Source organism: Mya arenaria, chromosome 4 (assembly GCF_026914265.1).
Source record: "Mya arenaria isolate MELC-2E11 chromosome 4, ASM2691426v1".
Taxonomy (NCBI): Eukaryota; Metazoa; Mollusca; class Bivalvia; order Myida; family Myidae; genus Mya; species Mya arenaria.
This window is the reverse complement of record NC_069125.1, coordinates 81681119-81753207: the sequence shown is the minus strand read 5'-3', so window position 1 is coordinate 81753207 and position 72089 is coordinate 81681119. Positions and strand designations below refer to the sequence as shown.

The 72089-nt window shown below is 34.1% G+C and overlaps 3 protein-coding genes across 4 annotated transcripts; 1 reads left to right on the top strand and 2 right to left on the bottom strand.

Moving 5' to 3' along the window:
- Positions 1–35409: 35409 nt before the first annotated feature.
- On the bottom strand, positions 35410–37312 carry LOC128232844 (beta-1,3-galactosyltransferase 1-like). The gene has a single exon (XM_052946610.1). It carries the CDS (start codon positions 37249–37251, stop codon positions 36262–36264), a length of 990 nt encoding a protein of 329 aa, XP_052802570.1. The 5' UTR covers positions 37252–37312; the 3' UTR covers positions 35410–36261.
- An 11318-nt stretch (positions 37313–48630) lies between these two features.
- Positions 48631–49352, bottom strand: LOC128231121 (putative nuclease HARBI1). Its single transcript, XM_052943541.1, has 2 exons — positions 49000–49352; positions 48631–48742 (listed from the first exon to the last, which is right to left on the bottom strand). The coding sequence occupies exons 1-2, from the start codon at positions 49350–49352 to the stop codon at positions 48631–48633; spliced, it is 465 nt and encodes a 154-aa protein (XP_052799501.1).
- A 6148-nt stretch (positions 49353–55500) lies between these two features.
- LOC128232968 (uncharacterized) lies at positions 55501–60796 on the top strand. Of its 2 annotated transcripts, none has more exons than XM_052946788.1 (2): positions 55501–56537; positions 60556–60796. In XM_052946788.1, exons 1-2 carry the CDS (start codon positions 55883–55885, stop codon positions 60606–60608), a joined length of 708 nt encoding a protein of 235 aa, XP_052802748.1. In that variant the 5' UTR covers positions 55501–55882; the 3' UTR covers positions 60609–60796. The 2 variants fall into 2 exon arrangements, with proteins under 2 accessions (XP_052802748.1, XP_052802747.1); XM_052946787.1 differs by lacking the exon at positions 60556–60796 and adding an exon at positions 57742–58769.
- Positions 60797–72089: the final 11293 nt, after the last annotated feature.

Genomic DNA, 72089 nt, shown 5'->3' with positions numbered 1-72089 from the left:
TAAATCTTGCACTGATTGTATTTGAAAACAAACAATAAGCCTCAGAAAAAACAATTCCAATACACTCAGATTACATTTGGACTTCAAAAAAAATAAAATAGTACTTTTTTTAGCTAAAACAACAACAACAACACTATTAATTAGATTAACAAATTATTAAATAACTATTTGAATGAAAGTGCATTGAAACTTACAAACACTATCTGCCTCCAATCAAGGAAAATATTCGGATAGGCCGTGAACGTCCGAAAAACTGCTCAACTGAGCATCAAATTAAGCTTCCTCATGTACCTAAAAGAAATTAATTCCGGATTAACTGTTAGCATCACTTTATTTCAGAATCATGTTTCTAGACAGAAAAAGTCAGAAATTTACAAAATCGAGTGAACAAACAAGAAAAACAATACATATACCTGTCAAAACAACAGCTGTTTTCTTGTTTTTACGAGAGCGCACTCATGCGTGAAAATTCTATTTTCGTTCATACACCATTTTCTAGGGCAGGATTTGTACTTTCGTTTCATTACTTTCGTTTTCACTAACAATCAATAAGCGCCTCCGGATGGAACAGGTACCCTACTTGGAACAAGAACACAGTTGTCTGCCCCCCGTTGACCAAGATCCGGATGTGAATACAGAAAAAAGAGTGCTTGTATTCAAGTATCAATATTTTTATATAATATTAAGTTGAATGAAAAAGAAGAAACAGGTGGACTTTTTGCATAAAGCTTAACATAATTTGACACTGTATTGCAAAAACTGTTAGTTTTCAGTGAAAAATTTTGAAAAATCATTGCCTGTGGAACTATGTAAATTGGTTGTTTGTAGCCTTATGCCGTCTTGACCTCTGGGTCATGTATTACTACTCAATTTTGTGAGACAACGCAATGGTCAACCCTATGTTTTCTTGAGATTAAATTTTGTGTCTTGGATTGTTATACAGCACCTAGTTACTTGTTTTTCAATTGGGACTGTTTTAAAGTGCAAAGCCAGGTTAGTGTCTACATGAAACATATAGTTAAAATAACTGTGGTCTCATGCCACCTATTGCCAAGCGCGTGAATTTCGTGACCGTTTAAATCGGCCTTCGGGAAAACGGCGAATAGTAACATTGCTTTACCGGGCGGTATTTGTAAAATCTTAGTTAGTTTATTTTAAAATTTATATAGAAAAAAAGAAGAAGTCTTAATCTGTATGGAAATGTAAAATATGTCATGAAAATGTCAGGCAATCGTTTGCAGTTAACAAAAATTTTGTAAAATTTAACGTCAATTACATATTTGACGTCGCAAACTGAACCCCCAGCTTATTTATATTTGAAAAAACAAGATGTTAAGTCTTAATAATTATTAATATTGATATCACTTAATATAAGTCCAAATCTTCAAACTTCACTTGATAATAGTCCTAATCTTCACAAATGTTCCTCCAGTCCTAAAATGACGTCCGTGGCATTCCACTGGTAACATCAATGATCTGTACACGCCTCTGCTAGGTCCAGGTTTCAATGTTAATGGCAGGCAACGAAAATTAAACCCTAAAATGTTCTGTTATAAGAAATCCAAAATGCCTTTATTTCTGTACGACTGTTCATTATTGGAATGTCCACTAAATTCCAAAATAATCCACACACTTGTTGGGCGCCATTTGTAACAGGCCGACGTTTTCGTAAAGAAAGTTCTGATCGACTTGTTGGGGGAAGGTTAAGATATATTAAATATTCATTTATTCACAATGGTGGTGATAACAAGTCACAAGTCAACATACTGAAAATAAACAATGGAATAGTAGTGAGTACATACTTTATAAAATACATCGCATAGTTTAATATATATTACTATTTATCATTAATTCTTCCTCTACACATTGATTACTGAAGTCATAATGTGTCTAGTACTAAAATGATAAAAGAGTATAACATGACCTAACGGTACACAATGAACACTTCCAGGCGTGTGGAGCCAAATGTCAAAAATATATGTCTCTCAGTCTTCTCTGCCCTCAACCTCTAGATCATGGTGTCAACCAACAGCAAACCAACAGATTATGAACGTGTGCAAAATGTGCAACAAATAGAAGAAAGAGAAGTCACTGCTGTTTTGAACAAGTAGTTTACTAGATCCACGAAAATATGTGATTTATTTCAAAAATACAAACAAATCATCCCATACACTCATTTCACCAAATCAGATTTAAATAATTAATAATTAATACATAACAGATCACATTACGCTTACAATCCAATCTTAATAATGTAAGAAGACAAAATTTCTGTCCAAATGATATTTTGAACTCCGAAATCTTAGTGCGTGAAAAAATGCTGATTTCACAACATCTTCTTATTTTAAGGGAATCGTCAAAACGGCAAATTATCAATGGGTTACATATCTAATAACAGATAGATGCTTTATTATATCTTTTGACCATAAGTGAAGCGCCACCACCATATTAGAGGATATTCAGTAATGCATGCATGTTATCACTCTCTTTCGATTTAACACTATCACAAATGCTTTCACTTCTGCAGCAATGAAAAATGAACAATACCAGCTGAACAAAAACACAAATTATTTTTTACACAAAGTTATGGTACTCACAGTGTGGCCACTAGAATATATTAATAAATGTCCTATATCCCAAAATAACAACTTCCATAATGTCCACGCACATATAGCAAGTGTTACAGTCAAGAACACCTGGGTTGTCGATGGATGGATGAACATGATGATACCCTGATGACGTCGCGTCCTGTCCTGAGTTCGAACTGTTTCCGGCCCTAAACGAAACTTTCTCGCAAATTGACGCCTGCCCTGGGTCGCAACGATTCTAACCCCTAATGAAAATATCTCTCACAATATGTCCTTTGTGGGGTCAAACAGTTTCACAACGAAATGGTAGTTTCCGGGCGATGAACCACTTCCGGCTTCCAACGATGGTCTGTTCTTATTCCCCTCTGTTTTCCGACAATTAAGAAATGCCTCTTTGGGCGCCACGTTGTAATAGGGTGGTGTCTTATAACTCAGCAGTTAGGGTTCTGTGTAGTTTGATAACACGTCGGAGATATTCAGTCTTTTATTATATATATATATATCAATAATCCACAGCTCTGAAAGAACATAAACATCAACTTAAGCATATTGCACACGGGTTAAGAATTAAGTCAGTCTATTTTCTATACAACTTTGAGACTCAATATTCCTCATAATTGATACTATTTTCTAGCGGCCATACTATTACATAATATAATCATATTAAAACAATACAAACATCATATACAAAACAGGTGCAAACACATTTCACATCGCATAACTTATAAACAAACTCACCAGCTATAGGCCAAACTGCCTTTGTATCCTACCTGACAGATACATACAACCGGTGCCGCAGACCTAAAATAAGTGGATTTATTAATATTACTTATAATATTGACATGCAGGGTTGATTCATTATCTTGAACTTTTAGAAATATTTTAAATATCGATTTCAAACTTACTAAATACTTAGATACAACTGCTCAAATGTAGTTACATTTATATTATAATATTAATTATAGTATAAAAAATACTAGATTCTAGAAGATAACTAATTGACTAACCTTCAAAAACTTTTCCCGCCATTTCCAACAATTACAGATAAAGTAAAATTCGATGTGTACACCTTGAAAACAAAGAACGGAATGATCCAGTGTTCCCAACAAAAGTGTCAATAAGGGATCATAGTCACAGATGACTACACAGCATTACATTTTAAAAATACTAAGAAAGACAGCTCCGCTATTAAAGTATTGTTTTCTCCCTTACGATAAATAGAAATCACTTAAAAAAATGTAATAATTATGAAATTTGGACCTTGTAACATATAAAGTATCATCACCAACCCGGTTGGCTAGTTATTGTCTAGTACCCCTGTCATTGTCTAACTCAGTCAATGTTTACATGTTTTCTTAAATTTTAAATTCTGAAATTGCCTTATGAACCAAGGGTTTTGATCATTTTAGTTTCAAGAATGAAGGCATTCAGCGCTCTCAGTGCTTTGATGCTGTTCATCATTGAGATAGTTCTGCTTAACTCATATTTTGGTTTAATACCATTCACAATAATAGAATACTTGTACAGTGATAATCATTAATCCCTCTTTTTGGATCATTCAGATGATTTTTGCGAATATGTTAGGTACTTTGATAATGTTTTTTTTTACACTTATAGTAGAACTACCGAGAGGTTAAAGATAAAATATAAACAAAAGTAACATCAAAGTACACTGTTATGTGCGTAATATTGAAAATTATAGCATTTTAGGGGTAAAGGTAGTCCAAGTAGTTCATTAGTTTGAGGTTACTCAACTGGATCAAAATAAATTAAAGAACTTATACAGCACCAAGGTGTTCCATTTAATGTATTGTCATCAAGATTTAAGATAAGAAAGTCACTTCTAGTAATCGAGTACTCACTCGAGTATCAATTTCACTACTCGTTGCCATCCCTAATAATTACATGTTCAATATATTGTGTCAAATCTAACATCAGTTCAATCTAGTTTAGTTCCTAAGGACTCCACTTTAAGCCAGTTCGTATCGATCTATCATTCGTTTTGCCTCGCTCTAGATAAAGGCAAAGAAGTTAGAGTAGTATTTTTGAAAGCCTTTGATCGAGCATGGCATGAATGTCTAATCCATAAACTTCGTGAAAGTGGCATTACTGGTTCTTTTTTGACAATGTCTAATACAGTGACAATATCAGATTGAGTCCCACAAAGCTCAATAATTGGGCCTCTGCTCTTTCTTATTTACAGCAATGACATATTTTATTATATACAATCACATATACGACTCTTCGCAGATGATACAACTTTGTATTTAATTGTCGAAGTCCTCGTGATTGCTGCACAGCAACTTACTAATGAAATAGACAAAATTCATATGTTGGCAGACAGATGGTTTGTTACATTCAGTCGTGCGAAAACCAAATCGCTACTATTCACTAGAAAGTCTAATATGCATTTGAACCCCTCAATATTCATGAATAATGCCCAATTATCTGAAGTTACAACTTAAAAACACTTGAGCGTCACTTCCTCTAGCACAAGCTTTTGGCAAAATCATATTTAATCCGTCAAACAGAAGCCTTGTCAGCGGTTTCAGTTCATGCGATCATTCAAAAACGTTCATGCTCGTATATCGCTTGAATTTTTGTCTTTTTACAATTATTCAGCCTTTGTTCGAATATTCCGATGTTATCTCTGGGATACATCGGGCGCATGCTGACGAGGGTTGACGATGAGTTGGCGATTCTGCTTCGTATAATCTTAGAAATGTAGCTCACCTTCGGAACATTTTATGCAAATCACAGTTGTACATAATTCTGTCAACATTTTATTCTGCATGATAGGCACTCCCGGAAAATAGTCGTTTATCGTAATCGTAAATACATACTTAATAATAACCTAAACATGTTTTCGATTTCTACCACGAAGATGACCATAAATCTTTTGTTAATCACGCGTGGTTGGGTATGCACTGTAGTAATCCCAATAAGCATCTAATCTTAAAATGTATTGTCAATAGCTCTAATTGCCAATGCGGTGAAATTGAAGATACCTCTCACTATTTATTCTCCATTTCGTTATATAAGGTCCAAAGAAATCATCTCATTGGTCAGTTATCCACCGTTGGTCATTTGTCTCTTCAGCTATTACTCTTTGGTTCGAAAGAAGCTCCAAATTAAACGAACAAATCTTCGACCACTTCCTGAACTACAGACGTCAATCGAACCAGTCCCACACCCCTAATAACACCATCTGTTTCTTTGACCTTTTTTCCTTTCTATCTTCTTATTAATTGATTACAGACTAAAACAACCTGTTTTACATACGTTAGTGTACACAACACGACTATAAGATTGTATATATTCGAATCACTGCTACTTCCGTACCAGCCTAAGTAGCTTAAATGAAATACAGAAGCGAGACATAGCTAAAGCCTCAACGCTTTCTTCTCAATTTTGTCTATACTATTGTTTTGTGCATAATTTACATATTGTTTGTTTTAATGCATTACGAATTTGGTAATTGTTAATCTTGATTATGCTCAAATGTGTTGAACTAAACAATTTGTAAATGTTGTATCGAAATAAATAAAAAAAATTAACAATCTATTTTGAACATTTTGAACTACTGATGCACCAATTCTAGTCTTTTGAAAAACGAAAACAATATATAAATAATATAATTACATACATTAAAATAGAAAATGTAGAACAACTTCTAAATCATTTATAAACCAAATTATAGAACTATTTATAAACTATAAAGCACAACTTTAAAAGTAGTTATATGACTTATTGGATGCACAGCTGTTTTAGCATTAGTACCAGCCATACCAGTTGCTGAATCTGTTGCTGGTGCAATTCCTTCAGGAATTACTGTTTTGCTTAATAAAACCATTATTGATGAGCAACATGTTAATGGAAGCTCAACACAGAACTTTGAAACAACTTACTTCTTACACATATAATATGTAAATGCAGAAGGATAGTGATAAAAATTAAATCAGTTATTTATTATTAGAACTTTAAAAAGAAGCGAATAATGTTGCGCCACTGCTAAATATATAATTTCTTTAAACTTTATTGATATGGAAATCATAAATATTGTATAAACCTTAATATAGATTGAAAATGTCGCAAAACATATTATTTTGATTGTGATCGTAGCTTCTACTAAAGAAAATTTTAAAACAAATATTGCAATTGGAATGACAATGAAAAAAGACAAATGACAAAGATAAAAGAAAACACCAATATTATCGAAAGGAATGAAAGAGGTAGGAAGTGTTGTTTGAAGTGTTTATTCGAGTACCAACGTCCTCATGGGTCAATTTCCAGAATGTGCTGGCTTCTTTGGTATGTTACATCTCCACGAATGTCCAATAGATCCGTTAACATGTAAATCCAAATTCAATGGCATGTTTGGCATAATCCTGATATCCCAGATTTTTAAAACTATAGTAGTGTTTACAAACGTGGCAGTTGATCTGTAGTCCACACAAATATCAATCTATCTAATGCATATTTTATGAAAAACACACTATTCACGCAAATCACGTTGGGCGCCATTATAATGGTCTGGCCTTTACCCAGACCGTTATCAAGGTCATATAAAAGTCAATATATGTACAACGAGTTTAAGACCAAGCCGGTCGAGGCTCGTATTATGTCCTAGTGTGCATAACTAACAAAAGCTGTTTTCAATAGTTTACTCTTCGTTTCTTTACAGAGGAATCAACACACTGAAATATAATATAAACGATATTAAATAATACATCATCACATTTAGTTGTTACAATAGGTTGAAGACAAGGTGTATCGCATACAATATAATAATGAGCTTAGTGGCCCGAACTAACAAACGACTATATAGATAAATAACATTTCATACAACTATAATACAGCATTAGCAACAACAACGAAACATACATGACAACAACTAAATATACACTTACAAGTTTATGGAACAGTCATTGTTATTCTTAGGCATTATTAATTTTCTTTATTTACAATAAGTATTTTTGCCTGTTTACGCTCTCTTTATATTTTGTCAAAAGTCCTCTTATAGATCTATGAACATAGACAACTTTCTTCATAACTGGTACAAATTCAGATATACAATGTCCTCCATACACACTATCATATGAATACTCATATATATGCTTATTGCTTTCTTTGCACTCTCTCTTTCAGTGTAGTGGTGGTGTGGTTCTGGATACTTCACGGTCGTACCTTGTTTGTAACACTGTGTTGCCAAAAACACTCTTTAAGGTTAAATCTCACAGCTACATCTAACTTAGGTATTCTTGCACGTCAAAGATTCCAAGTTAAATTTGATCAACGTATGCGATCGAAGAGCAATTTCACATTAAGTCACACGGCAAGTGAAGCGTTTAGTACAAATGCAAGCTTCACAAAACATTGCTTGTGCTTTATGTTTTCATGGTAGTTTTAACTTGGTTAAATATTGGTCTTTCACTATCAGGCGATATTCACCCTAATCCAGGTCCCGGTTCAAGACTCGACTCTTCCCCTGGTTCATATAGCGATCTGTCCACTAATCTTTCAACTTTTCTGTGTTGTCCCAACTACCTTTTTATTATGCACTACAATGTTCAATGTTTTCTACCGAAACTAGATTTATTGTCAACTGAACTAAGTTCTTTCGATATCCTTACCTTTTATGAAACTTGGTTAGCTGATACAATCACAGACGACCAAATTCTAATCCCTGGCTTCTCAAGACCAGTTAGGCGTGATCGGCAAGGTGATTCATATGGTGGCGTTGCCGCTTATATCAAAGACGGTATCAATTTTACAAGAAGGGATGATTTTGAGTTAATGGCACTAGAGTGACTCTGGTTAGAAATAAAGATACGCATATGTAAACGTGTACTAATCGGTGTGTTCTATCGTCCTCCTAACTCTGATAATAACTATTATAGCCTTATTGAAGATTCTATAGGTTTGGCAAGAGAAAGTGGTATTGAGGATATTATCATTACAGGTGATTTCAATCTAAACACTCTTGTCGATAGTTCGGGGCGCAAAACCAACTCTTTATCACAACAGGTTGCCATTGAACAATGCATTTCAGATCCAACGCACTTCACAGAAAATTCTTCCTCAATTATCGATCTCTTATTTATTTACAACTCAAACTCCTTAGTCCATAGCGGAGTTAGAGAGCCATTTCTAGATCAAAACATTCGTTTTCATTGCCCTATTTTTGGAATTTTTAGATACAATAAACCGGTTAAGAAGGTTACTCGGCGTAGAATATGGAAATACGACAATGGGAACTACACGCAACTTTGCCAGAAGCTTTTTGATACTGATTGGTCACTAGTTAGAAATACAAATATTGATTTGTTCACCTCCTATTTTACAAAATCAATTGTTGATATTTTCAATAGCTGTATTCCCAACAAGGTTATAACCATCAATCCTCTTGAACCTCCTTGGATGAGCAACGGCATTAAAATAAAAATTCGACAGCGTAAAAGAGCTTATAGAAAGGTCAAACGCACTAACAATCCAATACGTTGGACTAAGTTTCGAAAATTGCGTAACGAAGTTGTCGCTCTAATTCGGAGTTCAAAATTGAAATACGTTGACTCCCTTACTTTGAAACTTAAATCCAGTGAACTCAGTTCTAAGGACTGATGGAAAACACTTAAGTCATTTATCACTCCGGTTAAATCACGGGCATTCCTCTACTACTCAACCCATTAGATGGTCAGTGCGTTGCAGACGACCAAATTCATTAATGCTTTTTTGTTCTTCAGACCTACGTTAATGATTCAATTCAAGTTTTACCTTAACTTGATTTAACTAATGATGAAGCTAAACTTGATTCGATTGTAATCGAACCTTCCGAAGTCAAAGATGCTATAAGTAGTCTCTCGGTTGGTAAAGCATCTGGACCTGACGGCATTGATAATCGAATTTTACGTGAAGCTTCTTCAGAACTTAGCCAGCCTTTGTGTGAATTGTTCAATGCTTCTTTAACTTCTTGTGTTGTTCCGTCTAATTGGAAATATTCAAATGTTTGTGCTGTCTTTAAAAAGGGGGATCCTTCCAACTCATCAAATTATCGCCCAATCTCTCCTTTGAACACTATGGAGAAAGTCGTTGAAAGAATTATATTTAAACAGGTATTCAACTTTCTTCGTGATACTAGTTGTGTTACTCGACCCTAATCCGGCTTTCTACCAGGTGATTCTACTGTCAATCAGCTTACCTACCTATATAATAGTTTTTGTCAAGCTCTCGACAATGGTCTTTAAATACGATTTGTCTTTTTTTTATATAAGTAAAGCATTTGACAAAGTTTGGCATCGTGGTCTACTATATAAACTCGAGAAGGCAGGCATTTGTGGTCACTTACTGTCTTGGTTTTCCAACTACTTAGAGAATAGGCGCCAGTGTGTGGTTATTCTGGGAGCCACTTCGGCATTAAAATCAATTAAAGCTGGAGTTCCACAGGGCTCAATTTTGGGTCCTCTTTTATTTCTTATATACATAAATGACATAGTAAACGAGATAGATTCAAATGTCAACCTATTTGCTGATGATACAAGTCTATTTGTTATAGGGGACACCCCCCCCCCCCGACTGCAGCTTTTAAACTACATACAAATATAAACAAAATATATATTTGGGCAAATAAGTGGCTTGTAAAGTTCAATCCCAACAAATCTGAATCAATGGTCATGTCTCGAAAACGTAACCAACCCATTCATCCGTCTGTGTACATGTTCGACACTGAAATCACGTTTGTTGAATCTCACAAACACCTGGGTATTTTTCTTTCAAATGAGGGGAAATTGGCATACTCACATTAACTATACTAAAGAAAAAGCTTGGCCTAGAGTAAACATCATGAAACGTTCACGCTATCAACTGGATAGGAGGTCTCTGGGGGTTATTTATTTTTCTTTCATAAGGCCAATCTTGGAGTATGCGGATGTCATCTGGAATAATTGTACACAGTATGAAAAAAACGATCTTGACAAAATTCAAAACGAATGCGAACGCATTGTTAATGGTTGCACTCGCATTATTTCTCTGCGTCTGCTTCACATTAAATCTGGCTTTGAGAGCTTGGAAACAAGACGTGAAAAACAAGCTTTTACTTTTTTACAAAATGGAAAATGGTCTCTCTACTGATTATCTGTCAAGTTTGGTTCCTCAGACAGTCGGTCAAGCATCAACTAGATCACTTCGAAACGCATCCAATATCTCTAGCATTCGTACACATACGTCACACTATATGAACTCATTCCTTCCTTCATCAATCTCAGCATGGAATAGTCTCCCAGCTGAAGCACAAAACATTGACACTCTCTCTCTGGTTTTAAAGCGTACCTTAAGTCGGATAATTCCAAACCAAATTCTCTGTTTTATTATGGGAAACGTCGAATACAGGTCATTCACACTCGCTTACGGAACGAATGCAGTTCACTGAACCATCACCTTTTTGTTAAAAATATTGTGCCCTCATCCCTTTGTGCATGTGGAGTTCAGGAAACAACATATCATTATCTTTCTATCTGTCTCCTTTATACTGAACAAAGGAGACTTCTTCTCAACTCTGTGAAGGCTTTGACTAACGCAACGCTTCGCAATTCACTATCCGGTGACACTGCCCTCACAGAAGAACAAAATAAGACACAGTTTATTCAAATGACAAAACGTTTTGATAGCCAGTGACAGTCACATACTACCTTATATCAATCCCTTCCAGGATGATCTCCTTTTTTATACATGTTTTTTAATACTACCAATCAGGGCTCAGTAAAGAAAAGGCACTGGAAGTTGTTCATCTAAACCAACCACCCTACCCTCTTTCTTCATTCGTATCCTCTTTACTATCTTATCCTGCTCTCAAACAAAATTAACGACTTTTGTATATGAAAACTGAAAATAAACTAAGCTTATTATAGCTTTGTTAATCAAACAAAATGTTAACCTTTTAACTACTATCTTGTCTGTGTACATCGTATGTTAAAAATCTTTAAATATTTAATAAAATTAAATGAATCCAAAACACATTAAACACTACCATCTGATCTAATCCAACAATATCAATATCATTGTGTCACCTATATTGTAAGCTGTACAAATGTCCGTCAACTACTACTACTACTACTACTACTACTACTACTACTACTACTACTACTACTACTACTACTACTACTACTACTACTACTACTACTACTACTACTACTACTACTACTACTACACCACTACCACTACCACTACCACTACCACTACCACCACTACTACTACTACTACTACCTCATTATACAACTGTGTTCAGACAAATAATCTTACACGGATTTGTTATCGTTCATCGAATTGTGTCCCTGTCTGCTGTAAAATTCAGCGTTTATCTGAAAGGCCTATGAGATGCATCATTGTATGTACTTAGATATGAATTATTATCATATATTATTAATTATGCACCATTTAAAAACTGGAAAAGGCCAAAGGTAATTTAAATTGTAATATTGTTTAAGATACAGAATATTGAAAAATTAATCCGCGAAATAATAAGGCTTATTAAGAAAGCCAATCCAAATACACTTTGGGAATAATACATGGTTCAATCAGATATTGAACAATACTATAGGAATCACATAAGAAATCAATATTCAAACTTAAGTTGAACAAAACTTCTAAGCAATATCGCATATGTTGAATAACAACTAAACAAGCGTACACCTGACAGTATTAATACTATTGCGCAAACAATGATGAAAAAAGCAAGAACTGGGTAAAATTCGCAGCAATTATATAAATCAAGGGCGAATACGATACCCTTAATAATAATGAAACAAATATACCAATACTTCTCAAACTTAGAAAAAGAACATGCATAAAACACAAAATAAGTTCAATATATATTATTATTATGACAGGCATATAAAAATCTAAAATGAAGAACTTATTCCGAAACTAATAGCAACTCTTGCGAAGGATTTCTTACAATGTATGCGGACATGAAACATAATGAACGCCCTGGTTCGGATTGTCTAACTGCAAAATTCTATAAGATACTTTGAATGATAATCAGCTGATTTTAATTTACGTTTTTTATGTTTCCTTTATAAATGGTCATTTAACATCACTTCAAAAGCAATGTATACTCCCTCCAATAACAAAATTGATAAAAAGTTAGAAAAAACCTTTCTAATTGGAGACCGATAAGGTTATTTAATATTGACTATAAAATAGCCACGAAGGCACTAATTATAAAAAGAGGTTTACCTAAAGTGATTGATTCCGAACAAACAGTGTTTTATTTAAGGCAGATACATACTTAAATAAACAACTTAGGTTGAAAGACTGAAATATATACATTCATGTTATCTCTTTGTTAAAGAAGTGGTGAAGTGTGCTATATCTGACTACCAGAATAAGTCAAAAATAAGATAAAACGAGGAAGAAGCAAATTCATACGTATAACTATTAAATAGTCGATCCCGACTAGCTAGTTAAAAATTGATACAGTTTGGAAAAGGTGTAAAGTTCAGGCTGAAAACAATCTTTTGAAAATACTCTTAGAATGAGCTTATAATATGTCTGTTTTATGCCTCAATATTGTCATTTCTGATGTATTGATACGGCATATATGTTAGGAAAATTACAATGTTTATACGTTTAATTTAATTAGCAGATACAGACTGTGTTGTGTACAAAAACTTACGATTAAAGTCATACAAATTCTGATATTAAACATCGAGTTAAGTAAACGAGTAAAGTAAACGAGTGAAGTAATGGAATGCACTTTTATAGATTTAATATACACATATCATATAACATACGAAATACGAAAGACGAAAATACTATTTTTTTAAAAGTGCAGACTTTGAAAGTTTTCTCGACAAGATGTCGGTAAACACCCTGGCTTAGTAGTAAGGCTAGTTGGTTTTCAATCTGCTTTAATTGTAACTCCTTTATCGTTCATCTTTTCGACAACCTTTTCTGAGCATTATTTTTGAAAAGAAAAATGAATTGTTGAACTGATGAAGGTAAACAATGGAAGGAAATTGGTCATATTCAAAATGCTTGTGCATACGTGTACGCGGTTAGAATTTGTAGGAAGAAATAATCTATCAACTCTATCACTAGCACATGTGGCCAGGTAAATATTCAACCGATACCTACCAAGCGGGTTAGTTGTAATAGTATGTTCCATGAAATAGTTCATACATAAATTGGTAAGTTTGTTCTTTTTTAATAGTTATAATCAATCGCAAAAATGTTTGTTTAATTAAAACTATTGCATAATTTGATTTTGACAATTCTATACGACTCAATGTGTATATTACTGCACTACAGACGACAACAAACATGTACTTGTTACATACATGTTCTTTCCAAGTCAAGGGAAGCAAATCTTATAAAAGCTGGAAAAAAATAGTCCCGAGTTTTCTGTACAGAGAAGAATGATCAAATGTTATCATTTCACTCAAGCCAGAGTGAAATGATCAAGTTATCATTCACCAATATTTTTCATTCTTTTACCGATATGCATGAAATAAAATGTTTTTTTCATCAATTTTAGTTGTAAATCATTTAAAACAATATTTTTCTCATGTGTTTTTCTTTTTTAATTGATCTTAAAAATCTTAAATTAAAATATGGTAGTTATTAATTTTAATAGTAAAACTGTTTCATATCAATCTTTTATAATAATAACTTGCATATGACATATATTTGGCACGATTTAAATGAATGTTACAATTGTATACAACATTTAATATATGCTAAAAACAGTAGTTATATGGCCAATGCAAGAGGACTTAAGGTTATTTTAATATTTGGATAGTCGTCTGCAAGAATAGCTTATCATGTATTTATTATATTGACCCATTTGTTGAGAAAATAAAAAAATAATTTAGTTTTGAGCTCCAATATCTAACAATGATGATTCATATATCTGGGGCAACATGAAAAGCTGTAATGAGGAGTTGAGCGATGTTTACTCAAGAATATTTTATTAAGTTTTTCTATCAGAAAACATTTACTTTTTCCCGGAAAAACCTTAATACAAATAGAAAATGTTTATGAATCAAATTTATTGGAACAGCTTATCAACAACTTCTTGGGGCTTTGGATTGGTTGCAGATATTTTAAAAATATATATGCATTTTTGTTACCCTGAAATAAATTTCATCCACTATTTTTCACCATTTTTCTTATTTGACATGATGTCATCAAGAACTTTTTAAATGTTGTAGTTTTTGACCTTCCTCACCTCACCTTCTTTTGCATTGTTGCCGGCCCTTAAAGTGAGAAATTGACGCTATTGTTATTATAAACAGTTTCAGTTTTAGTGCTAAATTGTCGCAACGCTGAGCGGCGTTGTTTGATAATTTCGAGCGTAAATACACTAAATGAATCCTGCTTGTAAATATGTTTACTGTAAGCGGACAAACTTTTAAATGACCCAACAGACAACAGTTACTTAAAATATTAGCGAAAGATACGTACATGTATATATTGAATAAAGGGTTTTAGCTAGAGTATCGCGAGAAAATGTCCAAAATGCCAATTCTATAGCAAATACATTTTAATATAACTATACCTTACTTTGCTATGTTAAAGATCGTAATATTGAAAAACAGACACAAACTATAGAGATTTCAGATTAAAAAAGAAAGAAAATGTTAGTAGCTAGATAATGGGGGCCCTGAACCAGGGGCCGTAAACCAGGGGCCGTAAACCAGGGGCCATAAACCAGGGGCCGTAAACCAGGGGCCATAAACTAGTGGGCCGAAAACCAGGATTTTTTTAAAGCAAATTTCCATCATGAAACAAGTATGAGCTAACCATTACTCGAGTCCTTAACCTCGACCTTAACCCTCGAGGTGGGGTGTATATTGTCATACATGACGGGCGCTATACCAGGAGAGGCAACTGTCTACTCCGTTTTGGCCTTACGCGCGATAAAGTCGCTTATCTTAGATCATTTAGCTTATGAGCTCTGCTGGTCATTTACTCGGTATATAACTTGGATATAAGTCAGCAATATCATTTTTACGACGGTATTATTTTAACAGTAGAAACCCTGCCGCATTTGCTGGACCTCAGAAGCTGTTTGACGCGATTGAGCAAAAGCATCCTGGAATTTCTACGAAGAAGTACGTTAAACAATGGTTAAATGATCAGGATGCATATTCTCTCCAGAGGCCGAGACGTCATTAATTTAAGACAGCAAATGTACGTGTGTCAGCCATCGGTGAGCAGTTAGATATAGATCTTTTGTCGGTGTTTAACCAAGCCGAGCAGAATGATGACGTTCGATATCTGCTTTATGCAATTGACATACTATCGAGAAGGCTTTGGGTGCAACCGCTAAAAAGGAAGACTGCAAAAGAGGTTTTAAGCGCAATGAAGAAACTATTTTAAGGGGCAACGAGGGCGATGATGCGATAATTTTTTCGTACGAAGTCATACAATAGCAAAGGTTTTAAGAATATGAGATAGTATTTTGAGTATTAGTCGTACTTTGTAAAATGTGTATTGGCCCAGTTGTCATGTTATCTATTCATACTACTTTCTACGGTTACGTTTACCTTGGTTTTAAACACTAAACAGTGTTAAGTTTCTTTACTCATTGATAAAACAGATTCGGTTGAAAGGTATTGAACGAGTTATTATAAATTAATGTTTATGTTAAAATATAAGCGAATGTTTCCCGTTTAACGAAGGGAAAATACAATGTATAATAGTGGAATCTAAACAGCCGTTTAAACTAACCTAATGGTATTATTTCCGGGTTTATGTATAATAAAGGAACATAATTATACGGCTGTTTAAAACGTAAGGCTAAAGTTAATACTTATAATACATTAACCAAATCAGACGTCTAATTTCGAATCGAGTATTTGGTATTTCAGAATGATATTCGCGTGATAAGCTTTCATGACTCAACGATACTTATGTTTTCGTTTTCGCGCGTATACTATATAGCGTATAATTTCGTAATGATATTCTCGGTTTCCTTTTTTTAATGTTATAACACGATGGAATAACGCAATTTACGTGGATTTCGCGATATTAATCGTGTCACAAAAGGCATACAAAGATGAATTAGTTTTAAAACAGTAACGATATCTGATGTTATGTTTATATGTCATTGCCTCCTCATCCCTCCTCATTGCATTCTCATCCCTCCATATTGCCTCCTCATGCCTCCTCATTGCCTCCTCATTGCCTCGTCATCCCTCCTCATTGCCTCCTCATACCTCCTCATTGCCTCCTCATTGCTTCCTAATACCTCCTCATTGCCTCCTCATACCTTCTCATTGCCTCCTCATCCATCCTCATTCCCTCCTCATCTCTCCTCTTTGCCTCCTCATCCCTCCTCATTGCCTCCTCATCCCTCCTCATTACCTCCTCATTGTTTCATCATAACAATGAGATGGATTTTTGAGGGATGGAAAACGTCCGCAAAAATGGAACGAAATGCGCAAGAAAATAGCATATTTCAATGTCCCAAATGCGCCTACGTGTTCTTTTTTTTGGAGAAATCTTTTGCATCATTTAAGGATATGGCATACTAGCGCGTATTATTCTAATAAATGCGTATGCTGCGATAAAACGTTTCAAGATAGGAGAACATTTTTTGATCATTTGAAACTTGAGACTGGAAACAATCTCGTGACACAATACTGGCGGATGCCGAGAGGTAAAGACGTGTATTTAAAAATGGATTTGTTCGATAAAAATAACAAGACGGCGAACAGGAAGTTTAAAAAGGGTGTTCGTAAAACAAATCAGGTGCCTTATTCTAAAATGGTAATAAGAATGGTTTTACCAGCTGAGCAGACGACGGCTATCTCCAAGAGTATGCTAGAACGTCAGTCAAAGCCTACCCGGACATTGATAGATCTGGAGTTACAGCGAATGGCGGAAGCCAGTAAAAGACGAAATCGCAAATATCCCGGGGCCAAGTCGGAAAGCCTTCGTAAGAAGAACAACAATCTAGAAAAGAGGCGTCCTCTAAGGAAGGAAAGCCCAGGCAGAACTCCAACAAGCTCGAGTCCATCACGACCATTGGAGAAATATTAAGCTGAATGCTGTCCCGACTCCTCCTCAGTATCGTTCGAGACGTTGAGGACAATGCACCAGTGCCATATTTGTTTAAAGTATTTTGGAAGGCAAGATAATATGTTACGACACAAAAAGTCTGCTCATTCCGACGTGGACTCTGAAGAAGACGCGATGTCGGATACTAGTGTTCCCGAGGATATTTTTGGACCTGTCCCCGAAACCGTTTCCGATAGCAGCGACGACGAAGACAATGACGTATCTGTTGCCTCTGAGGACTCTGTCGATATTGATTCCTGGCAAGACATTGTTGAGGAAGCGTTTGATAAGTGTCCGTCACAATACGAGGCTGATATAAATGGACTTATGGAGGAGGATGCAAGTATGAGTGAGCGTGAAGCTAAGGAACATGTCTTTGTAGACATGAAAAACACTTTTCGAAAAGCTATGATGAACGTTTTTGGTAGCAAACTAGGCTGGTTCACTGTTATGAAAAAAAGATCCGGTGTATAAAGCTGTGAAAAATACAGCGAATAAGCTCGTAGCGGAAGAAAACTATGAACCGGAGGAAGCTTTAAAGTACGCCATTCTGATGCGGAGATTCCTCTTTGATAAAGTCTTGGATACTTACGACATTCCTCAGTTAGAGTACGACGAAGACATGGAACAAGAATAAAAGTCCAGAGTGACTTTGATACGACTCATGTCATGCTGCCCGTTGGACATTTGCGAGTACTTTCTCTCGCAAAAGCGCCAAGAGGACTATAATTATATATTTATACTCGATTAAAATTGTAAGGGTAGACGTATTTGTTGCGAGTTTATGTATAATTATGGAATATATACCACTGTTTAAAACGTATCTAAGGTTAAAGCTAATACTAATAACGTATTTACCAAATCAGATATCTCATTTCGAATCGAGTGTCGTATTTCAGAATGTCATTCATGTGAAAAGAATTCCTGACTCGACGATAATTATGTTTTCATTTTCGCGCGCATATTCATTAGTATTCTATTACATTTCTTGAACAGTTTCGTTTTGGTATTCTTTGTTTGCTTTTCTGAGAGTATTAACATGATGGAATGGCACAACTTGCCGGCGTCATTAAAGTGAATTAAAAATCGTACCAGAAGTGGTTGTCTATTTTATAGCAAAATAAATTTGTTTAAATGCGATAACGCGCTTTATTTAGATAAACACCCGATATCATACGGTTTTCATAAAGCGCGGTCATTTTTAAAAATCAATCATGTTTTATACGTGAGATACTTTAGGGTCGCTCTTTCAGGTATATACTTTATTTGATAAGGGATTCATTCAACTCGTTAGTACTCGGTTTGAATCCATAATATTTTACGAATTTTTAAACAATTCCTTAGTTGACTTTTTAAAATTATTTCGTTTCAATTCGATTCATACTTTGTTCAGTTATGCGTTTGCTAGCGTTGTTTTTTTGGCAATCCATCCTAATTGTATATGCATATAAAAAAACAACAAAAAAACAAAGGCAAACACCGTATTTTGTCACTATTTATTCTTTTCTTTTAACCGTTTATAACAAATGCATTTGTCTATAAACGTCAGTTTGTTAGCATGAAAACAATTCTGCACAGGTGAGACTTAGAAAATATAGCTTTATTCTCAATATTATAAATCGAATAATACTGCGCAAGCAAGTATTATTATAGTAGCTGCTAACATAACATGTTATATCATTGGCAGCAAAATCTACATGCTATTTGTTATAATGGGATATATGCAACATAAACCAATTATATGCAACATGATCAAAACGTTTACGCAGCATCCACATTTTGTAATAGAGCTCACAGTCGTCTCAGATTTAAGTCACAACTTTAATCGAGTATAAATATATAATTATAGTCCTCTTGACGCTTTTGCGAGAGAAAGTACTCGTAAATGTCCAACGGGCAGCATAACATGAGTCGTATCAAAGTCACTCTGGACTTTTATTCTTGTTCCATGTCTTCGTCGTTCTCTAACTGAGGAATATCGTAAGTATCCAAGACTTTATCAAAGAGGAATCTCCGCTTCAGAATGGCGTACTTTAAAGCTTCCTCCGGTTCATAGTTTTCTTCCGCTACGAGCTTATTCGCTGTATTTTTCACAGCTTTATACACCGGATCTTTTTTCTTAACGGTGAACCAGCCTAGTTTGCTACCAAAAACGTTCATCATAGCTTTTCGAAAAGTGTTTCTCATGTCTACAAAGACATGTTCCTTAGCTTCACGCTCACTCATACTTGCATCCTCCTCCATAAGTCAATTTATATCAGCCTCGTATTGTGACTGAAACTTATCAAACGCTTCCTCAACAATGTCTTGCCAGGAATCAATATCGTCAGAGTCCTCAGAGACAACAGATACGTCATCGTCTTCATCGTCGCTGCTATCGGAAACGGTTTCGGGGACATGTCTAAAAATATCCTCTTGAACACTAGTATCCGACATCGCATCTTCTTCAGAGTCCACGTCGGAATGAGCAGACTTTTTGTGTCGTAACATATTATCTTGCCTTCCAAACTTCTTTAAACAAATATCGCACTGGTGCATTGTCCTCAACGTCTCGAACGATACTGAGGAGGAGTCGGGACAGCATTCAGCTTAATATTTCTCCAATGGTCGTGATGGACTCGAGCTTATTGGAGTTCTGCCTGGGCTTTCCTTCCTTAGAGGACGCCTCTTTTCTAGATCGCTTGTTGTTCTTCTTACGAAGGCTTTCCGACATGGCCCCGTGACTTTTGCGATTTCGTCTTTTACTGGCTTCCGCCGTTCGCTGTAACTCCAGATCTATCAATGTCCGGGTAGGCTTTGACTGACGTTCTAGCATACTCTTGGCGATAGCCGTCGTCTGCTCAGCTGGTAAAACCATTCTTATTACCATTTTAGAATAAGGCACCTGATTTGTTTTGCGAACACCTTTTTTAAACTTCCTGTTCGCTGTGTTGTTATTTTTATCGAATAAATCCATTTTTAAATACACGTCTTTACCTCTCGACATCCGCCAGTATTGTGTCACGAGATTTTAGTTTCCAATCTCAAGTTTCAAATTATCAAAAAATGTTCTCCTACCTTGAAACGTTTTATCACAGCATACGCATTTATTAGAATAATACGCGCTAGTATGCCATATTCTTAAATGATGCAAAAGATTTCTACAAAAGAAGATCACGTAGGCGCATTTGGGACATTGAAATATGCTATTTTCTTGCGCATTTCGTTCCATTTTTGCTCAAAAGTCCATCTCATTGTTATGATGAAACAATAAGGAGGCAATTAGGAGGGATGAGGAGGCAATGAGGAGGCAATGAAGAGGCAATGAGGAGAGATGAGGAGGCAATGAGGAGGCAATGAGGAAGCAATGAGGAGGCAATGAGGAGGTATGAGGAGGCAATGAGGAGGGCTGAGGAGGCAATGATGAGGCAATGAGGAGGCATGAGGAGGCATGAGGAGGCAATATTGAGGGATGAGAATGCAATGAGGACGGATGAGGAGGCAATGATGAGGTAGTGATATAATAATGTGGAGGCAATGAGGAGGCAATGAGGAGACAGGCAATAGAGAGCCATGCCTCGCTTCCTGACCTCTCACTCCTTAACTAACCTTATGCTTCCTCATAAAGACTACAACTTTTAATATAACATAACTAAGAAACGTCTTCGTTAACGGGACTGAAAATGCACCCTCCTCATACATACACCCAATTGCTAAAACTGTCGATGTAAACGTAACATCAGATATCGTTACTGTTTTAAAACTAATTCATCTTTGTATGCCCTTTGTGACACGATTAATATCGCGAAATCAACGTAAGTATGACTAATACTCAAAATACTATCTCATATTCTTAAACCCGAACAAAAATTATCGCATCATCGCCCTCGTTGCCCCTTAAAATAGTTTCTTCATAGCGCTTAAAACCTCTTTTGCAGTCTTCCTTTTCAGCGGTTGCACCCAAAGCCTTCTCGATAATATGTCAATTGCACAAAGCAGATATCGAACGTCATCATTCTGCTCGGCTAGGTTAAACACCGACAAAAAGATCTATATCTAACTGCTCACCGATGGCTGACACACGTACATTTGCTGTCTTAAATCTATGACGTCTCGGCCTCTGGAGAGAATATGCATCCTGATCATTTAACCATTGTTTAACGTACTTCTTCGTAGAAATTCCAGGATGCTTTTGCTCAATCGCGTCAAACAGCTTCTGAGGTCCAGCAAATGCGGCAGGGTTTCTACTGTTAAAATAATACCGTCGTAAAAATGATATTGCTGACTTATATCCAAGTTATATACCGAGTCAATGACCAGCAGAGCTCATAAGCTATATGATCTAAGATAAGAGACTCGATCGCGCGTAAAGCGAAAACGGAGTATACAGTTGCCTCTCCTGGTATAGCGCCCGTCATGTATGACAATATACACCCCACCTCTAGGGTTAAGGTCGAGGTTAAGGACTCGAGTAATGGTAAGCTCGACTACGTCATACTTGTATCATGATGGAAATTTGCTTTTAAAAATCCTGGTTTTCGGCCCCTGGTTTACGGCCCCTGGTTTACGGCCCCTGGTTTAAGGCCCCTGGTTGAGGGCCTCCATTATCTAGCTACTTATGTTTGTATTAAATGACCTCGATACATAGTAGCTTGACTTTGGCAAAGTTTATCGCGGGCGTTTTCACTTGACGTGTTTCGATTGGCAAACAGCTCCACGTGGATGGCGTGGACATAGCAATATATATCAATGAAATACCATAGTGCAGTGAATTTTGCAAGTATTCCAATTTCAATAAGCTACATGGATTTATTTTAAAGGTAAGATTCAAATTTAGTAGTAAGTAAGACATTCATGTTTATAAGTGATTATTTCAGTGGCAAATGAATGTATAAAACAAAATTGAACGCACATGCATTCGGCTCTAAGCAGACATAACTTGACGAGATCGGCTTGTCTAGTATATCATTATTTAGGTCCGTATGCCATTCGTTGACTTTATCACTTATATCGAGAAATACATATACCAAATATGTTAAACAGTTGACTGCCTTAATAATAATGCTGAAGAAAATTTCCTAAAACATTCCATTTTATATATAAAGAAAAAAGTATCTCTTTTATACAGTAGTTTGACGATTTGCAAAGAGTCTCGAAATAAAAACGTTACGATCATTTACAAATACTTAATAAATGAAACAACAACTGTTTTTAAGGTATACAAATATGTTACTAAGTATGCACCTATTTATCATACATTACATACAGAAGAAATGCAATATGCTCTATTCTTTATTCTGTAAATCTATAATTAAAATTGCAAGTGTGCTTGTATAGTGTATGCTTTTGTATCCATGGAGATGTTATTTGTGTATTGTGTGAGTCAAAATAAATACTCGGTAAAACAAATATTGTGTAGTAAATGTATTGGGCACAAATAATCTGTCAACTACCAAATATTAAGATAAACGTGTATCTTAATAGAAGAAATAGAAAAAAATTGAAAATAAACTGGAGACACAATAACACAACTCAAAGAAGAAACATTTTAATGAACATGTTGGAGAAATTATAAAGGTCGAAAAACAATTCCATGATACTTATGTTTTTCGTGTCTTAGTAATACTTAAATTTAACATTTGTTAAGGAAATCGGTTGATTCATTTTGAATTAATTTGTTGTTTGTTTATTATGCATTTACTCCTTTTCGGTGATGTTCATGTTAATCCCGGTCCTATATCATTCTGTCAGCTTCCTCTTCTGAACCTTCTACTGCGATTGATGGTTGCTTATTTCTAGTACGTTACACTATGAAGATAGTTTACGGCATTCTTTATTCTGACTTACATAACTTACGTATCTTAGCCTTTACTGAATCACGGCTCACGCCAAGCATTGACTTTTCTGAGATGCTATTTCATGTCTTCATTAACATTTAAGAGGAGAAAGATCAACTGACTTTTTACTGACATCCTAATTCTACTTCATATTGACTTAAATCCATAATCTTCTCAATGTCACTGTCGGTTGAAACTGAAATGAAATATATATTCATTACAGGATAGTTCGACCTTGATGTGAATAAATCATTATTTGTATTTTTCATCCTACATCAGAGACTGTTTTAAATGCGCTGTTGAGCAGCCATTTTTTCAGTTAATTTGTTGCCCTATTAATTGCAATTTGAAACCATATGGCATTCATATACATGTTTAGTAAATTCATTTGCCACACATAGTTAATAAAACATTCCACGGTAGATGAATAAAATAAGATTACACTAGTCACGTTTGCACTTAGTCATATTGGCTTACCATTTTTAATGACCAATATTTATGCGAAAAGCTACATAGACAAGCTCAGCAGTAACACGTTTAAACATAAACCCGGTTTAATGGCACTAGGTAAACATCAAAGAAATAAAACCTTAAAACAAAATATCACAAACAAGAAACATAGAAGAAAAGCACAAAACTCCACAAACAGCACAGTGCATTCATACTATATATAAAAAACTGGGTATGTTTATCAAGGATTGTTAGGTACCGCCTTGGAACGGTCAGTAAAATGTAATTAACTGGGGGTTAAAACCAGTTTGTGTGCAAAACCTCACTCTTATCCCAACAATCCCGAATAAAGAAATACGTAAATGGTTGAACTTAAATTTCCAGGTGTTTCTTAAACATATGCCCTTCTTGTTTTTGCCAACATTTCAATAGTTTAACCCCGGATTTATAGTTATTCTGGTTTTCCCAACCTTATTCTCAGGCATAAACAAAAAAATACCGCTTTAATGTATATACGTTACGTCGGAAACAATAGAGCCATTGGTCTGTTGCATGAATGTCAATAGCACGTAATTCACCTTTTATTTGTACCGGCACCGGAAAGCCCAGTTATGTAAATTTCGGGCTATATATATTGGAATGCGCACTTTTTGCTTAAACAAACAATTACAGTCGGTGACAAAATAACACGGGCATACATTGCAGCGGTAAAAAGGCGAATATAATCAAAACAATATAAATGAGTCCAAATCATCTTGAGGTAACCTAAGTATAATATGTAACACTTTTTAAAAGTTATAGTCAATTTTAACCACTAATTAATGAACAGTACACATCCTGACATTCCAACTCATCCAAAACACACTTGATAAAATTAGATTTAATATGTATCTGTAACTTAAAGCTTTACGACATAGATTGAATATTATGGTAAATCTTAATGGTTTAGGAATTGATAGTGTAAGCAAATGGTTGTTGAATATGTTGTAAATTACTTTCACTATGTTTATAATACATACGTTACGATATACATAATAACTTATTTTTGGCGAATATCAGTATGCGATTATCAGGGCCGATCATCGAATATCCTTCTGCGGCCCACCCGTTCGCAGGTGAATTCAATTTTCGTTTTAGATTATAACAACGTTCAGTAAAATCATGAGGTGCTGTATAAACTACATAATCACGATTTATTCACCTGTTGAAGCTTAATGATTTTTTAAAATGTAAAGGAAGGCAAACACGTACGACATTAAGAAAAAGAAGATCTTGTTTATTTTAGAACAGAGCGTAATTTACGTTTTAATTTTTATTTAAATACATGGTAAAATTTAAGACAAAAATAGATTAGTACAGATAACATTTGGATAGACTTGTTCTAGAATATTATGGGCAATTCTTTCAAAACGGCTCGACTTCGCAATGTATTGACAGCCAGTTAATCGAAAATATTCTTCATTGTTGATGATTGCCGTTTGATTATGTTCATTTTGCATCAATATATATGCTTGTTCAGTAGTGACTGCGTCATTCAATTTTTGTTTATTTTCGGGCACTCCAAAAATATGTTCATATGTTTCAATATAAAAGTCGCCTTCACACTAAAACATTTGAAAACAAATTTACTTTTCCCTCCTTTTGATAAGAATGAGTTTGGAATCAATGTAAGGGTTCTTAAAGTTTTCTGTTGATAAATGTTTGTGTTTTTTATTTTATGAGGAATACTGTACATTGCTTAAACTCAAATTTACTGTTTCCATTTTTGTTTAGGATCAATGTTAATTCTAGGTCAAGAGAAATAATAACGACGTAAGTACTAAGATAAATTTGTATAGTATGCACAATGTCTCAAACTATCAAGGTGGATGTCTAATCAACAAAGAGACATATAATAACTTTCATACTTTATTTTAAATAAAAGAATGAAACGAAATACAAAAATTATAAAACTGGATATTTGTTATTTATGTTTATATAAAAGACTACAGAAACAAGCTCAGTAGCCAAAAGTTTAACATAAACCCCGTTTAATGGCATAGGGTAAACGCCAAAGACATAGAAACTCCACAACACAGTGCATATATACTATATAGACTACCGTTCTCAGTCTCTGTAAAACCGGAAATAATGACAAGATTAAATGGAAGTGTGGATTTCTTGTACAGGGAAGTTTTTTTGTTTATCATTTTGTGTTAACTCCAAGAATTTAACACAAAACATCAAAAGGGATTGTTTGTATCAATAATACAATCAAAACTACGAAGATAAGCCTAGTGGTAAATAATTTAAAACTAATTACTGCTAAGAAGCACTGGGCAAGAGCCCAAATGTCAAAAAGCTAATGACACCAACGTATTTTTCTCATACACAAATACATACTACTCAAACAGAGCAGACACGTTTCTAAATAGGTTTTTCGAAAAATGGCTAAAGAAAAGTGAACTAAAAGTCTTTAAAGATTTGAAGTATGGTTTTGGAGATATATTTCATACAAGAAATAAACACAAGTGAGAACGATCACAACACTCGATAAATAAATATTTTTCAGCGCAACAAATGTGATTAAATTCAAATATTTAATTAAGCGCGAGCAATGGATAAAAAATCCGATTCATTGAAATCATGTCGCAACTTAACCTCTTTCTTATTTTATTTGACAAAACCACAAAAACAAGCACAGCAGCTAAAAATTTAAACATTAACCAAGTTTAATGGCACAGGGTAAATATAAGTCGACCAATAGATAGCACGTGATAAGTAATTATTTTGGCAATTATTGTGTGTAAAACTACAGTAACACGAAAAATGTCAAACAATGCTCATAACAAATAATATCAAAATAAATTCAAAAGTTACAGAGTTTGTAGTAATTTAATTAGCATTCATACTGTAAAATATTGTGCCGAAAATTGAAAACCTGTCTCAATTTTGTTTTATGGCATTTAAAGTATCCAAAATGTAACACTTTGTTTTTATCTTTTTTGGAAGTGGTGTTTAGGCCACACTTTTCGAACACAAAAGAACGATTGTTTTTATTGCAATTTAAAAATTGGAAAACGAAAATTCACAATTGTACATAATTCGTATCTATTTCATGACAAATATTAAGATTTAAGTTAAAAGTTAATAAAACACACACATTGTGTAGATACGCAAAACGGGATGACACATTATTTATAACAGTAGAAAATGTGGAAACGTCCAAATACTCGGAATATGACGCAAACAAAAATAATTGATATACATTTGTTGTTTTGACGTCTGATATTGTTACTGTAGTTGTCATTGTTTCAAATTAACTTCATCTTATGTTTTTAGAATAGTGCTGCGTTCAGCACTCTTTGTTTGAATTAATGCTAGAAACAGACTAAAGCCTTCATGGACAATCATTGAATTGGTTGTTTTATTTTTACTTCGCAAAAACATAACCGCTTTATAATACATAACTCATGTCGTTCTGTACACACCGTGTGCCTATTTAGGATTATAATTACTTGTGCAGTTTGCTTTCTTGCAACCTATTATACCATCATGAAATGCATTAACGAGAGAAGTTCTTCCTTGCACTGCTTGATGAATAATCTTAAGAATACCAAATCAGTTCGTATATTGAGTGTCACTCATGCAAAACTGCGGATACAAATTTGTAATGCTAATGGACATTTGTTCTCTAGAAATATTGCCAACAACCCCAATAGCCAATGTGAAAACAATAAGGATAACTTCTACACCTGTGTCCTAGATTAGGCTCAAAGAAATAATATCTTCGACTTGTTTTCTGTTATTAGTCCTTTGTCATTTTAATTTTAACTACTTCTTTTTTTGAAAAATAAAGACATGCACTAGATCATCGATGCGATGTTAACTCACTTATACACTTCATTGGTCCCAACAAATGCTTCTGATCTCTTCGTGACTTAGATCAAACTTTATTTTATAACTTACGTAACCTGTACAGGAGCCCCCTTTTTATTTATATTTCTTCCTTTACGTCTACTTTATTGCAACAATCTCACCAAATTGACATTTACTACTTGTACATTGTAATACATCTTTCAACCTATGTTGAAAAGGTGAGATTTAAATAAACCACCATATTGAATATATGTCGATTTTTATATCATTGCCATAATTTAAAAGTATTTAATGCATTATGTTAAATACAAATATCTTTAAAATAAAGTTAAAAGATACATAACAACAAATGTCTATAATATAGGTCACACAATGTCCATGAAAATAAGTCACAAAAATGTCGAAATATATCTCAACAAATGATTTTTTTTTTTAAATCACATCAATTAAGAAATTATATACCTGTTTGCGAACGATTTAACACGTCAGTCATTAAATGAGCTCAAAATCTTATGATGATGATTTCACGCACATTATACGATCACGTTTTCAGCGATGATGTTTAGGACCATTGTTTTACAATAACCTTTTACAGTTCATTTGATCCTATTCTATAGATTTGACAAATATACTAGTAATTGTCGAACAGTGTACACAGGAAAAATACATTTTTCTAATGATTCAAAATTCTAAGATTCTCTGTCTACAGTGTTGCGAGTTATAAAAGGCAACAGGATCATAGAAACAAGATTAATAATAATAATAATAATAATAATAATAATAATAATAATAATAATAATAATACAGTAGTAGTAGTGGTTGTAGTAGTAGTAGTAGTAGTAGTAGAAGTAGTAATAGTAGTAGTAGTAGTAGTAGTAGTAGTAGTAGGAGAAGTAGTAATAGTAGTAGTAGTAGTAGTAGTAGTAGAAGTAGTAGTAGTAGTAGTAGTAGTAGTAGTAGTAGTAGTAGTAGTAGTAGTAGTAGCAGCAGCAGCAGCAGCAGCAGCAGCAGCAGGAGCAGGAGCAGTAGCAGTAGCAGTAGCAGGAGCAGTAGCAGTAGCAGGAGCAGTAGCAGTAGCAGTAGCAGTAGCAGTAGCAGTAGCAGTAGTAGTAGTAGTAGTAGAAATAGTAGTAGTTGTAGTGGTGGTGGTGGTGGTGGTTTTGGTGGCGGCGTTTTTGGTGGTGGTGGTGGTAATAGTAGTAGTTATCGTGGTAGTGGTAATGGTAGTGGTAGAGATTGTGGTGGTGGTGGTGGTACTATTATTGTGAAGTGTTATTATCATTATTATATCATTATAAATTTAAACTGTTTTTTATTATTTATAATTATAAGCTTTGCTTGAATGATAAATAAATCATAAAATAAATGATTTTCATACCTACTTATTTTTTGTGCTAATGATATCTGAAGGAAACAAATTGTTTTTATCATCATCATCATTATCATTGACATTTTCATTATCATTATCATTATTATAACTATAATAAAAACACATTCTTTAAGACTATGGTACATCTAAGTATTACCTTTCCAATTTTCCAATACGGGAATATAAATTTAGATTAAAACAATGTTTACATTCTCAAATAAGGTACTATTGCAATATAACCTGTTAGCAGATAACAAGGTTAACTTCGATAACATGACAGATGCGTGAAATCGTTAAGCAATGCCAGTGGTAAATATAATGCAACCATTATCGTTCGTAAACGCGTCTGGGCAATAAAACCGTGGTATATTTCATGATAACGAGCTTCCTGTCTATTATAAGGAATGAACGCTAGCCATTGTAATCTTATTAAACAATCCTGCTGATTTAGCGACGAGAATACGTATTTATTTCATGATTTTTGTCAAATGTTTCCTTTCCACAATTGAAAATCTAACCAATTCTAAAGCAATTACAGTACGGGGTGTCGCAGGTGCTCATTTATAATGTCCATTGATTACAATATTTGGGAATAGCCGAAACCGGATATCAAAATAAAGATTTGCTTTCAGGGTTGCAACAAAGAAATAACTTCACGTCTACTTGAACAAAAATTAATAAACATATGTACGTGAATGGTTTAATTAACCCATATTTATGGAAAAAAGTACTACAAGTATTATTTTTGACTCTGATTCAAAAGGAAACATATATTTATTTCATATATTTATGGGAATCGTTCCCATAAAATGTTTCGTGTTGTTGGATAAAGGTTTGAGATAAATATTCCAATATAAACTTATTTAATGAGAGTATTTGACGTTTTAATTGCAAACGGTTGAAATTATAACGATGCGATATACAATTTAATATTGTTTGCCTTTTATCATCTTTAATGATGATGTGAAAATAGAGATATTTTTCATAATATGCGCGCTTTATTTTGCAACTCTTATTTTAACTTTCCTTTAAGTGTAATAAGTATTTCCATTAAACTCCCTGAACATACCATGTATGTATGAATTGTCAAACAAGTCAAGTTAATTTGTTGAAAAAATTGTTTAAAAACCCCCACTTTATTCATCTTGATTTAAGCATATTTTATTCAATAGAGTGCGTTTCAATTATCATATGTTGTAACGAATTAAACACAACATCGACCTGGTATTTAGTTTAGCTAATTACTTTATGAGTGCACGATAAATAAGTTAAGATTGGCCAAATAAAGCGGTCACAAAGTAAGGTATTGTAATCATACGTTGTAAGTTGTTCTATTTGGAGGAAATGCCATTTTTGTTATTGTCAACGAGTCTGAAAAGAACCAACCTGTACCCATCTCCTTTTATAACAGTGATCGTTATAAAACAGAAGGTTAATATCGCGCCGCGGGAACTTTGATATAACTTCACATATTTAACTAAAAATAACAGGATTTTTGTCTCGCTATCTCAGAGATCGTTATTTACGGTATTCATGTGCATTTGCGAGATCTTTTTTCCATTTTCTACAATGCACAGGCACAAAAAATAAATATTTAGAATATTAAGACAGCCAAATTGTTTAACAAAAGTAGCATATCCCAGGTATTCAGTTTTGATGAACCAATCCCTCTTTGGACTGCCGTTCTGCATCAATAACTATTCAAATATTCACATACCCCTATATATGCAGTCACAGAAATGAGTATTTTGAAAATGAAGATTTAAATTCAACTAAAATATTTTAACTATGGCCATTCTTAAAACGAAATAGAGATGTTAAACGTTATTATTCTATAATATTAACATGTAACATTTATTTGCAAAATTTAATACATTGCTTTGTAATTGTAGGAACCAGTTTAAATTGAAGTCTTGTTTTACCTATTCTTTTATATACATATCTATACACGATTAAGTAGCGATTCATTAAGCAAATACCTAGATTGTTTAATCGCTAATACCGTTTTAATATCTCATAATAATAATAAATCTAAACTATTCAATATAATAACGCTACAACGGACTAATACGTTTAACGAGTTATGTATGTTCTTCAAATGCACCTATATCTCTTTTTTGGAATATTGGACCATCATAAGAAAACAATATCTGTATTAAATCTACTTTGTCCCAAACTATTCATACATATGTTTTATGCATGGCTATTTCCATATCGACTTTAAATACCTGAACAATATGTGACGAAATTTCCTAATGAGATATGTATCATAATTTGACATTTTCATATAAGTATGTATGCAATATTTTGTTGGTGTTTTTAATATAAAAAACTCTCTTTATATTTATCAAAAACACTTTACAGTATGGGGACATGTAGATTGGAATTGTTTTCGTTTATTAATGTTTATATATATATATGTTGTTAAATTCCTATTTCCGTTTCTTGAAGTTGTTTTTACCCCTATATTTATATCAAAAACAACAGAAAGAAATTCAGTAGCCACAAGTTTAAACGCAAACCCCTTTTAATGGCACAGGGTAATCGACAAAGAAATAGAACACAAAAAAACAAAAGCACAAACAAGAACATGGAACAACAGCACAAAACACCAACACAGTGCATATATACTATATAAAAAACTAAGTATGTTTATTAAGGATTGTTAGGTACAACCTTGGAACAGGCAGTAATATGTATACTTACTGGGGATTTAAACCAGTTTACGTGCATAAACCTCAGTGTTATCCCAACATACCTGAAGTAAAAACGTAAAAGTTCGATCTTATCAGAGTATATATTAACTTGAGGAACCTAATGCAAAACCTTTTCAAGATACGATTCAGTTATTGTTTGAAACTATGAGCATCACATACAGTCTGCCATAGAAAATAAACGGTTTAAGACTGTGTGATTATAGAGTTTCATGATCAAAAGCATCATTATACTAAATCTGGGAACTAATAAAAAAATCGTTATTAAAAAAACAACAACATGTATTAGCTAACCTTTTCTACCAAATAATTACCTATGTAAAATATTTGAAGAAAGAGACGTCACATGCCGGAACATTCAAAGTGCGCCAAATACAAAAAGATAACTAAATCTGCATTTTTTTTCATAATTCAATGGACTGAACGTTTAATTAGGTAAGGACGGTATATTCAACATTATATTATGTTTAAGGAATGCATCTTTAAAAACTAAAAGGCAAGTATTTTTGTACTGTCTTCAGTTAATAAAAAGCAACAAGCAATTTGTTGAGTCTATCTGCTCAACTAACTGCTGGAAACTTCTTTATTTTACAAATTCTGTTTAAAACATCACCGTAGAAATCGGGATAACAATACTATTAGCAATCATCGATTTAAAAAAACTAGAAGGCATTTAGTCTTTATGTACAAGTATTTGGAATTATGAAAGGATCTTGAAGTACTAGATAAGTAGCTTTTTGCATATATATTGATCAATAGTTGCATTGTGTACCATACCTTAACTTAATATTGTATATGTTTTTCATTTTGGTGCCCGTAAACGTAAATGGAAAGTGTCCGGCCAAGTTAAATCTACGAGCTATTGGATTTGTGTTATCAAAGATTGCTTTTGGTCACCCGTTAAATGTGTTGAATTAGTTTTTAGTTATTTTTTAATATTTTTTTTTAAATGCCAGGTTTGTTTGGAACTGTATCATTGCTAACCTTTTTTCGTATAGGATTAATGCCAATACCTTTAAGTCTGCTCCAGGTTGATATCTTAACATCACTGGAATACATTATAGTAAACAATATCTGAAAAATACATATCCTAAAAGAAATGTATAATTTGCAGCTCTATGTGACGTAACTATCGAATTGTTATTTGGAACGTGTTAGGAATGTCAGTCAAATCACAAATCTCAAATAAAAATAAATATCATAATTTGAACCAAAAACGGTGTCAGAACAACATTGGCCTTTATTGGAGCAATAAAAAGGTTAAAAGAAACACCAACAGAATAAATATGTAAACATAGTACTCGAAAAAAGGGGTATATTGCTTTGCACATGTCGGTCGGTCGGTCTATAGGTCGGTCGGTCTGTCGGTCCATCGGTAGACCAAAGCTTGTCCGAGTGATGACTCAATTATTACTGAACGTACGGTCATCACACTTGACTTGATGGTTTGGCCTGACCAGTATATGACCCCTGTTGATTAAAGGGGTCATCGGGTCAAAGGTCAAGGTCGCAGTGACCTTTAATGGTATAATGATTTTGAAACTCAACAATGCGTAGACCATTGGTCATCAAACTCGACAAGGAGGATGAGCCTGACCAGAAGATGCATCCTCTTGATATTAGTGGTCATCGGGTAAAATGTCATGGTCAAAGGGACCTTAAATGATAAAAGGATGTCCGAGTGATAACTCAACAATGCATGCACCCATGGCCCTCAAACTTAACTTCGGCCTGAACAGTAGATGACCCCTATTGATTTTAAGGGTCATCGGATTAAATGTCAAGGTCACAGTGACCTTTAATGATAAAATGTTGTTCGAGTGATAACTCGACAATGCCTGCATCCGTTGCCCTCAAAATTGTCTTAGGGATTAGGCCTGACCTGTAGATGACCCCTTTTGATTTTAAGGGTTTTCGGGCCAATGGTCAAGGTCACAGTGACATTAAACGCAAAAAGCCTGTATGTGTGATAACATGACAATGACTGCACCCATGGCCCTCAAAACTTGACATTTAGGTTTTGGGTGAACAGTTCATGACTCCTATGGATTTAAATTTCGTCACATTTACTTATATCTTGCTGCTGAGAGAATACAGTTTTATCTGCAAATATCAGTCATTATATGATCATTATTAAAATATTGTACCTACTCTCCTCACACTTTTATTGGTCATAATCTTATAACTACCCCAAAAGCATCTGATATCAATGCCAAATCGGCTTTTCAGTCCCTGCATATTTCATTCGATTGTCCAAATGATCCTAACAATATGGCGCTCAGGTGGGGGAAAGAAATTTGTCTTGTAAAGTACTCTTGATAACGAGCAATTTAATATTTTCATCGGTGAACCCTTTGTTACATAAAACTATATAAGTTCCATTCAATAACAGAGAAAGAGATCTTGCAAAGTACTCTTAATAACGACCTATTAAATATGTTTCACCGGTGACTCTTTTGTAACATGAATCTAAGTAACTATGTAAATTTTATTTTTTAACGCTGAAATTAAGGTTAGGTGTGTTTGTTTTCTAGGGTAACGTTTAGGGTAAGGGTAAGCTAAGCGGGGGAGCTTAGCTTTATATGTATGCTTTTGGTGAATATAAAGTGGCTTCCACTTTAAAGTGGAACTGTTAGTGGCACACAACTGTAAAGTGGCAGCCAACTTTAAAGTGGAAGCCATACTTAAAATGACTGTGGACGGGGGTGCCAAGCTTCATATGGATTTATGCTGAATATAAACTGGCTGCCAACTGTTAAGTGGCTGCCAACTGTAAAGTGGCAGTCGCTGCTGACGAGGGGTGACTGTGGCTGCTATGCTTTATAAGGCTGCTGATAAAAGAGGGTCAGCTGAGATAGATTTCAGCGTTGACGTTGACCGACCTCTCGAAAAGCCCAAGTAGGGTTTAACCACAGCCCTAACCCTATGAATGTTTCCCATTCCCAAGTATTTGAAGGATTTACAGGGTAAAGCTATTGCGATGTTAGAATTATTCTGTTTACCAAATAAAATGAATGACTGCAATTATAAAGAGCATCTTATACGGATGAAAGGACGATTTTAAGATGTTTACATTTTCATACTTTACCATAGAAACTGACTTAGACATGCTTGGTCTGTCTCTATAGTATATCTTAGTGTATTTACATCGTATGTTTTTGAACAAAATACATTCAAATAACAGGTGGTACTCATCTTCTAACTTATTGCATGCTCTACATAAGCGATCATTTCTAGAAATATTTGTCCATCTTCCAGTCTCAACCGAAGCCGGTGTGATGATAGTCGTAATTGAGTTAATGCTATATTATATTTATTAATGTTTACATTCTTCAAATATGACTTACACTTAAAATTTGCAAACACTTTATAGAATGACGCTCTAATTGAGTTTTCCAATCTACTGTGCCAGTTTTGGATAAAGATACCTACACCCGACGCTGAAAAATACTGATAACTGTTTTTGTGTTGCCTACCCCTTGGGGAATCCAGACGTCATGAAAACCATAATTACACAACATATTTTTAACATTTAATATCTTCTATACCGACTTTGTTATTATTTCATTTATTTATGTTTAAGTAAAATTTTGTTTAATAAGTCAAAGTTAATCCAGTGTTTTACCAACCTAACGTGTTGATATTCTAGTTTCAAGCAACCCTAAAGTTCGTCCTAGGTCAAATACATACAAGCCATAACGTGTTTATATATATATAGAAGTCAACTAATGCCCTAACCCAATTATGGCTTTCAAATTTGTGCATATCGAAGCGCAAAAATCCACTTGACACAAAATGTTTTAAACTGCACTCTAATTTACTGTGATACAGCACACATGGTACATTTCTTAATACAGAGGAGTTCGTCAAGAGCTCAAAGATCTCTTCTGTGGTTACAGTCAACCATTCATTATCAAGCAAATCTAAACGCGCTCTATGAAAGCCAATCCAGAGGTCATTTAACCGGTTTTTGGCTTTAACCAAACCCAATCATCAAGACCATCATAGGGTTATGTGATATAAATTTTTATCATATTACAAATTCTTGCTGCCATTTTGAACGCCGGACACTTTTTTCTCTCAAAAAAAAATGAAGACTTGGAACTCGGAATAGCATTGTTATCAGCAAAACTTCTCCTACTCGGTCAAACAGATTGATGATTGGTTCAGCCAAACCGGTGATACTCGGTATTTTACCGATATCTCCCGGAACATCATGGTTATGGCACTGTATGTTTTGTCTTATTGCTTTTCTCGCCTTTTATTTTGTTAAACAAGATGCGTGTTCACTTTATATGCTTTTTCCAAAATAAAAGACTTACTACAACTATTTTTTGGTTTCATCAATCAAATTAATCCGGATATTATACACGCTAGACAGATTCTTAATATCACGTTTATGATGTTCATTCAACTATATCTGTAGAATTACAATTTCCAAGTTTCTTCCATACATCCCACATTTCGGATGCTGATATTCCATGGGACGTGAATACCGTATGGACATCTTTGCATGAATTAAGAACTTTTTTTGTGTTATAAAATCCTGCAACATTTTTTGGAATTATTCCTTGCCTATGAGCGCAAATGGCAACATAAACGTCTTCTAAATACAAAAATGGAACTGTGCTTGATATCTGAACGACAGATACTGCCACGTCGTAAGACAAAACATATCCAGTTCCGCTGCAAAATACTGGATAGTGTGTGTGATTGTACTGTTTCAAAGAAACGTACCATTTAGAATTCTTATTTCGATTTGGCATAGCTGGGCCCCAACACTTCCCTATAAAGATACTCTGTTTTGGAGCATTGTTCAAGTACGCAGTCAGGCTAGTTACACTTACAAACATGTCATCGTCCGTTTTCATCACAAACTTTATTTTTCCATTACAGTTCATTGTACTCCATTGTAAGGCAAGCATTGTTTTGTAGGTTAAATTCGAATACGCATCATAAGATGACACAATCAGAATATCTCTATAGACATCAGATTCTTTCCAAATGTAGCGATTAAGTGATTCGTTTCGACTTCTGCCAACGACAAAGACACATTTGGCATCTCTGTGCGAATTTGAGCATGCTGTGCCCCATGTACTTCTTATTGCTTCGCGAGCTAAGACGTTTTGTGAGGCAGAGACAATAAACACAAGAAGAGTGACATTGTCATTACAGATATCGCTAGGAAATCTAACAAAAGATGAGTTTCTGAAAAGTTGTATGTTATACGAGGGTTTATACTCATCATTATAACCAACTGAAGCTTGAGAATAGTATTCAATATTTTTAGTTCCCACTGGATTATAACTTAATTCAAGAAATTCATAGTAAAATCCAAATAACAATGCCGTGCTGGTTATTCCAAGAATTAACATTATTTGGCGTTTCGAAAACATATCATATTAAAATAGCAAGATATGCTCGCATTTAGTTCAGATATAAGTGTAAACATAAATAAGGAACCATATCCCGCCGTTGATATTTGACACTATCTCCATTGAATGATAGTATTAGGTTGGAAATATATCAGATTTTACTAATCGTGTACTTTATGTACCCTTCAGTTTGCTCTTTCATTGGCGTGCTTTATTATTACCACTTCATGGCGGAAAACCTACTATGTATTGATAGGCAACTTTTAACAATTTTTTTTTCTTACCTGGTTGTAGTAAGTGATATCTTTGTTGATGACTGTCGCATATGAGATTATTTATTGGTAAATGGGTAACGTGTAACCAACCTTCTGAATATTCAAAAGTATATGTCGAGCATTTACATAAAACGGAATGTTTTTGTATTCATGACAATTTTCATCCCCAACGCATCCTTGCATTTTGATAAGGTAAAGATGATAAGGCGCATACTTGTTAATATAACAAAATGAAATTACCTCAAATCAAACGTTTTCGATTCACTTCGGCAAATCACAAACGCTATCCTGAACACCAAGATTATCAATATATTCATTATCTTATAAAGCAATATTTCTAAATGATGTATTGCAACCTGGTAAACAGCGGCTAACAGCCCTTACCACTTAAGCGTCACTTGGGCTAGTTTTGATGATAATCCTGCTGTTGATGTTAGCTTTATAATAATTAAATGATGCTGATTTTGTTAGATTAAAGTGTATGCTGCATTTGATGTTTTAATGTTGACGTAAATGACGCGTTTTTCAGTACATGAGCATGTTATACTTTATAGTTTCAATTCGGTCGACATATTTACTCCAAGTTCTTTAAGCAACGTCTAATGGAATTGAAATAAGATTGATCAAGTTGAATAGGAATACAACTCTCACTATAGACGTTGCCGGTTCGATCCCCACCATTGGTAATTTTATATGTTCTTTTTAACAGTACACAAGTATTGGCTTAGACCAAGAAACATAACGTTGTCATTTAATCTAAAAAAAGGTTTCTCGAATTTCCATCGTTTAGTAATGTTCCGCAATTTAAAAAATACCGCCATGATAAAATAGACAGGGAAGTTGATGTGAGTGGAATGTTACTGACGGCGGCCTTTTTAATATCATTTTTATCCCATTATGGCAGGGATGTAATAGATTCTAGGTGAAAAAACAAAACCTCTTTTATCCTGTCAACTGCACACATATCGATCCAATAACAAGGTGCCGTGTAAATTTTAGTTTATTAGGATAATAGACCAAGTGATGTCTATCTACAGTCAGGAGGTCAAGAGACCGCGTAAACGAACTTCTTTTCTATATTCTGCTTTACCTTACTTATGCATTGATGGATTACCATATTACTTTGTACAAATGTCGTCCTCATTGAGATGATTGCAGTGACCTTGACCCGGGTCCATACCTCAATGGTCAAGGTCACACGAGACATTTGAAGATCTGAGTACACATGCTCGTGTCCGCGCTATAACTTACTTATGCATTGATGGATTACCATATTAATTGGTACAAATCGTGTCCTCATCGAGACGATGTGCAGTGACCTTGGCCAGGGTCCATACCTCAAAGGTCAAGGTCACACGATTCATTTAAAATCTGAGTACACATGCTCGTGTCCGCGCTATAACTTACTTATGCATTGATGGATTACCATATAACTTGGTACAAATGTTGTCGTCATTGAGACGATGTGCAGTGACTTTCACCCGGGACCATACCTCAGAGGTCAAGGTCACACGAGACATTTAAAGATCAAAGTACACATGCTCGTGTCTGCGCTATAATTTTCTTATGCATTGATGGATTACAATATTACTTGGTACCAATGTTGTCCTTATTAAGACGATTTGCAGTGACCTTGACCCGGGACCATACCTCAATTGTCAAGGTCACATATGACAGTTAAGGGTCATAGTACACATACTTGTGTCTGAGCTTTTTACATATAGCAGTGTAGGCATGTCCATTCTTACTGGATTTATTGACTTTATACATTTCATGTACTTTTAGCAACAATAACTGAATTGATCCAAGAACTCGAACCAATTGCAATATGTGCCAGTAATTCATCATTTAGTTTTGGGTCCATATTATGACAATGCTAAATAGAGGATAAGATATAAATGTTAATTGAATTGTTAAACAAGTTGCACAGATTGATACCCAGGGCACTTTACCAAGCATTATCATTATGTGCAACAACCTTAATATTTAAAAACAAAACAATGGACACAAATCTGATAATATATTTGTAACATGTGTTTTCTCTTCAAAGCAGTAAAACAAAGGTATGTCGTCACCACAATATATATGTATCACTTTATCGAAAATTCTTACGACTTGTTATTAATCAAGGACTCATTTTCCTTTCTATTTTTAAAAAGTATTTAAAAATCTAAAATACAAATCTGATATTATATTATTACAGAAATCCTACTGAGATATATCAACACTCTTGTCCTGGAAACGAGACTTGACAGATCATTCGTTCTTTAGTGGACATAAATCAAATAAAAAATGTGTTGCTTTCCTTGTAAACCAACAATCAAACATTGAATAGTCAAATTAATAGGTCAATGGTAGGTCGCTTAATAACACTCGAAATAAAAATGTTTAACAAAGATATAACTCTAGGTAATGTTTATGGACCAACGATAACAATACATATGCATTCAACACCGTAGTAAATTTTGTATATATATAATATATTATATAATAATGGTCGGTGACTTCAGCACTTTGCTTAATCTTTCAATTGACAAACGAAATAGTAGGTCAGATACAAACTAAAAATGCCGAATTATACTGAATAAAATTATGTTGAATTTCAAAATGATTGATATTTTGGGCGAAAATAAATCAGATTTGAACCAAATCAGATTGCATTCCAATAAAAAACAAGTGTTCATTCCCGTTCGGACTACTTTCTCAACACGGAACTCACTACCTAAAATTCATATAAAGCCATATATTTAAACCAGACAGCTCTACTATGGTACTCACTCTTGATAAAAAACGTTGGCATGGCTACTAAATAAAAACAGCATTATAAGCGACATAGCATATCAAACTCAAATTAAACCTGCTATTTGGAAAATTGTATAAATTTATAACAACTGTAATAACAATATTTTAGGAACTTATTAAAATTACGACAAAGCACGTTTCCATTCGAAATGCAATTCAAAGAAATAATCGAAAAATAGAGTTCAAAATAAAATTAAACCTAAGAGCAATTGAGTTGACGAATGAGAAGAAAATTTATTTCCATAGTTACATGCATGTTGTATCTTTATATTGAAGCAAATATTTAGATTCAAAAAGACAAAGCGTGATTAATATTTTGAGTTCTTTATTTTCAGTTGTCTCCAATATGTTTATTTTAAAATATGTTTCCAAATACTGAACTGAGCTATTTTTAATAAGCCCTGAAACAAACATAGGACATAACTATTAATAAATTGTGAATAAAACAATGTACATAAATACAAGCAATAGAACACAAGACAAAATACACAAATACAGCGAGTTCCATTAATTCATGTAGGTTATTAATACCGTTAATATAATTAATTATATGAAACACAATACAATGTTTTTTTACAATTCTTGAGTTTAATCTCTAGTAGACTATAACCGTATATACTTCAGTTACTGATATGGAGGTAGACAGATTTCACGCTCATCCTCTTACATGTTTTATGGTAAAACTGAAACATGCATGTTAATAAATATTAAGTTATTTGTTAAAACACCATGTTAAATTCCAGCAATAATAAATCTCAAATAACTATTTGAATCTCAATTGCAATACAAGTAGAATAAAAACATAAAAGAAGAAAATACCTTTAATATGATGTTTTCCCTTCCAATGAAATTTCATTAAATAATTAGAACCATCACGCCAGAAACCAAAATCAGAAATGTTCCTGGGAAACATTATTTGGCCGAGGCTCACCAAAAGCTTGAAACAAGACATTCATTGGTTAATAAACTCAGGAAAACATATACTCATTGGTTGCTAAAAATGGAATGAATATTAATGAGAAAAACATGAAAACCAGTTTGGGAACCAACAATTCTATCTTAATCACATGACTGGTCAGGTGACCGACATCATGAAATAACAGTTAACAGTAAACAATTATCAATGGCCACACAAATACCGTAAAGTCCCTAATGATAACACATGCAGGATTATTCATCAAGTCATGAAATATCATAATTTCTCTAAAAGTAACCCTTACTTAATAATATTGAATATTAATAAAAAACATTCACATATTATACTATATTACATGCATTGAACGCTAGGTGGCGCTTCAGGTCAGCACGAGGAAATGTAGTAATTGGGCAGTCAGACTTGCAAGATTTGGCTAATTTGTTAATGTTTAAAAGCCGATTTTATTTCATTGTGCGCGACCACGTGCTAGATTATGGCTACGAAACAAATGCAAAGACTAAAAACCGAAATCCCATTTGGTTGCAGCTAAGTACTTTTTTTATCAGAATTTAGCAGCTTGAAGCAAGAATTTCATGTTAATAGTTACAAGGTATCTTTAGAAGTTAAACCGCTCAAATCAGAGCAGGACATGCAGTTGCGTTTCGAAGAATTAAGTGAATTTTCAATTCAAAAATGAACTTGTAGGTACTAAAAACAGTGAAGCAGAAACTAAAATTCACTGGGCTGAGAGCAAAGTTCTCAAGAAGAAACGTTCTTCCAGTGGCAAGGGCCATGACGTTTTTAGCAATCGCTTGCCTATGCAGCCGCCATTACCTCTGTGAGGGGAAGAGGTCGATTTCGTCCAAACGCTTCCGGTTACGGTCCAGGCTTCACGTCCGGTTTTGGCCTAGACTTTGGCATACCCTCCGCTTCCGATCCGTGCTTCGCGTGCGGAGAGACCCCCCACTTTCGTGGGAACTGTCTACAGGTTCGAACAGGTGCCCAGTGCGACCAGCCAACCGGTCCCAGAAAGCTAGATTTCTGACGATATGACTCTTTAAGGTTATTATGATTATAAACGTTTTACTGACGATTTTTTCGATGTGAACAGGGTCAGAAGCATATGATTGTTAAGGGTTGGCTGAAATCTTAATTAACTTTTTGGCAAAACATTGACGCCTTTGATTTATTTTGGAACTTAAAACATGGTTATAAAATTCCTTTATATTCGGAGCCACTTTACTTTTTGTAAAAACAACAAGTCAGCTATTTCAACGTCAGTTTGTTATTGAGGCAATACCAGATTTACCCGATAAATGTTTAATAGAGTAATGTAGTAAACCTTCATATGAAGTCAATCCTTTGACTGGTTTAGTTCAGACCTCTGGTAAAAACGCTTCTTAGTTGATGTAACAGAGGTTAATTAAAAAATTATGGAAGCATTTAGTTTGATTTGAACACATCCAAACTGCATTGGCTTTAATTCAGAACGGATATTTCATGAACAAATTCGACTTACAAGTGCATATACTTATGTGCAGATTTACGAGCCTCATACGAGGTATATAGGGTGTTCATGGTATGACAATGTGGGTATTTAGTATTCTATTAATTTGTGGTTTTGCCATTCGGATTATTTTCCGTTTTTTTTTTATTAATTTAGCAAGTTTTGCCGACGATTGATTAAGAATGGCGTGGAGAAGGGTTGCTGGTTACAATGTTTATAGATGATGGTCTTGCTTGATAGAGTGCATATGAGAGTGTTCTGAGATTAGGTTTAGTCTCACATTTCGTTACATTTATTTAAAATCCGGCTTCCTTCCAAATGCGACAAAATATATATGGGCACCTGTTGATACTTTGTAAGGTACCATGTCTATATCAGTCTGTAGATTGAGTAAAGCATATTCAACTATCAAAAAATTGATTGTTTGAGCTGTTACAAAAGTGTTTCTGTAAGAAAAGTTGCTAGTATAGTCGGACAGTTGATTTCGATGGCACTTACTTTTGGGAATATTTTTCAAATTATGACTAGATACTTGAGATATTTTGAATGCACGCTTTTGGGATTCGTACATTTGTTTGAGCGATATTCTTGTTTTGGAGACATAATTTATCATAATGAATACTAAAAGGTTTGAGCAGTCAATTACATGTTTAAAAGTAGTTTATTCAGATGCTAGTGATAATGGTTACGCAGGGTATGGGGTCGGTACTGTAAGTGGAGTTTCGCAAGGAGTCTTTTCAAATTAGAAAGTGTAAAGTCGTCTACATGTCGAGAGTTATTTGCAGTGTACATAGTGGTGTTGTCGTTGGTACATATTGCAAGGCACCCAAAGGTTAAATGGTATAATGATAGTCAAGGTGTCCAATCAATTCTTGTTAAAGGTACCATGAAAAGGGAATTACAGGATGTTGCATTCAGTATTTTTCAAGTTTGCATGGCAAGCTCTATTTTACTAGAAATGGAGTGGATACCCTTGTCTGAAAATGAAAAGGCTAATTATTGGGCATGGTTATCATATTTTGATGACCTGAGAATATCCTGTTGAATTTTAAAAATGATTGTTGAGAGATACGGTCCATTACAAGATGTTTTATTTGCATAACTTTATAAAACAAAAATATCGAAATATTACTCATGATTTTGATATCCGAACTGTTCAGGTATAGATGCATTTGCGGTACACTTGAGTGGTCATTTAGGGAAGTTTGTGTCGAAGAAAATGGCTTACGAAAAAGCAAGAGGTATTTTAGTGTATCCGTGTTGGGAATCATCATGTTTTGGGGATTTTTGTGTCAGAATGGTGTGTTTATCTATGAAATTATCGATTGGTTTGATTTACCCACCGAGAGTCAGTACTATTTTAAATGTAAAAATGGAAAAGGGATGTTTGAAATTCTGATTTAAAATTTAGAAAGCTGGTGTTACAAGTTGATTTTTGTAAAGCGAAATAATATTTTTTTAAAGATTTTAAATACGTCTTGCACAGAGGATAATCTCCCTTTAGAGCCATTCTTGATATTTCGTATTTCATTTCACGCGTGGTCACAGCAAAATTATTTTCACGAGTGGCGTAGCCATTTTTAGGGACCTCGAGTGAAATAAAATACGATATTACACTGAATTCATCAATTTTCTTTATTTCATGCATTTATCGTGTTGTTTTCTAGATATTTCCCAACTGGAGTAAATTTGTTTGACGACAGTCCCTTTTTGTGGCCGCTTTGCGAAGATAACTGCGGCATAACCGCTAAATCAAGGTTACCTCAATTTCGCGCGAGTAGTCCGTCCAGTAAAAAAATCCACACTTTATGGAAATGGATGTTGCAATTGGAAATATTTTTAGATAAAACCCTACTACAATCAGCGAAACCAATCATTTTTAACATTAATTGAGGCACAAAACAAGTATTTATTCAAAAGCATTTTGGAACTAAAAACATAAATTATAACGCGTTGATATACAATTGAATGTAACTGGAGCATGTGACATTTTCTGTACATTGAACAACAATTTCAACAGATCTAAATTAACAAACATGGACTTATCATAGTGTGTATGCTTAAAATTTACGGAACTCTGTGTTCAGTGTTTTTCGTAGTGTAAATCTATTCACTGTCTCTCTTAGATTCTGGATCTAACGGTATTTTCGGGGTGAATTCATGCTATGCAGACGAATGAGGTTTTGTTTTTGAGACAGCGAATTAGTTTCATATCTATTAAAGTTGAATGTCACGTTTCCGTTAAATTTTGGGTTTACGAAACCCCAGAGGAAATGTCGAGGATGTACCCAAAGATGCTTGTCAGTAGGATGGAGCGCAGACTTCGGAAGTGTTCTCGACAAGATGTCGGATTTCACCATGGCCTGGTTGGTTTTCGATCTGCTTTAATTGTTCAGTTTTATATGGCCATTGATCTGAACTATTTGATAAAGCGAGACTCCTTAATCGTTCAGCTTTTTGACAAGCCTTTGCTGAGCATCAATTTTAAAAAGACAAATGAATTGTAGAACTGATGAAGGTAAACAGTTGAAGGAAATTAGTCAAATCCATCATGCTTTTGCATAAATGTGGGCGGTTAGAGTTTGTAGGTAGAAATTATCCATCAACTCTATTACTAGCACATGTGGCCAAGTAAATATTGAACCGATACCTACCAAGCGGGCTAGTTGTAACAGTATGTTCCATAAAATAGTTCATACATAAAATTGTAGGTTCATTCTTTTTAATAGTTATAATCAATTGTAAAATGTCTGTTTTATTAAATCTATTGCATAATTCGTTATTGACAATTCTTTCCGATTCGGTTAATGTGTCTATTACTGCACTTCAGACGAAAACAAACATGTACACTACTTCTTACATAATGTTCTTTTTCAGGTCAAAGGAAGCAACTTTCATTCTTTCACCGATATACATGAAATAAATTGTGATATTTTTAAACACATTCTAGATTTTCTTTCTTAAGGTTCACGAGCAAGAAATTAACGGACTGCCTCGCGTGTTGGCGCAGAGAGTGTTCCTGCTCATGTACCTGCTTCGCAAGTCACGCGCACTCATCACGGACACTAAATAGCATGGTGCATCTACGCGCTTTCATAAATGGGCGTTGTGTAATGGGTTAGGGAGTAGGGACGCTTTATCCACTAAGAGTCATGTAGTTGCTATTTATTAAGAATCTTAATTCAAATCGCTAAAACACTTATTCCTGTAACTGCTGCCTTTTATGCTATATAAAAAGTGGTTTTATGAAATGTTTGGTTAAGAATCACCTACAAATTCTAAATTAGTATGGAATAATCTGGAGTTCGCAAAACGCATATTGTTTAGGCCCAGTATCAAAAAAGCCAATATAATATATATTATATAGATATTCTAGATACCCCATGCGACATTGTTTACAGCAGGAAACACTAAAAGTAAGCGCATTTTGGTAGCTTTTGCAGGCCTTTGGAGAAGTTCCGAGTTATCAAACATAAGTTTATGTAACAAACACAAAGTTTTTTATGTCCTGTTACAAAAGTTAGGAAGTTGATTATTTGGAGCAAACTGGTAGATAAGGCGTATATGTTTTGAAACATATGTCTAACAAAAGGCGGTAACAAAACAAGAAACGCAAAAACGAGAATGCCTTTAACGAATCTCAAATATTTTTTTCTATGGGCTTTAACGCCTCATGTAAAAGATGTAAATATTTATATTGCCTGCACTCATTAAGATTAGGTGGTGCTACTCTTGCTACAAACAATGGTATTAACGACAAACTTCTTATAAACATGGCCGTTGGGTAAGTGAAATTGACAAAGGATGGTTACATCAAAGATGATCGGTTTTATTGAGTTTATAATCTGCAATGAAACTTTTCCAATTTTTCTCTTTTGGTCTTGCTACAAAAAAGTCAAACGACAGGACCGTAATTGAAATTGGATCTGATTAAATATTTAAATATAATAAGCTTAGTATTGGTCGTTAAAATAGTGCTTATATACTGAAGGATATTCAATTGCTTAGATGCTTTTTTGCACATTTTAGAGATCTGGGCACCAACTTACAATAAACTACATAAACGCCTTATAGATTCACTTGCTCTTCACAAACAATGGTGTGATTGCGTATATTGAAATGTTTTATTTCTTTAACATACTTTGAGCCAACTGTGCTTACTTGAAATTTGTCAGGGTAAGCATGCATTCGATTGGAAATAAATATATATGCAAAAAGCTACAGAAACATGCTCAGTAGCAAAACGTTTAAACATAAACCCGGTTTAGAGGCAATGGTCAAACGCCAAAGACATAAAACACAAATTCACAAACAAGAAACATAGAACAGCACAAAACTCTACAAGCAGCACAGTGCATATTTAATTTATTACTTTCTTCTTCAATAGTGGTCTTAACAACATCAGGATTTTTAGCAGCATTATTAAAAATTATAAAGTTGAAGATGTCGTTGAGGAAGATGCTGAAACTTATTGATCCTTGTGGCACGCCTTTCAGGATGGGGTCCAACTCACTGGAACTTAAACCAAGTTTGACACGTTGCTTTTTGTTTGTAATATAGCTGTGCATAAGTCTATATGCTGGGGCTGAGAGACCATATGCATTATGCTTTTCTAAGATTAGATCATGGTGCAGACAATCGTATGCTTAGAGAAGTCCATTAGAACTGCACCTCCATAATTGTTTTCATCAAGGATTTTTTCACTTTTCCACCAGCCTTAACAGGGTAGTTTGACATCCAAGTTGTTCTAAATGCTGCAAGGAAAGGATCGAAAATATATAAATAATTATAAAAATGACTAATCAGTTGCTCACTTATGACCCGTTCATATAATTTGGACATTGATGGTAAATATGGTCTATAGTTCTTCAAAAAGGGGTCATCTTTCTTGAAAAAAAGGGGTATTTTGTGATAGCTTAAGACTATTTAGAAATGGTCATTGGCTTATGATTTCATTGGCCATGTTTTGGATGCGAGCTTTCGTATCTTTGCCAGTAATGATGATTGTGGGATGAATGATATTTTTACCAGTCACTGTTTTGGACTTTCTCTTTTGAACTGCAATTACTCACAGCAACATCTTGATAAGACTACCCGGTAGCCATTTTAGATTAAATGCATAAAAAGGTAGAAATAGGTATATTTTATATTATACTTTCCATTCAAACATAACTTTGTATTTTTCTAAAAGTTTGGAAAGTCCCAATTTGGTACCAGGTTCAATTCCAAAATATATCACACAGACATTCTCGGGTATGATCAAGTTGGGAAAAATATTTAAAAATGACTCTCACATTCTGAACAAGTCAGCATAGTGACATTTTTGCAAGAATTATCAAGGGAGGGAACTCTTTCTCAGCGCCGAATGTTTAAATGTCCGCCCTTTATTTTGGCGCCTTTCTCACTTGTTCTCTAGTTTTAATCCGGTCCGGACGTGTGTTTTCTCCCACCCTCCCGCCCGATTCTTTTATTTCTTTTTGTCGGACAAGTTCTCAATTTTATCTTTGCTTTCATAGTTACCCCTTTTCTTCCCTATTATTTAAGGATATTGAATATTATATTATGTTTATCACTTTATTATGCTTTCTGATGTTGTGTATCCTTGCATGGAGGATTTTTGGCTGCTTTTGACAAAACTTTATATCTATGTTAATTTCATTTCCAATCTAGCAGCCCATTATTTTGGCCAAATTAAATTTATATTTTACATTTGTCTTTATTTTTCCTGAGCGCATAATTGTTGTCTGCTATAGCTGCCATGGGAATGGCTCGCTGCTTGCAGTGTTACAATTAATTATTTAATGTAATTGTATTCTATATTCGGTAATATATTATTATTGTGATAGTTTTATTTGAAGTCAAATTTCAAATAACTTTAATTGTTCATCTTATATTATAATTCACCTGCACACTTTAATTGGCTGGAGGATTATTTCCCTATGAAGAATGCCAAATCTCCTCTTTAACTGACCTATCCCTCTCTCAGCCAAAGCTCGAGTGACTTTGTGGCTCCTGTAATAAATATTATTGATGAAACAGATTTATGTGTATGAAACAAACAATGAGCTGCTAATGTAATGTTTATCTAAAGGTTGCATAAATCTTTGTTTTGATTCCAATTACATCCAGCAGATAAGACAACAGAATAAAATAATTTGGGCTCTCAATTTAATTTATTTAAAATTTCATCAACCACACTGTTACAAGATCAATACATGTAGGGCTATGCATTTCAGATTATGCAGAGTTAAATTAATTTTGAAACATACCTGTTATAGGCTTGTTCGGCCTGGGTTTGCGGAGCTAGGAAAGGGGTAAGCAGCCACCTTTTGGTTGGATAGCCGCTGTCCCCAAGCAGATGGAAACCGTGTGGCATGTGGCCATTCTCAAAAAGGTTGTTTAATGAGCTTTCTCGTAAAACTCTACTGTCATGCACGGATCCAGGCCAGCGTGCAACAACATCAATTATATTGTACCATCCGTCAAAAACAACTTGAACATTTATACTATGTTTTCCTTTTCTGTTTACATAAATTTCTTCATTTTGATTGGGTGAGGCAATGTCAATATGGGTTCCGTCTATGGCCTCAATGACTTTCGGAAACCTTGCAATCCCCTGCATTTGCACGGCATTCCGTCTGAATTTTTCAACACTACCTGTAAACTTAATAAATTGCCTAATCAACGCAGGTGATGACAGAGCATTAATAAATTCAGTCAACACACGTGACACTGTTGGCTGACTGACGCCATGTATATCCGCATCATTTAACTGTATTAAGCCAGTTGCTAAATATCGTAATGTTATCAAGATTTTTTGTTCAGCATTTAAGGCGTTATTTCTGGCTGCTTTAGGTGAAATGTTAGCCCCGATCAGCTGTGTTAAATAATTGATTCCAGCTCTGTCAAATCTGTATCTATTTATAATATCCATTTCCAGTAGAGTATCAAGATTCGGGCACGATCCATGATCTGAAATAATAGCCTGACATGTTATTTAATCATAATTTAAATTAAAAAATAACATCATGACAAATACTTTAAAAATTTATCAATTTTGGCCGATAATTTGCATTAAACTTACATGTAGCTTTTTAGTAAAGAAGTACTCATATTACCTGGTTGCAGCTGCACATTTTTACGAGAAGTATTAACATTCATTAACTTACCGTAGAAATAATTTTCAATACATTGACTTGTCAAATCTTTTCTTTACACAATTTTAAAGATTTCTTTACAAACTTTCGATGAAATTTGATGGGGCAACATGACTATACATGGATTAATGATTCTATTTTTTATAGTAAATAAATTTATTTTATTTTAAATTTATAAGAGATGTATTCTTATGAATCCAATCACTGATATTGTCACTATCATTACTTACAGTTGACTTTATTTCAGTAATATTTTCAACATTGTTTCTTCCTGTTCTGAGATTAAACTTTGGAGAACCAGATGATATTGAAGTGGGTAACATATGACAAGGATTGGATTGTGATATAAACAACACAAAACAAGACCCTCTTTTAATCACCCCCTTCCAATTGGAATCCAATCTCAATTACATCCAGACAATGATTTTTTTGCATGTTATGATTATAATTCGAGATAACATTCTCCCTTAGAATTATAAAAATGTCTGACTGCTTTAAATATTTTATCACTGACAGTTGACAGTTGGACATAACACACAGTCAAACAAATACATTGACATTTAATTGTTTAATAACATGTGTCTAAGGTGGTAAACGAATATCTTTCATGTTATTAATCATCAATTGCCACATAAGAACATGGCTATCGATATGACATAGAAAATACCCATTGAAGAAATGTGAAACGGTTAGAATGAAAACATTTCCGGAATATCGCGAAATTATATGATGTAGTTAAGGCGTGTGCTAATATGCATTATTTAAGCTGTTGGTAGCTTATCAATCAACACCAAAGAATGACAAATCAGACGAATAATACTGTAATAATTCCACGTTTTTACAAGTCTAGCATGTGTTTTTAGGTGAGATACTTTTTCGACCTTCACATCTCCATTCTCACTTCCTATTGTACAGTAAACCATAAAACGAAACAAGGTACTTACTGCTGAGCGACAGGAGCAGTCTTTTTTTTTAATTCAACAAAAATTACCGTAAAATACCGTGATCTTATTATGTTATGAAATATCTAAGGAAGGTAAACACTTCCTTAACTTCTTTAAACGATCTTAGTTGAAATCTCAGATTCTGGAACCTAATAAGTCCAAATCTTAGAATCTGGTAGAATTGAGGACAAATCTAAGAACAAAACGACCAATCTAAGGATGAAAGCAATCTAAGATGCATATTGAATACTGCACCAGATCTCTTAAATGTGCAAAAAAGCAGCTAAGCAATGGAATATCCTTCAATATACAAGCACATTTTTAACGACCATGTTTCTTGTCTGTGAATTTGTGTTCTATGTCTTTAGCGTTGCCCATTGCCACTAAATCGGGCTTATGTTTAAACTTTTTGCTACTGAGCATGTTTCTGTAGCTTTATGCATATGTATTATGTTTAAATATTTAATCAGATCCAATTCCAATTACGGTCCTGTCGTTTGGCATTTTTGTAGCAAGACCAACCGCGAAAATTTTGAAACGTCTCATTGCAGATTATAACCTCAATGAAACCGATCATCTTTGATGTAACCATCCTTTGTCAATTTCACTTACCCAACGGCCATGTTTTTAAGAAGTTTGTCGTTAATACCATTGTTTGTAAAGGTAGCACCACCTAATCTTAAAGAGTGCAGGCAATATAATATTTACATCTTTTACATGAGGCGTTAAAGCCCCTAGAAAAAATATTTGAGATTCGTTTAAGGCATTCTCGTTTTTGCGTTTCTAGTTTTGTTACCGCCTTTCGTTAGACATATGTTTCAAAACATATACGCCTTATCTACCAGTTTGCTCCAAATAATCAACTTCCTAACTTTTTCAACTGGACATAACTTTGTGTTTGTTTTAGCAATCATAACCAAAGCAATATCACGATATTTATCAGTCCTACTCCCTTCAATAAATGTATCCATATACTGTTCTTGAAAAAAACAATGTTACACTTATGTTTGATAACTCGGAACTTCTCCAAAGGCCTGCAAAAGCTACCAAAATGCACTTACTTTTAATGTTTCCTGCTGTATACAACCTGTCGCATGGGGTATCTAGAATATCTATATAATATATATTATATTGGCTTATTTGATACTGAGCCTAAACAATATGCGTTTGGCGAACTCCAGATTATTCCATACTAATTTAAAATTTGTAGGTGATTCTTAACCAAACATTTCATAAAACCACTTTTTATATAGCATAAAAGGCAGCAGTTACAGGACTAAGTGTTTTAGCGATTTGAATTAAGATTTTTAATAAATAGCAACTACATGACTCTTAGTGGATAAAGCGTCCCTACTCCCTAACCCATTACACAACGCCCATTTATGAAAGCGCGTAGATGCACCATGCTATTTAGTGTCCGTGGTGAGTGCGCGTGACTTGCGAAGCAGGTACATGAGCAGGGTCACTCTCTGCGCCAAAACGCGAGGCAGTCCGTTAATTTCTTGCTCGTGAACCTTATGAAAGAAAATCTAGAATGTGTTTAAAATATCACAATTTATTTCACGCATATCGGTGAAAGAATGAAAGTTGATTCCCTTGACTTGAAAAAGAACATATATGTAAGAAGTAGAGTACATGTTTGTTTTCGTCTGAAGTGCAGTAATAGACACATTAACCGAATCGGAAAGAATTGTCAATAATAAATTATGCAATAGATTTAATAAAACAGACATTTTACAATTGATTATAACACTGACATTTTGCAATTGATTATAACTATTTAAAAAGAATGAACCTACAATTTTATGTATGAACTATTTTATGGAACATACTGTTACAACTAGCCGTAGGTTTCGGTTGAATATTTACTTGGCCACATGTGCTAGTAATAGAGTTGATAGATCATTTCTACCTACAAACTCTAACCGGCCACATTTATGCAAAAGCATTATGGATTTGACTAATTTCCTTCAACTGTTAACCTTCAACCGTTCTACAATTCATTTGTCTTTTTAAAAATAATGCTCAGAAAAGGCTTGTCAAAAAGATGAACGATTAAGGAGTCCCGCTTTATCAAATAGTTCAGATCAATGGCCATATAAAACTGAACAATTAAGCAGATCGAAAACCAACCAGGCTATGGCGATATCCGACATCTTGTCGAGAACACTTCCGAAGTCTGCGCTACATCCTACTCAAAAGCATCTTCGGGTACATCCTCGACATTTTCTCTGGGGGTTTGTAAACCCAAAATTTAACGGAAACGTGTCATTCAACTTTAATAGATATGAAACTAATTCGCTGTCTCAAAAACAAAACCTCATTCGGCTGCAAAGTCCGTAGATTTTAAGCATACACACTATGATAAGTCCATGTTTGTTAATTTAAATCTGTTGAAATTGTTGTTCAATGTACAGAAAATGTCACATGCTCCAGTTACATTCAATTGTATATCAACGCGTTATAATTTATGTTTTTAGTTCCAAAAGGCTTTTGAATAAATACTTGTTTTGTGCCTCAATTAATGTTAAAAATGATTGGTTTCGCTGATTGTAGTAGGGTGTTTATCTAAAAATATTTCCAATTGCAACATCCATTTCCATAAAGTGTGGATTTTTTTACTGGACGGACTACTCGCGCGAAATTGAGGCTTGATATAGCGGTTATGCCGCAGGTATCTTCGCAAAGCGGCCACAGAAAGGGACTGTCGTCAAACAAATTTACTCCAGCTGGGAAATATCTAGAAAAAAAACACGATGAATGCATGACAGGTAACAATGAATTATTTATGTCGTTAGTGAAATAGCGGCTAAAATATAATTTCCTCAGTAATTGACATGGGATACTTAATGCAGAACTAGATTTTATATCAAACATACCTCAAAATTTTGAATTTTGGAATCCCAAAGTTACGTAAGTCTATGTGCTGTTTGCGACTATCCTCACACAGATGAAACATTGACACAGAAAGATGGAATTAATCACAACCTAAACCCTTAAACGAACGTATATGTACCATAAGTAATTATTAGAAGACGAATATCATTTTGGTTTAGAGTGCATATTGTATTCTGAACTCAAGAGTTAGGTATTTACTAATGCATTATAGACAACGTCCCAGTATTTGTAAATTAGTTGAACTTTTTGATATAGAAAAGGAAGCTCAAAAACAACAACATGTAAGTATGCATATTTTTGCAAGTATTTGAACTGCAAAACACTATATACTCCATGTTATTTGTATAGGTTTGTTGGATATATCATCTTTTGCTTGTTTACAATTACACAGTAACTGAATCAAATGCTCTTATAAAGAGAAAAATAAATATAAACTATTAGTGGATCTCTCTTTGTCTGCATACTTTATTTATATGTATTTAATAACATTTTATTTATAATAAAATTAAATTATGTATTCATTTGTGCATAAATTGTGTTTATTGTGTTATTGCTGATTTTGTCGCCATTTTATATGTTTATGTTTTGCCAGATGGGTATATGACAATCTTGGAAAAAAATGTCCTCTTCTGTTCTGTTTTGTTATGTGTCTACCAGAATACATGTTCAAAGATTCAAAACCTGATTTTCATAATGTACATAAGCTGCAATCGGAACGATTGAACTTAAAAAGCAGTGTGTTGCTTGGTATTATTCTTGAAAGATCCTCCACTTAAATCGGTATCCTTTTCTCATCATCCTTATTATTTCCATTTTTTCGTTTCCTCTACTCTTCCCATGTTTGGCCAATGAAACTGCGTCATTAATTATTCATGATAACGAGATTTTCATAGCAAAATTGCCCACGAAACACAACGAAGCACAGCGTAGTGTGTTTCGGGAGTATTGGACGATGCAGGAACACGAGGAATTTAAATTTTACTAATCGTATTGTTCAATTGAGCCTCGGGTGCAGCACGGGGATTTTTTTCTGTAGCTTTTTGCATATATAATGAACAAAAAGACTTATATTGAAATTGATAGATATTCCATTGTCCCCTTATGTCGTGTGTTTTATGTAGTTGAAACCTGCACACCATGTAAGCGTATGTTTTTCGGATATAAAGAACACCACAACAATGAAATAAATTTCCTATTATCTTTCATATAAACAGTTTATGAATGGCGTTATTGCAAGTGATCCGTTTGTTTCATTATTTTTTGAAGCTTATACGGAATGTTAATGTCTGTGTAACGGATATAACAATGCCAAAGAAATAAATTTTATTATTTTCTTACTACTTATTACCAAGCTGTCGGGCGCAGCGGGCTGATATTTTATGAATATAATAAACATTATCCGTAATCAAGTTTTTTTTATCGGTTTATCTACTTGAAACTTACATTCTTATTCAACCATTCGGTAATGCGAGTTAATACTAACAATAACATCAAATAAGCAGGCCGGAAAGAAATATTTGTGTTTTTAAAATTTACTTGAAAAAAGTAGTTATTTTCAGAAAAAAATATATTAATTCTGTTCTTTTTCAGTTATAACATTGTCTTTAAATAGGGTTATGTCCTATGCGGATGTTAATATATACTACTGGTATTCATTTCCGACTGCATCGTAAATTTCCGCGCTTTGAAAATGGAACGCGTTGGTAAACATATCATATCCACGCCTTTAAGGTATCCTATTGCCTAATATTGAATAAACTAAAGAACGCGTTGATATTTACTTTAGGATAATAAAATTGCTTTATCAAAGTTTTAACAATAGTTAGTGAACATTTTTACCTATACCGTTTTAAATATTTTAGTCATTTATTTTGTTTACAAAGTGGCAGTTGTAAATTATATAAATATAAGCAATCACGGACGGTTTGAAAGCTTTACACACAACATTTATAACATGGACACACGGACGGTTTGAAAGCTTTACACACAACATTTATAACCCGGACATACACACACACTGGAACAAATATTTAGGTGTGTTTTCAGTTTTGTTGGAGCTTCGTTAGAAACAGACTTAAAATTGGACTGAAACGTTGTATACCTATAAAGTATGTGGGTTATTCTAGTACAGAACATGAGTTAGAACATTAAACATGGGCACCCTTCAAGCCTCTCAGCAAACAAACGACAGTTATGTGATGTTCATGTTTCAGCTTTTTCAGAAAGGCATGATCTTCTCTGCTCTCGTGGCCGGCGTCATATGTTGCGGTCACCTAGTTTTTGTCCGCAGAAAGTACTGCCGAAATACTACGACGCTGTTCGCGGTGGTGCTCTCCGGATTTTTGCATCTGATCGCGAGCGTGTGTATGCTGACAATTGCTGAGAAGAACACGGAAATACGCGTAGAAGATGGGCCTCCCAGCGTCGGCTCGTGCTTTGATTACTCGATGACGGCGGTTTGTGCAAACACAGTGGTGCTCCTGGCTATCATTCATAATGTGTTTGTTCAGAACTTTAAATGGTTGGTGTCTTCTTGTCTAGCATACGCAGGAATACTTGGTTGCGTCATCACAGGAAGTTTTTTCGTCATCAAAAGAATGCCGCAAAACTCTTCATTTCCAGTTGCACAAACTACTCTAGTGACACTTGGGGCTTCCAGGAGTCAGCACATGAATGTATTTCTGTCCGTGTGTCAGAAAAACGTCAACGAGGAGAGATGGGCTATTTTTGCCGAATATATGCTCATATACGTCCCAGTCATCGTCACAGTTTTGACTGCTCTCTGCATGAACAGGACAAAACAGACTGGTACGATCATTTGTTTAAATAATATTTGCAATCATAACACTGAGAGTTCTTTTGTTACGTGGCGATAAGTTTGAACTAAGAAACATGTACATAAATAAAAATAAAAACGTTCCCTTTTGCCTGAATGTAGGATGTATATTTCCATTTAGAGGCCGAACATGGACATTATCCTTATACCGCATAGCATCTAACTGTATAAGGAAATAAACCGCATAATAATGGATAAAATACCTTACGTTCATAAAATGTATTAGCAATTAGATAATTCAACCTCAAAATTAGGTATGCAAAGATGTAAGCACAACGAAAAAAATATCGGCGGGCTAAGGTAAGAAGTGAATGCATTAATTTAAATCGACGTTGAGTGTTCCAGTATAATTCAAATGCAAAATGATACATGATGCCAAGTATGAAATATACTAGTTAAAAGGTACACATTACGATATGTATATTAATGAAGTATACTCAAAGTGTTTGTAATATCCAACATACCCAGGGTTAAAAAATCAACCAAGGTACTCATCAAATGAGCGTTTTTTCCGGGAGGGACGTTAAATGGGGGTCCCGTGTGGCAGCATTTTACACTGGTGCATATTTAAGAGTCATGGTAGCTTTAACCCAGTAAACATTCTTTCTGTGCACCTTGCCCCTTATACTAACAATATTCATATGAAAAATTGACGGATAATCTTACCGGGGTCGATGGATAGGCCAGTGCCGTCGTTAAATAAACACTCATTCCTCAAACGTGTCTTAAAGAATGATTAAACAAGTTCATCATAACCTTCAAACATTACGCCACCCACAGAAGCCCTTACACAATTTGTTTCGAATTATAATTTTTTGCTCTCCTGTCTATAAACGATATATCTAATTTTCATCGTAGCCTTAGCCTCTCAGCCCGACGGCACAACGCCGGAAGGAGACACAATGCAACTTATGTCAAGCCTCAATAGTGTGGTTATCTGTTCAAAACCGTGATTGAAAGTCTTTGAATCAACAATGTCCCCCGTTGTCGAGACATAAATAAGATTAAATTAATCCAACCTGATAAATAGTAGGTGTTAACTACTGAATACTATATACACCGGTCACTTAACTGAGTAAACTAATTACACCATGTTAGCCTGACACCGTCACAATTTGCTGGATCTCGGAATACTAAATATATCACTGAATGTATTTCTGTTTTTCGTTTTTGCAGATGTCACCATCACAGAGTTAAAGATTATTTCAAACAGAGAGTGCAAGGCTTTAGGGTGTGACTGCAATTGTGTTAAATTGAACTCAGTCATGATTGCTGTTCTTTCATATTTTACTCTAGTCTTACTCATTGTAAATCCAGGATACATTCTGTATGCGGCCGCAACTTCAGGTTTCTTCTGGGACATTTTTCCAAGTGTGTTACAGATAGTAATTTATACTTCTTTTTGCTCAGATTATGTAAGAAAGGTCCTGTTATGATCACACTATTGAAATAATGAGGTGAAATCGAACGGCAATTGTAAACACACGAGGAAACTTAGAATGCAGATTCGATTAGCTGTTATTTTTTGTCGACATGTTTCTTTGAGATGTGTAGGTTAAAAGAAATAAAATTAATTGTTAATTACCACAAAACTGAAATATAATGCGCACATACTGTGGTATTGCGTTTGTAAGTATGTTTCGTGCTCATTTAAAAGGTCTGTGATGGTAATATCAAATTAAAAAATATTTAATTTTGATGTATCAGATACATGTACGTTATGTAACAGGCCCATCATACGCTTTTGAAAAATATGTCTTTTAACGAAAGTCTCAGATACACTGCTGCTGTAAGCTCATATACGGCATCGAATCGGTATCTTTAAGGTTTGTTTTTCCTTCGGATAGTTCAGAATACGTAGCAAATTATAATATTCGGCCATCTCACATGGTGCTTAGGCGTTGGAAGACAAGAGCCGATTGGGAGACAGAAAGGCAATCAAAATCTAACCACTGTGCACACCTTAGAACATATAGGCGGTTTAGGCAACGCTCATCAAACTTTGCAGCTTCCCAGTCAGAGGGCATGACTCGTTATAATTACAATCACGACGAGGGTCACGATGACATTGGCGAGAATATATACCCCGCTGATTACTACAATCGTTACGATTGATTAGATGATGTATATTTACGTGCTGAATACTACAGAAGATTGTATTGTGGTGTTGTTGGCGAAAAAAGAAGCGCTTATCTCTTTCTACTGCAAACTACCAGGTGTCGCGAATATCGCGAAATATTGTTTATTAAGTTTGCTTTTTATTAGTCTATACTACACTTCTATAAACACCTATATGTTATAATCATATACACCGGTTAGTGCTATATAAATACATTACACCGCCGGTGGCGACTTCGTTTTGCACGGATTTGTTCCCGTACAAAGCATGACTTGGCGGGAATTGTATATAAAGAAAATCCATTTCTCTGATCGGGATCTTCTTTCACATTGGATTTACAAGCTTGACGTTAAAGTTGGATTTAGTTACATTTAGATATTGTTATCGTTATAGACTTATTAGGAAATTAAGAATAAATAAAAATCGATACATTTGTGTGTTGTAGGAAACGAATAAAGTACTAAAATGTGTTTTGTCTTAACGTTAATAGATTCCTGTGTGGCTAGTCCGGGTCAAATATAATAAGGTAAAGTAAGGTAAAGTAGAAGTGTAAACTGTGTACTTGTTTAAAGAAACACAATACGCATCAGGTCGCATTATACGATGACACGATTTTCCCAATTGAAACGTCGGAACAACCTGAAAACTGTGTAATAGATAAAACAGAAGTACCATATCACTGAGATTGCGTCCCAAACCAAAAGCCGCTAAACTAGTGTTACGGAGAATAAAAGTAACGAATGAAAAAGATTTTTTATTTGTGAACTTTCACAAAAACCTCATGAAAGAAGCTTTGAATTAAAAATGTCCATTTAAAACAAATAATTGAAAATATATATTTAAATAGTTTAACTTATTTTAAACAAATAATAGTCATAGAAATGTTAATTAGAAATTTACCTTAAACGCTGTATAGCAATATAGATAACGTCAGCACGTGGATATTACCCGCTATAAAATGAGATTTTAAGTATCTTCCATGGCTGGGAGTGTAAGATTTATTCCGACCCGAGCATAGGGTGTTTTGCAGAAACGAGGTTTGCGCGCGAGGGATTGGTATCTTTTACGAGCGGCTATGGAAGATGCTTTTTCTCCCACCACAGTTAACAAAATTAAGTAAAAATGTATTTTTTGCTGGAACTCTTTTGTGCGTAGTGAAAATAAATGCGTAAAGACATGTAATAATTCGTGGTTGTCATCGATATAATCGCAGTGATTTAGATTCTGTTAATAGTCAAATCGGGGTTTAAATAGTTCTTAGGAGAGTGAAGCATTATTTCTTAAAAGGTGCGTGAAAACTTTATGGTGACATTTGAAGCGAGAAATAATCAATTCATGTTGTTTTAATTGTGTAGACAATAAAAACCAGGATCAGTAAACATGTAAAATTTCGGACTTAGAAAGTTATTCTATATTCTGGCTATGTCATTTCCTGTAATACTGTTAGCAAATAAACTATGTTTTGCACTCGTTTGTTGCTAGTTTCTGTGGTAGTGATACGTTTTATCAGTATGTAACCCTAATACTGTGCGATAGAGTCTTTGTTTCTTACTAAGTCACATTGTTCTTAGAGAAGGTCGATGATGGAGTTGGCTTGGGGAAAGTGAAAACTTCAGTTTTCATTACTTTAGTTGTTTGGAGGAGATATTAATGATAGAGATGCAAATTTATTAAGTATAGATGTTTAATCATTATAAGTAGTAGAAGTTGAATTGTAGCATTTGGTTAAATTTGCATTGTCGATGGATTTATTTTTGTTGTTTTTTCACGAGATTTCTTGGTAACATTTTTCTTTTTAAATTCTAACATGACTATCAGTGAGATATCATACTTGCATGTCCACATATTGTAAGATGCACTTTATTTTACAGTACAGTCCAGCACTGGATACTTGTGTAAGAGAGGAGCGAGCACGGAGGGTTAAATCAAGTACCATTGATAACAACCATTTATGTGAGAAACATGATGCGTATCAATTTAAATAAATGACTGTATTTTATTCATTTAGTTATTTTTACCAAAAAAAATGTGTTAGTTTGAGACTGAACTGTCAGACTTTCATGTGCCAGGATAATGAGTTATCTCATTTATATCATTTCAGGAACATATCAATTATATTATGATTTATATGTAAAAGGTAGATTTGATTATTGATATTATTTTAACGTTAATTTGTACTTAATATGGTTTTGTTGATTTGATATATTTCACGGTTTCGTATACCTTTAGTCAGGACCCATTGATATGTATATGGGCAGATTGACATTGTGTTATACTGTGTATGTAATACCTAAGTAAACAGAACAGTAACTGGACGGAGTTTGATTTGTGCATCCGGGGTCGGTTACAACATGGCGCCCAGCGTCTGGCCCGAATCAAGAGAAGTCTTTCAATGAATTGAAATTAAAGCTTACTACAGCACCAGTATTAAGATACCCTGATTATGACATGCCATTTGAAGTTTATAGAGATGCTAGTTTTACAGGATTAGGGAGCTTTTCTATTTCAAATGCAAAATGGGAAACCAAGAGTCATTAGTTATGCAAGTAGGTCGTTGTCAAAGTCTGAAAAAAAACTATCCCATATATAAACTTATATTTTTGGCTCTAAAATGGGCAGTTTCAGAAAAAATGCTGATTATTTACATGGAAGGAAGTTTACGGTGATAAATGATTAACAACCCATTTGTTTATGTTTTATCCACAGCAAAGTTAGATGCGGCAGTGCAAAGATGGGTTTCAAGTTTAAGTCTCTATGATTTCAATATTATTAACAAGCCTGGAGCTCAGTGTAAAGCAGATCCACTCTCAAGATACCCACATAGTGAAACAATTGAAATTGATAAAACACAGCTGGATGTTAGAGAGATAATGAAGGCACAAAAAGATGACAAGATAATATCAGTATGGATGGTAAGTATGACGGATAAAGTAATGCCTAAAGACATATTACCATGAATAATAATTAACATAGAACAATGTCAAGACACTGGAAGCATTTTAAACTAGTCGGGGGGGGGGGGGGGGGGGGGGTATACAAGGATTTTTATAAAAAGGAGGAAAAGAAGGTACAATTGGTTATACCGGCAAAATTTATCAAAAAAGCTTTGAAAGGTTGCCATGGTGATAAAGGACACCCGGAAATCGAAAGAACAACAATGGTTATAAATGAAATATTTTATTTGCCGGGAATGGCACAGGAAATTGAAGAATATGTTAAATCATGTAATAGGTGTGTTAGAAGAAAGAGTAACTTGAATCAGAAAGTACCATCGCCAAACATTTTTAGTAAAAAGTCATTAGAACTTGTTTGCATGGATTTTTTTTGAAGATTTAACCGTGTAAAGGTGGTGTATCAAATATGAAGAAAGAGTAACTTGAATCAGAAAGTACCATTGGTAAACATTTTTAGTAAAAAGTCATTAGAACTTGTTTGCATGGATTTTTTGAAGATTGAACCGTGATTATCGATCATTATACTAGATTTGCACAAGCATTTCCAACAAAAAATCGAATTGCTAAAACAACAGCAGAGGTATTTTTTAACAATTCTGTATTGAAATATGGATTTCCAACAAGAATGTTGACTGATCAAGGAGTAAACTTTGAAAGTGAATTAATGAAATAATTATGTAATTTATCTGGAATAGCGAAATCTACAACAATTGACAATCCTTAATGTAATGGAATGACTGAAAGATTTAATAAAGCACTCACTTGAATGCTTGGAACACTAGAAAAGGAACAAAAGCAGGATTGGAAGAATAATGTACAACCATTAGTATATGCATACAATGCTATACCACATGAGAGTACTAAATATTCACCATATGAACCACTTTTTGGAAGAAAAGCAAGATTGCCGGTTAATTTGAAATTTCATATTAATGATGAAAATGAGACAAAACCACAGAATGAGTATATAATTGATTTGAAAGTAAGGTTATAGAAGGTACATGAAATAGCTGAGAAACATGCAGATAAATCTAGGAGTAAACATAAGTACCAATATGACAAAAAGGCAAAGGAGACAAAGTATTAGTGAAAGTGTTGAAGTTTGAAGGTACACATAAACTGGCCGATAAATTTGAAATCTACGAGGAGGTACGTAAACCAAATTTGGAGATACCAGTTTTTGTAGTACGATCGCCTACCGGACGAGAAAAAGTATCAAATAAGAACCATTTATTTCAAGTTTGAGATTTATTTGAAAGAAAGGATGATATTGTCGTCAAAGTAGATAAAACTAAAGGAAACACTAGAAAGAAAGTGGTTCAGGAGACAAAAGAGAAAATAGATACTAACAGGGAGAATAGGAGTGACGTCACTGAGAGGGATTCAGATGATAATATGGCAATCAGTTCATTCTATGGTGTGGATGGGAACGCCCCAAACACTGTTTAAAACCAAATAGTAGATATTATAGAAGATCAAGATCAGATTACACAGGAAGAGGACACTGATGAGAATAATTTAGTAGAAAATGTTGAAGTAGAAGATGGACATATGGATGATCAAGCTGATGTCGTAGAGCAGGAGGGGATAGCAGATAGACATCAACATGACCATTAGCCGGTTGATCCTCTTTTCAAGAGTTATCGCTAGACGAGCCAGAGGAGCCGCACGAGCTTAGGAGATCAACACGACGAACGAGACCACCAGATTGGTACGGGAATGTGGTTTCACACAGTAAAAATGTTTATTGGGTTAAGTGTTATTTTATACATGTTGAACTATGTATTGTGTTTTAAATGAAATGTGTACAGTAATTTAATGTCACTATTTCAACATATATTTGCATGACAACAATATAATATACGGAGTGTATTCACCAGACATTGTATTGATGAATAACACATCAGTATAAATATATTAACTACGCTAAGTAAATGCTTTGTTGGTTTGTTGCCTATGATATTGTGTTTATGGATTAACATGTTGTATAGTTTTACATTAATATGTATGAGATTCGATTCTGAATTTATAGTCAAGTGCATTATTAATGTCATGGTCTATCTGTTTTACAGATGCTGATTAGTATATATTGGCATATATTAATATTTTATATTTTGTTCTTTATATAAGGTATCAGACTGATGTACAGCAGATAAACATTGGAGTTGAAGATTTATTCCATTTATTATGCATTGTCATTTCATGTGCAGGTATTTGTCACCACATATATATGTAAAAATTAGAGACATGATATGCTTGTAAATAGTTAGATAGTGTAGTTTTGTACATTAGAGTACCTTTCTGGTATTTGAAATCTCAAAAGTCGGGACGTCATTTTATGGCAGGGGGAGTATTGACCCTCTCGGTAGTATTACGTTTTATCCTCAACAAATCAGTAGTATGTAACCCTAATACTGTGCGGTAGAATCTTTGTTTCTTGCTGAGTCACATTGTTCTTGGAGAAGGTCGACGAAAGAGTTGGCTGGGGGAGATTGAAAACTTTTCATTACTTTAGTAGTTTGGAGGAGATATTAATGATAGGGTTGCAAATGTATGTAAGTATAGGTGTTTAATCATTATTATAAGCAGAAGTTGAATTGTAGCATTTGATTAAATTGGCATTGTCGATGGATTTACATTTGGGTTTTTGTCACGAGGATTCTTAGTAACATTTTTCTTTCTAAATTATATTATGGCTATCAGTGAAATATTATATTTCCATGTTCACATATTGTAAGATGCACTTCAGTACAGTCCAGCACTGGATACTTGTGTGAGAGAGGAGCGAGCACAGAGGGTTATATAAAGTACCAAAGATAACAACAATTTATGTGAGTACAGAGAAACATGATGCGTATCAATCTAAATAAATGACTGTGTATTTTATTCATTTAGTTATGTTTACCAATGTATTTGTGTCAGTTTGAGACTGAACTGTCAGACTTTCATATGCCAGGAGAATGAATTATCTCATTGATACCATTACAGGAACATATCAATTAATGGTTTATATGTGAAAGGTAGATGTCTTTATTTATAATATTTAAACGTTAATTTGTACTTGATGTTTTTGTTGATTTGATACATTTCAGGGTTACGTATACCTTCAGTCAGGACCCATTGATATGTATATTGGCAGATTGACATTGTGGTATACTGTGAATGTAATAACTAAATAAACAGAACAGTAACTGAACTTAGTTTGATTTGTGCATTTGGGTTCGGTTACATTTCACTCTTTCGTTATTGCATCTGTGGTGGAAAAAAATGAATCCCGGCTGAATTCCATTTTGGCGTTGTTGATATTACTGTTAAACAAGTATATTTCATATACATGTTGCGGTTGAAATACGAACTAACAGCCATTTTATTCATCTTAGATAATTTTGTAGATGTTTAAGCCTTTCCATGAATAGTATAGTTTGGCTAAGAAGATTGATATGAAATTTGCAATGTGTCAGTAAGACATTAAGTATGCTTTGGTGCGTTATGTAAGGGACGACGATATCTTTGACGAGATTTTACTATCTCACGTGTTTGTATCATATGCACGTAAGTGTCTTTTTTTCATTGTCATTCAAAAAATAAGATTTTCTTAAGGAGAAGCTACGATCACAATCGAAATAATATGTTTTGCGACATATCCAATCTATATTCAGGTTTATTTAACATGGATGTCTTCCATATCCATATAGTTTAAAGAAATTATATATTTTGCATGTGGCACAACATTATTGGCTTCTTTTTAAAGTTCAAATAATAAATTAAAAACTGATGTAATTATTTCCTTTTTATCACTAACCTTTTGCATTTACATATTATATGTGTTAGAAGTAAGTTGTTTTAAAGTTCTGTGTTGGATTTATTTAGCAAAACAGGTATTCCTGCAGGAATTGCACCAGCAACAGATAAAGCAACTGGTATGGCTGGTACTAAAGCTAAACCAGCAGTGCATCCAATAAGACATATAACTACTTTAAAAGTTGTGCTTTTATTTCCACATAGTTTATAAATAGTCCTATAATTTGGTTAAATGATTTAAAAGTTGTTCTACATTTTTTATTTAAATGTATGTAATTATATTACTTATATTTTGTTTTCAGTTTTTAAAAGACTACAATTGGTGTATCAGTAGTTGTTAAGTGTCCAAAATGTGTTTGTTTAAACAATATTTATGTCGATATAACATTTACAAATAGTTTAGTTCAACAAATTTGAGCTTAATCAAGATTAACAAAGACCAAATATGTACTGCGTTGGAAAAAAGAACATGTTTATTATGCACAAAACAATAGTGTAGACAGAATTGAGAAGAAAAACTTGAGGCTTTCGCTATGTCTCGCTTCTGTAATTTATCCACACTGCTTAGGCTGGTACAAAAGTAGCAGTGATTCGAATAAATATAATCTTATAGTCGTGTGGTGTAAACTATCGTATGTAAAACAAGTTGTTTTAGTCTGTAAACAATTAATTAGAAGATAGTAAGGTAAAAGGTCGAAGAAAAGGATGGTGTAATAAGGGTTTGTTGGAATTTGTACTCAAAAACTGTTCGATGGACGTGTGTTGTTCTGGACATGGTCAAAGATATATTTGTTCGTTTCATATGGGGCTTTTTTCGAACCAAAGAGTAATAGTTGAAGAGACAAATTACCAACGGTGGATAACTGACCAATGAGATTATTTCTTTGGACTTATATAACGGATAGGTGAAGAAATAGCAAACGGTATCTTTAATTTGATCGCATTGACAATTAGAGCTATTGACAATACTTTTTGAGAATAGATGCTCATTGAGATTACTACAGTGCATACCCAACCATGCGTGATTGAAAAAGATTTACGGTCACCTTCGTGGTAGAAATCGGGAACTTGTTTTAAGTTTTTAATAAGTTAGTATTTGAAAGAAGGCACAGATTGCGATGGACGACATTTTTTCGGAAGTGCGATCCATGCAGAAAAAATGATGACAGAAAAGAACTCGTCAACAACTGTGATTTGCATGAAAAGTTCCGAAGGTTAGCTACATTTCGAAGATTAACCGAAGCAGTATCGCCAACTCGTGGAATTAGTGAAATTAGATATCCTGGTGCAAAAGAGTGAAACATCTTGTAAAATATGATAAGTTTGTCTTTACTTCGTCTTTCTTTGAGTCATTCGATTCTAGTTTCGAAATAAAGATTGGTCAAAGATACTAGTCGCGTAGACCGGATATAAATCAAGCCGACCCATGTTGTACTTTTTCCAAGTCACCCTCGTCAGCTTGCGTCAGATTTATCCCAGATTACATCGGAATATTCCAACAAAGTATATATATGCAAAAAGCTACAGAAACATGCTCAGTAGCAAAATGTTTAAACATAAACCCGGTTTAGTGGCAATGTGCAACGCCAAAGACATAGAACACAAATTCACAAACAAGAAACATAGAACAGCACACAACTCTACAAACAGCACAGTGCATAAATACTATATATATATATATAAATAATTGGTATGTTTATCAAGAATTGTTAGGTATCGCCTTTGAACGGGCAGTAAAATGTAAATTTACTGGAGGGTTTAAACCAGTTTATGTGCACAAACCTCACTCTTATCCCAACAATTCTTAATAAAGATAAAACGTAAAAGATAAATCTTATCAAAGTATGCATTAACTTGAGGAAACTTATCAATAAAACAAATAATAATAAAAAACGAAAAGGAACACCCAAAGTACTTCAATGATTAGAGATCCCAACTCTATCTGCAGACGGAGGGAAACAATTCAGAGCACCTAATGCAAATACTTTTCAAAGATACGATGCAGTCATCGTTAGAAACCAAAAGCTTCACACACAGTCTGCCTTAAAAGGTTTAAAACTGTGCGATCATAGAGTTTCATAATAAAAAGCATCATTGTACTAAAACTGGAAACAAATAAAGAAAAACATTATTAAAAATAAAAGCGACTAGTATATGCTATTCTTTCCTTCCAAATGATTTGAAAACGTAAAATATTTGAAGAAATTTAAATCACAGCCAAAACACTCGGAGTCAGTCAACACGTGTCCGCCAAAAACGGTTTTAAAGATAACATGAATAAGCAAATTCTTCATAAAAATCAAAGCACTGAAAGTTTTGTTATGAAAGGATGCTATATTCAACCCAATATTTTGATTCAGGTATTCATCTTCAAATACAAGAAGGCAAGTGCTCTTCAAAATATTGCCTTTATATCCACGGTTTAAATAAAATCAAAGTAATTCATTAAGTCTATCTGCCCAACTGCCGGCTGGAAACATTTTAATTTTACGAATTTTCTTTAAAACATCACCATAAAAATCCTAATAAATGTAAAAAACAAAACTTCAAGCGATTTACAATCATGAACGTATTTGAATGATCGCATGAACTGAATCCGCTGACAAGCCTTCTGTTTGACGGATTTAATATGATTGTGCCAAAAGCTGGTGCTAGAAAGTGTGACGCCCAAGTCACATTATTAGGCATTATTCATGAATATTGAGGGGTGCACATGCCTATTAGTCTTTCTAGTGAATAGAAGCGATTTGGTTTTCGCACGATTAAATGTAACAAACCATCCGTCTGCCCACATTTTTGTCAATTTCATTAGTAAGTTGCTTCGACAATTTAATACAAAGTTGTATCATCTGCGAAGAGTAGTATATGTGATTGTATGTAACAAAAGATGTCATTGCTGTAAATAAAAAAGAGCAAAGGCCAAAGAATTGAGCTTTGAGAGACTCAAGCTGATATTGTAACTGTATTAGACATTTTCAATACAGAATCGGTAATGCCACTTGCACGAAGTTTATGGATTAGACATTCATGCAATACTTGATCAAAGGCTTTCAAAATATCACAAAATACTACTCTAACTTCTTTACCTTCATCTAGAGCGAGGAGAAAAGAATGATAGATCGATACGAACTGGTTGAAAGTGGAGTCCTTAGAAACAAAACTAGATTGAAATGATGTTAGATTTGACACAATACATTGAACATGTAATTATGCAAAAAAAATCAAAAACCTAACTTACAACACTCAAAACAGAAATAGGACGATAATTTCCAACATCTTAAGAATAAGACTTCTTATAAATAGCACATACATGAGCTCTCTTCTTACATGGTACTTTACCGAGACGAAGTGAGGTATTAAAAATGTCACGAAGTTGGTTAGAAATTTTAAGTGCTACTTCCCTTAGAACATAGCTATTTATTATGTCTGGTTAAGTTGCTTTGCCGGTTTTTAGAACCATTATTGAATCAAAATCATCTTCAAGTGAAATAACAAAGTCTTTTGATTTTGATTTACAAGTGTCAGTGGAGGTAGGGAGGGGCATGTTTGATATATTTAATATATTCTACGATTGGAGTGATTAAGACGTTATTTAGAAGGTTCGCTTTATCCGAATCTGATTCGTAGATAGTACCGTCATTGCTAAGATAAAAGTGTAGGTATAGCGATGTTTTTATGGTTTACCAAAAGTCATAGATAGGATTATTCCCCTTTAGTCATTTAGCAAGTCAAAATGTTACTGTTGGGCAGTTAAAATAAGGTTGGTAACACGACTGCGTATATGCAGCATTTATGTATGGAATTAATACGTGTTGCCGTTCTGAAACCGCGCCGCCTTTGTCGAAGAAATCTTGGGATTTCGTTGTGAAACCAAGGGGGTCCATATAGCGAATTATAACAGTCTAAGTAGGTATGCAGGTCTCACGCATAGTCATCAAGTGGTCATGATATTATCGGTATATATGTTGATATCTGTGTGCACCCAAGATGCTAGTCAAAACTTGAGATGAGTTTCTCAGTTTTGCATAATAACCTTTTAAAAAAAAGTTCCGAAAATTTCGTAAAAAATAAAATATTTTGTTGTTTACAAAGAATAGATAAGGGTGCACACCAAATACATAATCCCGCACGCATTTGATACATTTAAAGCAAATTATAATTATAAGGCTTCTTCGTTGCAGTAAGCTAGACTTGAAATTGGAACTGTTGTGTTTGATCTCGAAGTTGAATTTTCAAGTAATGCTATTCCAATAATATAAAGCGATGTTATTAATTATGCCTATAAACAAGTTGATAAATATGAAAGGTATTTGCAATCATTTTAGACAAAGAAATGGTTATTATCAATACATTTGGAGATGCACTTGTCATTATTTAGGAAAATATAGTAATTAATGACTTACAAACTGTAGTAGATACATTTAACGGATATGCAAACAAAAAGCTTGGCAAAACCATATAATCAAAAAAAGACCAATAACCCTAAGACTCAAACATGAACATCAATTGGCCAGAAACTTTCCACTTATGATAAAGGACACACACAGAAAAATCGTACTGGGGTGGCCTTAAAATATAAAAGACACAAGCATTGAATTGTTGAGTTTCGGAGAATTAAGAATGACTATTAGTCAAAACAGAACGTCTAATGATTGCAACGTTAGCTCCAAAAGGACAGATTTCATTACTTACGGGTCCCTAAAGAGGTTTGACAAGTACCGGAATAGTTTTTTTTTGGTTATGGTATGAAAGACACTATTACTTTTAATAAAAATAGAAAAAAACATTCATTTTATCACAAGCTGCTCCATATCTATGAAAAGGTCAATTAATTGCGCCTTCTACATCACAAGATAACATTCCACTTAGATTAACAAATCTCAACAGCAGAATGGGGGATTTCTTCCTTTCCTTTTTGGGGCATTAGGGCCAATACCACTCGGAAGTTTCTTGTGTAAAGGTCTACAACGTGATTGTGGTTGAGGTCTATAAGTAGATTTGCAAAAAAGACCATACAAAATAATTTCCTGAATTAAAATATAAAAAGATAATTTCAAATACTAGGAATGACTGTTTCATCTTAAATCTTGACGACAATATATTAAATGGAACACCTTGGTGCTGTATACGTTCTTTACTCTATTTGGATCCAGTTGGGTAAACTCCAACTAATAAACTTCTTGGACTACCTTTACCCCTTAAATGCAATAATTGTCAATATTACGCTCATAAACGTGTACTTTGGTGTTACTTTTGTTTATATTTTATGTCTCAAGCGTAAAAACTAAACTAAAGTTAAGTACCTTACAGATTAGCAAAAATCAACTGAATGATCCAAAAAGATGGATTGATGATTATCACTGTTACAGTTCTAATATTTTATCATTGTGAATGGTATTAAACCAAAGCATGAGTTAAGCAGAACTACTAATAATGAGAAACAGCATCAAAGCACTGAGAGCGCTAACTGTCTTGATTCTTGAAACTAAAAAGATCAAAACCCTTGGTTCATACTGCAACTTCAACATTTAAAATTTGAGAAAACATGTAAATATTAAACAATGACAGGGGTTAACTAGCCAACCGGGTTGGTAATCATACATTATAAATGATCTAAGCAGGCACATTACCGTTCGCTAGACATTCGTCAACGTTGAAATGTCTGTGAATAATGGTTTCTGTCAAAGTGTTGCAGACGGTGGGATTTCAACGTTAAAATAGTGTTGAGTGTGTAGTTACGCAAACTTTAGTCTTCATATAAATATTACATTCTTGTCATGTAGAAATTCTTGCGATTTTTAATTTCTCACGAATGTAGCTACGAAGATCCCATACTAAAACAATTCCAACCTACATGTTTCTAATACTATAAAGTGTTATGTATAGATTTATAGAGACTTTTTTTTGTAAGACTGTTAAAAAACAACTACTACAAAATATTGCAAACTTATTTCAAATGAAAATGTCAAATAAATTACATATTTGTTAGGGAATTTTTGTCACATTGTTCACGTATATAAAGCGATATAAAACATAATACACATTGTCACGATGTCAATGTGAAACAATGTTGCCTTTTATACATTAAATATATATCCAATATTCGAAGATTTGACGTTTTTCAAAGTTCGATGCCGCGAAGTTCGATTCTGATCGTGGAATTTTGTTTGTCGCGCCAGCACTACTTTAATGTGACTAAAAATACATTGCCTATCAAGGATAGATCTGCTTGCTTAGGAAATAAATGGATGCCTAGTAATTTGATGGTAGGTATTGTTTCTGCTCGAGAGGTCAAGGTTTTTTTCAGTTGGTCGTTTACAGGGAGGTAATAAAATTCGACTGATATGGTTTGTCAAGCAAGTTACTGCTTCATGTGGATACAATTAGTTGCGAAGAAAGGAATTGGTTGCTTAAAGTGACACTCTTATTCAATATCAAAACATACACATGTATAACAAACATACATTTAGAGTGCTAAACCTTAAACTACTTGCTAAAAAATGCATTTATGGAAAATATTATTTACTGATTATAAGATTGTCACCGTGTTTTTAATAGCTGAACATGCAGAAATGTTAAATGATTGGTGAATGCTTAAAGATTTATTGTGATCTGCTATAGTCTCATAAGGTAGAAATATTGTGTTTCAT

Excerpts from the sequence above, each read along its gene's own strand:
- LOC128232844 (XM_052946610.1), bottom strand. The coding sequence starts at position 37,251 with ATGTTTTCGAAACGCCAAATAATGTTAATTCTTGGAATAACCAGCACG.
- LOC128231121 (XM_052943541.1), bottom strand. The coding sequence starts at position 49,352 with ATGCAGGGGATTGCAAGGTTTCCGAAAGTCATTGAGGCCATAGACGGA. Across the intron at positions 48,743-48,999 it reads GCCGAACAAGCCTATAACAG|GAGCCACAAAGTCACTCGAG; the intron begins GTATGTTTCAAA and ends TATTTATTACAG.
- LOC128232968 (XM_052946787.1), top strand. The coding sequence starts at position 55,883 with ATGGGCACCCTTCAAGCCTCTCAGCAAACAAACGACAGTTATGTGATG. Across the intron at positions 56,538-57,741 it reads GAACAGGACAAAACAGACTG|ATGTCACCATCACAGAGTTA; the intron begins GTACGATCATTT and ends TCGTTTTTGCAG.